This window comes from Phalangium opilio, unplaced genomic scaffold, assembly GCF_054372755.1.
Source record: "Phalangium opilio isolate 3A_F unplaced genomic scaffold, DU_Popi_V2 ptg000194l_1, whole genome shotgun sequence".
Taxonomy (NCBI): domain Eukaryota; kingdom Metazoa; phylum Arthropoda; class Arachnida; order Opiliones; family Phalangiidae; genus Phalangium; species Phalangium opilio.
The window spans coordinates 2,910,957-2,983,045 of NW_028324212.1; the positions used below are offsets into that span (position 1 = coordinate 2,910,957).

Genomic DNA, 72,089 nt, shown 5'->3' on the forward strand with positions numbered 1-72,089 from the left:
TATTTCAGATAATCTCATGAATATCACAAAAATTGCCAGATTTGTTGCTACGATACAGTTAGCTTTGCTAACAGTTGATGATGAGAAGGAAGCGATACTTGGTAGCCCACTTGGAGATGTTCTTAATCCAATTATACAGGCCTTATAAAGGAGGCCAGTATTTCCTTAATATAGGCCATGCACTTTGCACCAATCACAATGGGCCTAACATTTGAATTTAAAACAAAAGAGATGTTAGTGTAAAAGTTTGTAAAACCCGGTAGAAATAACGTCTCCTAAGACGCTTTTACATAAGTTTATTCCAGTCATTAACAAATTAAGCGGATCAAACGAAATTGTGATCATTATTAGAAAATCACTGGAATAAAATTTAATACAGAAAAAAATAATAAAGGGGAAAATATTCATCCCCGCAATCCGCAAGAATCTTAAAAATGGACTTGAAAATCGTCTGTAGTTGGTAAACCTATTGCTTAATAGTCTTTTTAAAATTTAGACCCGTAAATCAAAATCACGTCATAAAACAACGCCATATTTAATAAAGTCAATTTTTCTTGTCCTGTAGTGGTTATGAAATTCAGTTGCGTGTTTTGAATGAAGAAGGTATTTCTTTCACTTCCAAACAAGAGAATGGAAAACACCGTGAATTCGTCAAATCACTTTACGAAAATGTCTGTATTGTCAGGACCGCCTTAAAGATTGAGTCCAATGGGCACATGCCCAGGGGATTGTCCCGTAGTTTTAAATATTTTTTTTCGAATTAGAGACCCAGTCTATTGCATTGCACGGGAGAATGTAATGTTATTAAGACAGGCCCTGTGTAACGTTTGGAATAATGTAGCTGCCCAAATTTGCCAAACTAACATTTTCCTTTCGCGAAGGATACTGATATTGCTGTACCGATGTACATTTTGGAAGATCCATCAGATTTGAAGTTCTTTAATGTAGAAGGTCCAAACTTGATGGGTGAAGCGAAAATTCTGAGCGGAGGTCCAATCAATCGAAAATTTGGAATGTTCGATATCATAGACATAATCGATATTAAAGTGAGATAATTGGGTGCAAACTGCAAATACAAATAGACATAACAGAACGTAGGCGGTGTTGCCGATATGGTGCCAACTCTCGCTTCGTTTCTTGCTTCTTTGATGGTCTCATCAGCGCTCGATTTTATTCTTATCAGAGTGGAATAATAAGAGAAATACGAAACTTAAAATCTTCATAAAGCTCTAAGACTTTATCGAGACTCTTACCAGCCTCAGATTATCTTCCTTTCCCTGATTGGCTAACAAACTTCTGTCGTCGATCTAACGTTTAATAACTCGATTAGGCGCGTAAGGAACAAAACAAAAGGTCAGAGAGTAATATACATTCTTTGAATGAAAGTTACGAAAAGTAGCGTCGTGAATCGGAATCAAAACATTCATGCTGTATCAAACAAGGTAAAGAAAAAGTTGCGTAATGTAGGGACTTTTTCGTGTATGTTGGTTTTACGCCGTGTCATTGTGCTAAATATCAGGGTATTTTGAGGTTGGTCGAACTCACGCTGGCGTCCTTGACCGATATGGATTCCTTTTCTTATTATTCCCTTCTGATATTACGTCACCTTTTTCCTCTCCTTGACTGAAATAATTGGACTTCCGAGGCATTCCGGAATGCAATAGAATATTTTCAGTTCTTGGAGATTATCATATTACCTGGAAAATGTAATTCAAATTGCCTGTGTGCTCGCGCAAGAACTCATTGGCGAGTTTTCCTTACTCTGGATTGCTACGAAATTTTCAGATTCAAATTCCCTGACTTTTTCAGGTTTTCCCTAACGTTTTTAGGCCCAATTATTATTATTTTAAGTAGAGGTGATTCGTTTAAATCGCATTTTATAAATATAAAATGTAAAACATTTCGGAGCTAAACGAAGTTAAACGTCACGAATCTGAACCTTTGAACCACAGATATTTTATCAATTTTAATCAAATTCCCTGACTTTGTTGGAATTCTTAAACTTCTCTGACCTTTAAGGCACATTTTTATATTTCTTGACTGTTCCAAGTTTTCGCTGACCTTTGGCAACTACAGCAGGGAGTATTTTTTTTTCGTTGGCTAAGAAGGAACGTAAATTACATGTATGTCTCAAGCTCTTTCTTCACTCTGTCAGCTTCTGTTATCTATATTTGTATTTGATTTGGTGTATACAGAACCCATAATTTACAAAGTAAATAAGCATTATTCGAACATTTTCTTGGCAGATATGGACGGCCATTGCAGTTTTTATATTACTTTATCCGTTGCTTTGTCTGTTGATTTATGGAGCGATTAATTTGGCGTTAAGCAGATTTTTTATCATACATTGGTTGACCGCAATCTTTTTAGTAACAGGGCAAGGTGATAGATTGTTCGTATAAGGCACAAAACAGAAATAGATAACTAAGACATTTTGAAACACTTTAGGTTCTCCAAATGCTGGCCACGGTCATTTTCGTACATGGATATTTGGCTATTTCTGTCTGTTAGGGCTTTCGTTCATATCGTTGTCGTTTAGGTCTATGTTGCTAACAACAATTACAACTTTAAATCAACCAACGTTTATCAACAATATTTATGACCTTCTCGAACGGGAGAACTTGAGAATCTCCATGGTGACCTCGCAAACAGAATACACGTATTACGAAGTAATCAACTAATCATATTGAATGCATCGCAAACATACGCAACTAGTTTCTGCAAGCTTAACAAGACACCTAGTTTCCGACCCGTTTAATTTAAACGGTAGCGTTTGAAAGAACGTAAAAAATAGTGAATATTGCAAATTTGAACCATGCACCTACTTAGGTTATTAAAGAAAATACAAGTAAATTTCCTTATTGGATCTTGAGAGTTAGGCTTCTGTTTCTAGATGACACAAGAGTGCTATCAATTCCAATTGTATTACTAGTGCCACCTGATGGATTTGTCCAATTAGGTTTTGATAGTCGTTTTTCGTTTTCTTCGCAAATTTAGAGGCCTAACGCTTAGGGTCCGGTATGGAAATTTCATTACTAGTATATTCACTAATATTGAAGATATTTTATACAGGTTATTGATCAATTTATAAGCTCTCTCAATTAAACATAAAAAGCAAACTTAGAAAGCTATAGATCAACACTCTATGCTAAATGAGTTTTAAGCTAAATGAGTTTTGTGCTAAGCAACGAGAGTAGCGACAAATCCTGGTGAAATTTAAGGCATTGTTTAAAAAGTGACTTCGCACAAAAATAAATACGATGATCATTTACGTGCCACCTTAGACACATAGTAACCAGCCAGAAAATCAGTCATAAGAATTATAAGCCATAAATGCGAAGAGCTGAAAATTATAAAAGCTGTTTAATAACACATAAAAGTCCTTATCAAGATTATAAAAGCAATCCCTTTTAAGATAAAACTAATAACGACTAATTTTGACACACCTTGTAATTTATTTCTGAATTATAAGAAACACCCCTTAAAAATTAAGTAGCGTTGTAACTCCAAAGCCATTTGCTTTTAAAATTCCAAGAACTATCCTCTACTTCAAGTGAACTCATAAGGAATTCCCCTGGCCAATAAAATACCAATAGCCATAGTTTCTTTTTGCAAATGCAGTTTACAGTTCTCTCTGGGGGTTCCTGAGTGACCATTTTTGGTACAAATTTCACCTCTAGTCCCATAACCTTTAAATGAAGTTTTCTAATTTTATTTTCTAAATTTTATTATTTGTGTTAGGACTGTTCACGAGCCGAGCTGAGCGAGCTTTTTAAAAGCTCGGCTCGGCTCGAGTCAAAAAAACGGCGGCTCGGCTCGACTCGAGCCTAGCTGGGTCTTGGCTCGGCTCTAGCTCGGCTCGGCTCGAAAATGATCGAGCCGAGCCGAGCTGGCTCGATTAATATATTCATGTTTTAAAAAAAAATTGCTACTACCACCGTCAAACTTGAGAATGACTATAAATGCCATCCCATGCTCTTTAAAATATGCTCAAGGTTAGAGACGAAAGATTTTTCCCACGCTTTATTTCATGTAAAAATACAACGGAACGCTATTGGTGGAGAGAATAAAGACTAAACGAAAGCACTACATCAGTGACTAAGCTCGCGAGTCGTAGAGGCTCGATGCCTGTCGGCTCGGCTCGGCTCGACCATAAAAAAGCTCGCTCGTTAATTAATCGAGCCGCAAAAGTGGCGGCCCGGCTCGGCTCGAACTCGGCTCGCTCGTCACGAGCCCGAGCTGGCTCGAGATCGTGAACAGTCCTAATTTGTGTAGCTTAGTATGTCGTTAGGATGTATATATTGTTATTGCTACTTGGACTGTAGAAAATAATTTCTATTCCGACCATGGGCTGCAGCCGAAGCTGATATATCCCTTGCTGAAAACGTATGTGCTTTATTATAGAGTTACAACTTTTGTGTCCGCAAGATACGTATGGTACTTAATTAGTACAGGCCTTATTAGTAAGATTTTATTAAGTGTGCATTCTACAATTTATCATTTGATTAAATTAGCATGCTTATACTAATTACCTGTTTCTTTAGTGTGCCTGCAATTTATTTTATTTGTGTTTTTATTACCTCTCCGAGTGACGTATGTCACGGAGAGGTTCTAATTTCGACGTGTCTGTGTGTCTGTCTGTTGTTACACCCACGTGACCGCGTTCGCAGTTTGCAAATCGGAGCAAACGTGTTCTCAATTTCCGGAAATTTCGGAAATTGTATTACACTTACAGGCTATTACTCCATTGCCTGGCTAACATCACCAGCCTCTTGTCTTTGTCCATCCCACATGGACACCAGTCTGTACACACTGGCTTCTAATCACCACCCTCTTGTGGTCTTTGTACATCCCACATTTACACCAGTCTGTACACACTGGCTTCTAATCACCACCATCTTCTGGTCTTTGTCCATCCCACATGGACACCAGTCTGTACACCTGGCTTCTAATGAGATCCCCACCATCTTCTAGTCTTTGTCCATCCCACATGGACACCAGTCTGTACACACTGGTTTCTACACACCACCATCTACTGGTCATTGTTTTTGTCCATCCCACATGGACACCAGTCTGCACACCTGGCTTCTACTCCATCATCATCGTTAGGGTTAAGACATATGCGGCGATCGGCCAGGGTTACGAGAAACGTCCGGCCTCCCAAAGGTGGGGCTTCCACCAAAGGTTCACGCAATTGCGCTGTTCTTATCCATAGCTGCGATTCGAAACCCTTATATACTACCTATTTTAGTAAGGCGAAGCAACCGGCGTATGCTTCATTTCAAACGCCAATATTAGTCAAGTCTCTCAAGAATGTTTAATTGTTCTTTTTTATAACGATGTAACGTTCAATAAGGCGAATAACTAACGAAGAAAATATTAAATATTAAATATATTTATTTTAATATTTAAGATAATCTTGTTTTTATATTTAAGAAAATCTCTTTTTTCAATTCAAAATTAATACGGAAAGAGTTATAAAGCAGTCTATTTTTTTGTCTGTGTGTGTCTGTCCGTTGTCACACTAGTGCGCCGAGTTAGCAGTTCGCTTTGTTTTGATGTGTTAAGAAATCCTACAGAACCTTAATATTCACTTTTTCCATAATATAAAGTGAATATGTGGAAATCCTTTTCGTAATTACGATGCATTTAGTAGTTTTGTAGCTTTAAAGCTCTGTTTCATTTTGATATTCCAAGGATGTTTTTAATATTATTATTTGAAATGGCTGTTTATATATTACTTAAGCTATACTACATCTGTATATAGAATAATCCTTGTTTTAGTTATTTCAAGAAGAAAGCTAAGGCCTGGATTCTGTCGGGTAATTCAAGTTTGATCCGCAATAGGCTTAGTGAACCAAAGAGTAAATAATTGAGACCGGAGGTGGAGTAAACATTGGGTTTTGATTATCGTGTCTGTAATGAAGGGACATTAACGGTTCAGAGTGAGCCGAAAGTTAAATACACGTTTAAATAATCAGATATAGATTTTATAATAGAAGAAAGCATCATGGTAGCATTAGATGAGTGAAAGGGCTAATCGTTATCGGGTTAGTGGTATGCATCAGAGAATAAAATTTAACATAGAACTTATATATTCTTTGTAAATAATGATTTGAAACCTAGCATTAGCGGATGATTATATATTTAGACAATGTAGAGAAAACTATTCAATGACTTAAGCCTCGTTAGACAAAACAAAGGGAAAAAATGTTGCTCTAGTATTTCGATATTGAATCGTATACTAGACTTTTCCCCGACTCGGAGAGGTAATATTTTGTGTTTTCCCAACTTGTTAAGAGTTTTATTGGCAAACTCCAAATACGTTCCAGACGTTAATACCCCTTTTCAAAAACCTCTAGAAAACTCTGACCATAGTTTAAATTTTAATCTGACCAGTAACAGTTAAGTTAGTCGCCTTTATGACAACTGTTCATCAAGCAATGGGCCAAAGTAAATATACTTACGGTGGCTAGAACGCTAGAATGTTTACAATATAAACCGTTATAGCGTTACATACATTGGTCGAAATCCAGTAACTTACAAATTTAATTTGTGTTTATAACAATAGAGTACAAAAACTCCAACTCATCGATGGATTTGGGAGCGTGTACTGGTTGATACTTCGGGCAATGATTGGAACGAAATTTTACCCCGTATCTATCATGGAGAATTTGTGACAATAATGAGTCAGAATATGCTTATCTCCTGGGTTAAAATGTTATGCCCCGCATTTGATAAGGAACACTACTTTCACTTGTCGGATGAAACCATGTTTAGTTTCTTATGGGCGTTTCCAACATCAAAAGCCATTGATATGCAGCTAAGGAAAACCTACTACAAATTGTGAGTTATGCACGGAACTATTTTCCGTAGTGGTCTTACTCAAATCATCGAAAAGTACATACCACAAGGTTGATTCCCACTTGAGCAAAAATAAAGACCGAAAACCTTAGTGCTGCGTCAAAATAAATTGTAGGCAGTATTTTAGTTCGGTTTGTAAATACCATCCAAAACCATAAGTTCATAAGATATTTCCATAATTAAGTCACTGATTACTGAGACCTTGTCATGAAGTGACGTCGGTGAAACGTCATAGATTATCGTAAAGCGACGCATAGTGAGGCGCTGTTAGAGAGGGAAGCCCTCACATGAGCAGTTCCCGTGTGAGCGAATTTCATAATAGCGGTCCTCATAACAGCAGTTCCCTAAATAGCGATTTCCCGAAATGGCAGTTTACCCGTTACAGCCATTACCGATACAGCGGTTCTCGTAAACGCGGCGTACCGATAGAGCGGTTCTTGTAAACGCGGCGTGCCGTTACAGCAGTTCTCTAAAGAGCGGAAATACAGACATGCGAAAAACGATAGTTGTTTATTATGGTGTAAGCTGGACCAGCTGGGTTATATGAACTCAAAAAGAACTAGGTCAGATATGGATAATTTGGTTAGGTTAAAGTTGATTATTTAAAAAAAATAGTATTAGGTTAGGTTTTGTTTCGTTTAGTTAGACTTAGGTTTGTTGTAACTAGCTAAAATAATAACCAGGTGGCGCCACACTATGGATTGCCCAAACAAGGAGAGGGCTAGAGGGCTAAGGATTTTCCCCGGGATCCCCAGTTAACAACGCGCTCCTAAACAAGCAGGTAGCCGAACAATGTTTCTCTCTATCAATTCATTATAAAATTATTAAAGAACTAAAACAATAACAATAAAACAAATCAATCATTTTATAACAAGGTTAGTAATGTTTTGGAAATAGTGTAACAATGCTACGCCTTTTCCAAACGTTACTGTTTACAATTATCTACTTCTGAAATAAAATAACCTTTCTCGATTAATTTTTCTTTCCTTGTATGAGAATTGTAAACTGATACAGCCTGAAGAATAAAACAATATTTAAGTGTACTTTGAAAAAAATTCAAAAACACGATCCGTTAGTTGGTCACATTACTGATTAAATTATCACAGAAAAAAGGTAGTTTTTGAAACCAACGAATACAACTATATTGTTAATAAATGCGCAAAACTCAACAGAAATACTGCTATTTCCCAAAATAGCAGCCGCTTTTTCTAAAACAGCAGCCGCTATTTCCAAAACAGCAGTTTTGAAAAACACCGCTGTTTTTTGGAATCGTGGCTGCTATTTTGAGAACTGCTCTTACGAGGTACACGGTTAGAGAGATGCAAACTCAAAAGTTTACAACATCCAATATCAGCATTCGCAACTCAACTCGAGGTTAACTCGGTAAGTGAGTTCAGACTCGAACTTTACAACATGCAAATGTGGCAATGGCGACTAAAAAATAACTTGAAACGCCTGATAAAAAACTTCTCTATTCTGGCGTCAAAAAGAGCGTCATCACTCAACGAATTTTATTGGTTATCAAAATAATTTTACCTCAGCCTCTGCGTAACAAAATAGAACACAAACTCTGTCCGACCGAAACCGGTTTTAGTCCCGTTCAGCTGAAACATTTTTTACAGCAGAGATTCTTATGCAGTGTTTACTGTCCTGTGGGAAATAAGCTCTATACAGCAAAAGTAATACTATACTGAGCCTCCCTAGAGATTTTTTCTTGTAACTGCCACGCAGTTAAAGGGATGCACAATCCGTACTCTAAAAGCCTGCCAAAAACTATATTTTGAAGTAGTAACGTTATTATTTTCCGAACTAGTGATTGGACAATGTTAAAGAGTGTAAGCGTGAAACGATTCGGCAGATATTCAATGGTAATGCAGCATGCTGATGCAAATTCTCAATGCTCTGATAATGCTATGAAATTCAGGCGTGAACTTTAAAATTCTTTTGATAAGCTTGATATAGTCCCCGCCCCTACATAAGGAGTTGATAATCACTTCAAAAATCCAATGTAAACTACTTTAAGTAAACCGTTTCGTTCGTTTTTAATTAACACAAAATTAGTATGTCTCGATGACTTCAAGTATATATTACCAAAAACGGATTAATGTAATAAAAACGTCGGATCATAGTTTTAGCCCCTGGTACCATCCTCGCGAACTTTGTATATAGTGGGAAAAAATAGCATTCTTATTTCTATTGTCCTGGTTAAATAATTCGTTCGGACATTGCCCCAGTGATAATAAAGGCGGACAACAATGCGATATAACTTTTCAAATATTAAAATTAAGTTTGGAAGTAAAAAATATATTTAATTTATGTTACTTTAAATAGTAGTTTCTTAAAGCATGTGGTTTTTGTTGCTCTTCATTCTGAATGAAATATGCGAGGATGGTACGTGAGGCTGAAGCTCTGATCAGACGTTCTTATTTCATTAATCCGTTTTTGCGCGGACGAATATATATTGATTTACGTTACAATACCTGTAGTAGGTATTTTTCGATGATCTAAGCAGCTTTTAGATTCAGGGAAAACGTGCTGGCACGATGTCAGATACAACGAAAGATTCGTTTCAGTTAATAGAGGCGTTATTTTGCTTGACAGCTTGAGAAACTATTACGAAGCGGGTATTATGGATTTTCGGGAAAGAGACGATATCGTCAAAGATGGCTTCAAGTGCATTCAGAAAATGAAGATCGAATTGAAATCCCAGCCTCTTAGCAAACTTGCAATTGGCAACTTGAAACTCCCCTTTTTTGTCTTTTTGCTTGGAACAGGGTTATCTTGGTTTGTTTTTGTCATCAGTTTGATCAGAAATATGAAATAAAATTTTTGTAGGCCTATATAAAATTCACGTGCATATTCCGTAAGATTGAAAAGAGTCAAGGACAACAATATATAAATTGTGGTCCAATGTATGGAAAAATCGCACTATATGATATACAGTGAGTGGTATAATGCCTAAGTCAGTGGGTTCTATGGTCGATTTGAATAAAAATGTTCGATGAATATTTTCCTAAGTTACACTGTTTTCAAGTTATGATTGTAGTGATTAACGGAGGACCCCTTAAAAATAAGAAACTGCTTATTAAAATAAGGCATCATCAGTAAAGGATTTCAATCATAACTGGTTTAAGGTGGCCTTAGGGTTAAATGCCAGAGGACACTTTTGACTTAAAAATCGTCCATATAACCTATTTTACTTCGGTCCTACCATCCTTTTTTGGAACATCCTGTATAATTAATGAACACAGAAGCAGATGACATCTGCTCCTGGTAAACAAAACAGAATTCTAAAATTTGTAAGTTTTCCCATGTAATTTGAAATTATAAACACGTACCTAATAGTAAAGGTATAAAAAACTACTGGAAAAAAGCAATGGGTTCGAAATATTTCCCTAGTTTCCAGAGCTGTCTAAAAATCAGAGTCTCAATTTTTTTTAAGATTGTTTCGTTGACCAGTCAGCGCCCAAATTTGTGACGTCGTCTTTTTCTTATCTCCATTCAAGGTGTTAACATTTTTGGCTATTGTTGCTTATAGAGTTCGTATTGCAAACCCTGTAAATGTTTGTCAGCTTACTTGTCTACGAGTTTTTTTCTTCGTATACCACGGAGGCAGTAGCCGCATAAAAGGTGTTATCGTTATCTCGCAAACAACGTGAATCACACATCGTTTAGGCCCTCCTTACTGTCTGTTTGCATTTGATGGATCCTATGATTTGTAATTAATTATGTTACTTGGGGTTAATATGTTGGTTAAGTATTCGCTTAATGCATAATATCCACAAATATGTAGAGTAAATTAGAAATAAACAAGTTGGGAAAACCAAAATATTTCTTTTTTTATGAACAAATACTGAAGTTAAAATTTATGAAATATTAAAGCAGTATACAAAGCATAGCAAATATACTGTAAATCACACGACATTTTACATCCAATAAGGATATATTTGTACACATTAAAATCATCCGATGGGGGAAAAACGGGAAATTAAGAGATAAAACTTTGGAGGGATACTACCTTTACGTGTTTGTAAAGGCCCAATTTTCTACTCCTCAACTGTATGCCCTCTATGTCCAAAGCCAAATTCACAACAGGGTTGCCCTGTAAACACTATCCTCTCGTTTCACCTCAACGATTTTCTTAGTTTGTCAACATGACTGTTAACGTTACATAACACCAAAGCTAATTTGTGGCTACACACACTGGAAGTAAATGCGCACCATAAAAAGCACGAAAACACGAAGCTATAATCCGATTACGATCAGACCTTTCACTGGACTGGGCTGCGTTCAGCAGAGCTTACCAAGAAAGACAGCGGATTTTGGAAAACGTTTACCGGTAAGCTCTGTCGTTAAAGCTTTTCTCCGGTCATCGGTGTTTTAAAAGTGACGCTAGCGCAATAAAGCGTGCAAGGTACCAAGGCTTAACAAAAATTGTATGACAACATATTTATAGACATAGATAAGAACAACTTTTATAATTAAAATTAGAAACGAACATGTCTCTTAAAATTCTCGCGTGATCAACTGGTTTCACGCCAATCAAATAGCTATAGTACCATCAGAATCAGCAAGAGCTATTTGTATTAACTCATCCATGTTTTTTTCGCCAAGCTGAGAACTACGCGTTTTACGTCACATTATCCAAAAACACGACTATTTTCCTTGAAGACCGCGCTGGCTCAGTGCTGAGCACCGTGATGTCACAATTCAAAAACAAAATCCCGTTCTGTAGGACACTGCTAACAGCGCTGAGCTATTATGAACGCGGCCCAGATTTCCACCATGATTACAAAATCTAAATCTAACTATTTAAAAGTGTATTTAACTTTCGGCTCACTCTGAACCGTTAATGTCTCTGCATTACAGAAACGAAAACCAAACCCAAGCGTTTACTTTTTGGTTCACTAAGCCTATTGACAAATAAAAGTTCATTTGACCACTTTATATTATGGAAAAAGTGAATCTTAAGGTTCTGTAGGATTTCTTAACACATCAAAACAAAGCGAACTGGTAACTCGGCGCACTAGTGTGACAACGGACAGACACACAGACAAAAAAATAGACTGCTTTTTAACTCTTTCCGTATTAATTTTGAATTGAGAAAAGAGATTTTCTTAAATAATAAAATAAATATAATTAATATTTAGTATTTTCTTCGTTAGTTGTTCGCCTTATTGAGCGTTACATCGTTTTAAAAAAGAATAATTAAACAAAGTTGAGAGAATTGACTAATATTGACGTTTGAATTGAAGGATATGACTGTGGTTTCGCCTTACTAAAATAGGTAGTATTTAAAGCATTCGAATCGCAGCTGTAGATAAGAATCTTGGAGGAAGACCCCTCCATTGGAAGACGTTCCTCGTAACCCTAGCCGATCGCCGCGTATGTCTTAACCTTAAGGATGATGGTGGTGTTAGAAGCCAGGTGTACAGACTGGTGTCCATGTGGGATGGACAAAAACAAATACCAGAAGATGGTGGTGTTAGAAGCCAGGTGTACAGACTGGTGTCCATGTGGGATGGACAAAAACAAAGACCAGAAGTTGGTGGTGTTAGAAGACAGGTGTACAGACTGGTGTCCATGTGGGATGGACAAAAACAAAGACCAAGAAGATGGTGGTGTTAGAAGCCAGGTGTACAGACTGGTGTCCATGTGGAATGGGCGAAAGACTAGAAGATGGTGGTGTTTAGAAGCCAGTAATTTCAGACTGGTGTCCATGTGGGGTGGACAAATGAACAGAGTTGTTAGACAGGCAATGGAGCGTGTAAGTGGAATACAATTTCCGGGACTGTAAATGCGGTATGGAAATTGAATACGCGTTTGCTCCGATTTGCAAACTGCGAACGCGGTCACGTGGGTGTAACAACGGACAGACACACAGACACGTCGAAATTAGAACCTCTCCATGACATACGTCACTCGGAGAGGTAAAAACTAAAAATGTGATTTCTGTTAAATAATCTTTCCAGTTCTAGGGATTTGAGGTTTAAACGGATCCCATTATAGCTTTCTTTGATGTTTTCCTTTATTATGAAAAACCAATCGTCTCTTCTCTCATTGAGAGTCACAACCGAAACATTAAATTTATTTAATAAAAACTGTCTTTGTAGACAAAGGCGGAAAAAGTAAATGATAAGTGTAGAAAATTAATTGCTTGAAGTGCAGATATTCAAAGTTTCATATCTGAAGACACGATCATATAACATCAATTATTTGAAAACTTTTCTTTTTCACCAATACGAAAGTTTCTATTGCCTTCGTCGAGCGGAGTCGCTATGTTTTATTGCTCCACTAAGCCTTAACCCGCGGTTTTACTGCTGCAGATCGTATGACAAAGGCCTAAGCCTCGGCCTAGTTGACGTTATTAATTTTATATTTTTAAATTACCTTTAAACTTAACGAAAGTTCTTATTTGATCTTAATTTTTATTTGAAGAATTTTATGCGTAAATTTACGGTTACAAAGTGTGCGTTTCGATAAGGAGGATTACAGTTTATTAAACAGACAATGGGGGCAATTCTCTAACTTTTAAAGGAGTTATCGCAAGTGATAACTATTGTCTAAAGGGTTGTTGTCAACCTCGTGCTGTCTATGAGAGCGTGATTTCTAAATAGGCTATTATTTATATGTGTCATCAAATCTTGAACGAAAAGCAGCGGATGTCTCGTGAATTCCGATCGTGCTAATATAAAACGAGGTGCGCAAGTTAAAATTTTACCGTCTTTAGTTATAAACCAAGCGATAACTTATCGACCTTCTTAACTCTTTCGATAAGTTATCACTCTCGTGATAATTAATGTGAGTATTACAGTTAGAAGGAGTTAAGGTAAATTGTATTTTCGAGGAATTCGTTTTCGTGTCGTCACATATTAAATTATCAGTGATTAAGCAAATCGGTTAAAGATTATTTCGGTGATGGCCACGGCTACTGTCCCTGACATCAGGATGAGAAGGAAGTAGAAAGGAACGCTAACGCTACTCAGGTCCAAATCAGTCACGCTTTTCATCGGTCTCTTCCACTGGACTTGTTCAGTCAATTAATATTTTTCACAATAGAGATTGCGTTTCAGAAAATGGTAACCGGCTCTAATAAAAGCATTCGTCAAGCACTTTCATCAATTTGCTGTAAGAAATTTGTACCGATCTCAGTTGGAGGTTTCAGTGGCGTAGGAACGGGGGTACAAGGGCGCATTGTATCCCCCTAAAATTTTACAAGGGCGCCTAAATAGGTCAGAAAGGGCGCCAAATTTATAATCAAAGGGCGCCAAAATTACACTGAAGTAAAAAAAGAGGTTAATGGACCATTTCGGTAGTCCACGCGGTGTCGTTTCCCGTCCTAGTGGCGGAGCTAAGAGCCCATCTTTTATAAGGAATAAAAAGGCTTATTCAGCTTATCAATGACAGCTTCACAAATTTGGGGCTTTGATGACCGTTCGCGTCTTCGCAGAGATGAATACCGAGATGGTCTACTGTGAAAATCAAGCGGACTTGGAGAAAACTTGTTTTTAAAGGCAACGGCAGCAGGAAAGTTGGACGACGAAACCCAGTCTTTTTCTGTTTGCAACTCAATTCCTCTCCTTCTTGTTGTGCCTGCCATTACACTTCAGCAAAAAGAAGTTTCTCTATATTGAAGCTTTTAAAACGTACAAACAGCAAGGCCCCAGAAGTCCTATAATTCCCATAAATCCTAAATTTTAGAAAGTATCCTATAATTTCTATAAGGTCCTATTTTTTGGTATTTTCCTGTAATTATTTATAATCCCATTTGTATGACGTTTAAAACTAAGAATTATCAAGATCTCATTTGGTCAGAACAAAAAATCGCTGTTTTTTCAATTATTGGTCAGTTTCCAAGTAAATCTGAAAGTGTGTTTTCTGTGTAAACCCTTCACTATTTGATTAGGTCTAGGTGCTATAACGCTCTTTATGGCATCTTACATTCTCTCTAAAATAAAATTATCCACACTGTAGGTCTTCTCATTCATGAGTCCAATATAATCCAATAATTTTATGAATCCGGTCTTACAAAATCCTTTAATTTTGCAAAAAGAATCCAATTTTTACTATTAAAAAATCTCAAAAAGAGTTGGTGCCATGACTTACGGGCAACAATGACTCAAAAAAGACTAAAACGTGTCCAGAGAGGATTGATAAATATTCCATGTGCAAAAGGTTTTCAACAAGCAACACCTATCGGACACCAGTTTTTAAATTCACGGTTTCACTTGCCACTGCAATTAAAATACTATGTTTCAATCTTGTTCAATATATTTTTGGACATTTATCTTATCTTTGGGAAGGAGGCGTCCAAATCCATATTTAGACTGTACCCCTCTAAATTCGAAACGTTCCTATCTCCATCCACCCTCCTTCTTAGGTACATGGCATATTCCTGAGGACCATGGGCTTCGGGAAGGACGTATTTGTCCCGCCTTTAACATTTTGTCTATATGTTCCTTTGTGATTGCTCTTTTTGCTTCAGTACAACGATAACAACGATAGGCAAATGTTCTAATAGGCTCACTATCTCTTGTATCTATTTTGTGTGTAGTCATATGTGTACGACCTGGCTTAGAGGCTGTTATCGCAGGAAATTTTGTTAATAAGGCCTCAAGTTCCTGGATTTGTAATGGTGTCATAGTACATTCCTTAAATGCAGAACTTAAATCTTGCTGATCACGGGCCGAATTAAGGGTACCTATTGATATCGGGGGTGCTGGTAACAATGCATAAGATTTAGTGTTTAAAGTTACTATCTATCTACGTTAGCTAGATGTTTCATATGGAACGCTACGGTTCAGAAAACCGGCACGCTACGACTGCGCCACCGAATTCTTATATAGCCCATTGCTTTTATAAGATAAGAGCTAGGAGAGACAAATCCATCTCGAGTCTAGACGCGTTTCGCGCTAAGAGAGAGAAATTAAATAATCGCCCACTGCTACGTTAATATGACGTTAAGTCGGCCTCAAAGTCACGTCTGAAGCTTAGAGTTCTTTTCCTAAAACCTTATCAGTCTTGAATGTAGAGAGAAACGAATTAGCGGGCAAAGTTCACCATGAATTAACCAATGATATCGTCTCTTGAAAACTCGTCTGCTTAAGCGAGCAGTCCACGTTCAGAAGTGAGATTAATCAGGGATAGATAGACTTTTTTAAGACGGAATGGGTAACAGGGCTATTCGGGTGCGCGTCCAAGTCCACGACCCCCTTACCCGTGACGGAGGGGTATGAAAGAAGAGGCGGGTCTTATTTTTGTTATGGCATTGTATGTATATCCGGGTCAAATAAACGTCGTCTGCCCCTTCGTCTGCCAAGTTGGAATGGGCTCGGATTGTAATTTTTGAAATAACATTGTTTAAAAATGGAAGTTACGCAAGACATAGGGCTTGCAAGTGAAAAAAAACGGGGAAGACCCAAGAAAATTGAGTAAAAGTCTTCATAGATATTACAGCACGAACAGGTTTTAACCAAACACTAAGCTCACAAAACTCCTGCCCATTCACTAAGGCTTGGTTAACTTCATCAAATTCGTTTACAAAATCATGAGGATAATAGACATGATTGGCTTAAGAAAGAATTAGCGAACACTTTTCACCCTTACAGATGTACTCCAAATCCAAAACACCGGCACCAAATTTACTAACTACCTTCTTAATTGCAATTAAAAACAATTCCCGAATAATTACCGGACCCTCGCATTTAGACGGCTCCATTTTGAACCCCTGTGAAGACGCTTATCTGTACTAGCTCTAGCGCGAGCAGCTTGCGTCGTGACGCGCGTGATCGAGTGGGCTATGGTACAACGCAAGAGGGGTCGTAGTCATGGCGACAGAGGTAAACAGGAATTACGTATTTTTGGCCCTCCTTGTCAGCAACGTCACCAATACGTAGTTTTTGTGAGCCAATAAGAAAATTTAATTTTTTGGTTACGTGTTGAAGGAAGCGACTATATACTCGTCTATGAGTCGGACTGAAGTAAAGGCCAAACATTGTTTATTCCGTCTTAAAAAAGTCTATCTATCCCTGGATTAATGATATCTATATAAATAATGATGTAGTTTAATTAAGTTTAAAATTAACCGATTGAGAAAGTTACAATATATATTATTCTGTAATTAAAATAAGATTAATATAAATATATATTCACGAGTGAGATCAATGATAATTATAAATAATGACGATTCAAGTAAGTTAATTGAGGAATTTACTGTAGATTAATTAATATTATACTTTAATTTATTTAATGTTATACTTTAATTTTATTAATATTATACTTTACTTTAATTTAATTAATATTATACTATAGTTTATGACAACTTTACAAATAATGATGTAGTTTAGTTAAGTTTAAAACTAACCGATTGAGGAAGTTACTATAGGGTTGGTACTGGTAATTGTGAACACTTTTTGCAAATCTTTGAATAACTTCCGTGGAGCTAACGTTAGACACCAGAAACTTTCAGGATATGAAATATGATTCTTTAGACAATATTCGCTGTTTTCAGCTTTTTAACTCTCTTAAATTTTGCACAATATCCTATTTCTCAATCCCCTTAGAGGCCCCAAATGTGAACAATCGCTGGTAAATGTAAACACCCTGACCCTAAATACTGAAGGAGATAGTGACTGAACACTGGACCCAAATGTGAACAACAATGATAATCAAGTGGGAGGAATAAAAAAGGCCATAGGAAAGGACAGGATTGCCACAGTACCTGGAAATCCTGGAAAATCTGGAAAAGTCAGGGAATTTAAAAATGGGCCTAAAAGGCTTGGGAAAAGTCAGGGAATTTTAAAAATTTCAGCAAAGTCAGGGAAAAGTCAGCGAATTTTATTTTAGTGGGCTTAAACTTCTGAGAATAAGTCTTTATTGAATGAGTAATGAAAGTTTCTCCTCATGCTCTCTCAACACAGAAAACTCTAGATTAATCCTTAAAAATGTCTAGAATTGTTTTGTAAAGTAAATACTCTCTAAAAATCTCTTAGACTGTTATTTATAGTTAAAATGTTTCTTATTTGTTTTGGTGCAACAAATACATGGGAAAACTTAATGTAGAGAGTTTATTTAAAACGTGCTGTAAACATTCACACTTTCGGCCTAAAAGGTCAGGGAAAATCTAAGAAAAAGGTCAGGGAAAATCTGAGAAAAAGGTCAGAGAAAATCCGAGAAAAAGGTCAGGGAAAACCTGGAAAAGTCAGGGAATTTGGTTCTGAAAATTCCGTGGCAAACCTGAAGGAGGTACCATTACTTAGGGCCTAAATTCTTGCACCTAGATTAAAGTTTACGCAGATGTGATAAGTGATAATAGGATGATAGGATAATATAGTTAAAACAATACCCGAGTCCAAATGTTCAACAATTTGTTGAGAAGTCCTATTTATTTCGATACCTCGCATAACAGCTGTCTCGTTTTCTCGCTTTCCCTCCCAATAATTAGTGGTAGCTACCGCCCTCTTACCGCTAAATTGATAAATTTACTAATGGCGCGAAATTTGAGTCTTTTTTGGGTCAATCATGTATTTTAAAGTTAATATTATCCGAACGTAGCTTGTTTACACCACTGTTACGTTTAATCTTTTAGTAAAATAGCTTAAAAAGGATTCGAATTAACCTTGAAACGTCGTGTTCACATTTGCAATTTTTACTTGGTTTTTACCAACTCTATTTTTGAATCGAATACCGAACCGAAACCAGAGATTTTATTATGAAATTTATAGCAAAAAACGTGATCTATCTAATGGTTAAAAGTTTGTTATTGTGGGATTAAAGCTTATTCCCCGATGGTACAGTATTAAGAAACACCTAAAATTGGGCCCAACTTAAGTTGATCAGACCGAGTTGGTGCGTATTTTGGCCCGTATCTTTCATCCACGTATTCCTACAATATTCGGACCATTTTTATCGTAATCCTCGCTATTCAATCTACAAATTGAGGCCTTTTAAAAGGAAATTGAGCCGCCCTAAATTAATTACAAAATTTTAAAGAAAAGATGTTCACATTTAGAATCGTTCACAATTACCGGTACCAACCCTATATGTTAAAAATACGAAAAAAATATCTAAATAACTTAAAAGTATGAATAGGAATTACTGTCGTAATGGCGCAAAAACTTCGAAATTAACCGTCGGAAATATGTTATCGGAATAAATGTTTATTCTATGCGTTTTTGCTACGATTCCTACCAGCATGTAAAATTTCATCCAAATCCGTTTCACCGTTTAAGCGGTATTAAGTAACAAACATCCAAACTCCTAGACAATCGCAATTACAATAGGATGGATTAATTCTTGTGAAAGAAGACCTCATGTGACGAGTTTATAAAAGTAGGCAGCAAATCCTATAATATGGAGGGAGTTAATGATATTCTTACCGTGACTGTGAAGTCATAGAAAATAAATTATTTTCTATGGTGAAATAATTCGACCATGTATTTTTCTAATACAAAGCACTACAATTTCGTCTGTTGAGAACTATGAAAATTCAGAGAGTTTTATGACTGCAGCGAAATGCGGGCGTTGGATAATATTACATTTTCAGTGGCCATTTTTAACGTTCGTATATTGTATTAACTTTGATATTTTTCATTATCTTGATATTGGTTAAAACTATAGAAATAAAACTAACACATTTTTGCTTGCAGAGTTCTTATTTCAAGGTGGATATACTGAAGGATGAAACTTTATATGAGCGGTCAGGCTATCAAGCCGTCATCCTTAAAATACTATCATCCGATCCTGGATTTAAGTAAATTGCTTTAATTAAGCTAGAAGTGTCTCAAGATTGAATGCAAAATTTAACTAAGGAAGATATACACATTTTACTCACCAACGTACCATCTTTTTAGCCACATCATAGTATACGATAGGCCCTTAGTTTGATCCGAGCCGTAGTAGCTCTAGTAGTAGTAGTAGTAGTAGTAGTAGTAGTAAGGGTTGTCGCTTTCGTTATCGTTAGATTTTAGCTTAAATGGAATTCGATAGCACCTCAACCCACCCATAGGGGTAACTGAGCTCGGTTAGAGATTTTATTTTAATTAAAATTTTTCTTGGTCGCAGGCGGGATTCGAACCCGGGTCGCTCTTATCCTTTAATATATATCTAAAGGGTCGGGAATGAGGTAGGGCCCTATTAATTTGTGGGGTCGGATACTTCTGAATTGGTGTCTTTTGTTCTTTATATTTCTTTTCTTTTTATTTATGATCAAATTAAATAGATAAATATGTGGCTACTATTATATACTATTTTTAAGCCTTTATGTTGGCACTGTTAATCGTTCGTCTTTCTAAAGGGAGTGAAAAAGGGGTTTTTGATTTCCAAAGGGTGGGGACTACGATTTGTCTATAACAGTGCAATGTAAATTTACAACGCACGTGTTAAATAGCGCACTTAGAGTGAAAAGGGATAAATTGTGTTAAGGTGATATTTTTCATTAGTTGGTCATTTTAAACTCATCGAGGGGATAATCACTAAAACCATCTGTTCTTCGATTCGCCGGAATATTAAAATTATATCATAAGTAAATTTATACGGGTAATAATTTTATCACTGTTTGGGGTAGGGCGTTGAGGGGCTATTCACTCTGATTTTATGTACGGTAAATCATTTTAGCATTGTAAAAGATAGCGCTATTCACTCATTAGGTAAGGAAGAGAGGAGTTATCCACTCATTAGGGTAGGATATAGAGGGGCTATTCACTCGTACAATGTGGCTACTAGTACGAGCCCTTGGGCCGTCTTGTTTTACCTTGTAAACTATTAAACACAAGAAATACGGTACGCGACAATTTGGTCTCACCGATTTGGTCTTGGGACAAATTAGTCTCAGGACAACTGGGTCTCGAGACAATAAGGTCTTGGAGCAAATGGGTCTCGCGACAATAGGGTCTTGGGGCAAATGGATCTCGGGACGCTTTGGTCTCGAGACAAATTGGTCTCGGGACACTTTGGTCTCGAGACAAATTGGTCCCGGTACAATTTGGTCTCGAGACAATAGGGTCTTGGGGCAATTGGGTCTCGAGACAATAGGGTCTTGGGGCAACTGGGTCTCGAGACAATAGGGTCTTGGGGCAAATGGGTCTCGGGACACTTTGGTCTCGAGACAAATTGGTCCCGGTACAATTTGGTTTCGAGACTAATTTGTCTCTGAACACGAAAGTCTCGTTTTTAAAAAAGTATCACCCTTCAGCATTTTTTTAACCAGCCAAATCTAACCGAACCAAACCAAACCTTACCTAACCAAACCAAACCTTACCTAACCAAACCAAACCTTACCTAACCTAACCAAACCTTACCTTACCTTACCTAACCAAACCTAACCTAACTTAAACACACCCAACCCATTCAAACCAAAGCAAACTTAAGCTAACCTAACCTAACCAAACCCAATCCATTCAAACCAAAGCAAACTTAAAATAACCAAACCTAGCCTAACCCAACCCAACCTTGTTTGGAGGTATTAAAAGCCCGCCTCTTAGCACGAACAATTTATAAGCAATAATAGAAATATTTTGGAAAATGTGGCAGCAAATTAAAAGGAGAATATTTTGGAAAAAGTGGCAGCTTATTAATAGGAGAATATTTTGGAAAAGGTGGGAATTTATAAGTAGGAGAATGTTTTGGGAAAGGTGGTAGCTAATTAAAAGGAGAATATTTAGGAAAAGGTGGGAACTTAAAAGTAGGAGAATGTTTTTGGGAAAGGTGGTAGCTAATTAAAAGGAGAATATTTTGGAAAAGGTGGCAGTTAATTAATAGGAGAATATTTAGGAAAAGGTGGCAACTAATTAATAGGAGAATATTTTGGAAAAGGTGGTAACGAATTATAGGAACCATTGTTTTGGAAAAGGTGGCACCTAATTAGATAACCAAATAATCACGAGACCAAACCGTCCCGAGACCAAATAATCACGATACCAAATAGTCCCGAGACCAAATAATCACGATACGAAATAGTCCCGAGACAAAATAATCACGATACCAAATAGTCCCGAGACCAAATAATCACGATACCAAATAGTCCCGAGACCAAATAATCACGATACCAAATAGTCCCGAGACCAAATAATCACTATACCAAATAGTCCAGAGACCAAATAATCACGATACGAAATAGTCATGAGACCAAATAATCACGATACGAAATAGTCCAGAGACCAAATAATCACGATACCAAACCGTCCAGAGACCAAATAATCACGATACCACATAGTCCCGAGACCAAATAATCACGATACCAAATAGTCCCGAGACCAAATAATCACAATACCAATTAGTCCCGAGACCAAATAATCACTATACCAAATAGTCCCGAGACCAAATAATCACAATACCAATTAGTCCCGAGACCAAATAATCACTATACCAAATAGTCACGAGACCAAATAATCACGATACCAAATAATCACGATACCAAATAGTTCCGAGACCAAAAAATCACGAGACAAAATAGTCCCGCGACCAAATCGGCGAGACCATATTTTCCTGTTCCGCAAGAAATAGCACAGCCGTTAACGGTGATATTCCAATCAAAGTAATGACAGCACACATTACTTTCTTTACTAATAGTCCACATTCATTATAATTTTAACTCAAAGGCCTATAATTGACACACTTTTAACAAGTTATATGAGCAAGTTGTGATTATATGAATGTAACGCTTGATGGATGTGGTAACCTTGTTGAAGATTTGTTTTGCCGAATTGGAATATTTCGCGTTTGTGGGAGAGACAGTTTTAATTGAGGTGACCGACTGAAAAATCACCCCAAACTTTAAGAGAATTAATTACGACGTTTGGATAAAACATTAATCAAACACTTTATTTAAAGAACAAGTTAAAGTTAAATTGGCTCATTTGGAGCTGGCTGAGTTAAAGGAATTTGCCGATTTGAGGCCTGACTAAAAGTTTAAAGAATTTGCCCATTTGGGGCCTAACCAAAGAGGTTGTGAATTTTGTTCTCGACTACAGGAGCTCTCGGTCAATACTGGTTTTTTGTAAGGTAAATTTTCGGTGTAAGCTGGGAGCGAGAACAGATAAAGAATGGGGTGTAACCCCTTAGGGGTTAACCCTAGCACGGTACGGGATGAAAAGTTTCAAGAAAACCGCTGACTCATTCCCTCTTCGTATTTTTGACCCCAGCTTACGCGGGCGTTATTCGCTACTTTACCTTTATCATAAGTAACCAGATATTACAAAGTATAGAGGTTTGTATAGGATTTCAAATATTAGTTACAGATAGCTTTCATTGATTTTTTAAGGATACAAATACAGATTTAAATACATTTATACAAAAAGAGACAACAATCAGAAATTACAAAATTAACGAAATTAAATAAAGATAAATTCAAACAAGTTGGTAAAGTTCAAAGTCCGACGCGTTAAATTCAACACTCCCCACCGAATAATATTTCCAAATATTATTGAAAATAGATTTACGCGACAAAGTATAGCTAGCTAATTAATTTCCAGATTATAAAGAAATGAGATGGGACGTCTTATTTCGTTTCCATTTGGCGTACGCACCATACATAACCTTATTAATTCATCACGGCCTTTCATTGTTTCAGTAATTAAGCCTAAGCGCCACATATTTTTTTGCATTCGGTCTTCGTGAATAACGACCACGTCTCCTACTTCTAGCGCATTCTCATTTTTGTTTAACAGTACTTGATGAGCACTGCGCAATTCCATCAAGTATTCTTGCTTCCATCGTTTCCATAAGCGATATTGTACGGTTTCTCGGTACCGTTGTCTTCGGGCCATCGTGCGTTGAGAGTTTGGTAACTCGGCTTCTTTGACTCTTTGAGGTGGGAGGCACTTGATTCTTTTTCCCGTAAGAAAGTGTGCAGGTGTTAGTGGTGTCGGTACCTGCACCTTGTTAAACACGTAAGTCATTGGACGTGAGTTGATAATTGCCTCTGTCTCGAGGAGTACAGTCTCCATTTCTTGATAAGTTAGTGTGGCTTGACCAAGTACCTTGCGTAGGGCCGTTTTAACAGTTGTCACTAACCGCTATATCCTCTCCACCATGCAGCTCTATCAGCTACGAAGCGCCAGCTGATTCCCTTTTCTCCGTAGAAGGATTTGGCTTCCTCGTTGTTGATTTTCTACCAAATTTCTTTCAAATCTTCGTTAGCGCGGATGAAAGTCTTGGCATTATCAGAATGGATAATACCCCTGCGAGCGATCATTCTACGCAGGGCTAGAAGGAATTCGTACGTGTTGAGGAGTGGTACAAGCTCTAAATGAATTGCTCGTGTGACCGCGCATGTAAAGAGGCATATGTATGATTTCTCCACGTTTTCTCCAACCTTTACATACAGTGGTCCGGCGAAGTCAACTTCGACGACTTCAAATGGCGGTGCTTCATCTATTCTTTCTTGGGGAAGGGGGGCCATGGGTGCCTCCCCTGGTTTGGCTTGAAATCTTCTGCACACCATGCAGTTGCGTATGATATTCATTGTCATCTGTCTTCCGGTGATTACCCAAAATCTGCCTCTGGTCTGAGTTAGGGTAATTTGAACCCCAGAGTGGTAAACTTGCCAGTGACTACGTTTGATGAACAAAAACGATAGTCTGTGGCCTTTGTTCAGTATTATTGGATGTTTCTCTTCTTCTGACAATCTTGATTGGTGTAAACGTCCACCGACGCATAGAAGTCCGTCTTGGTTCAAAATAGGCTTAAGCTTTGCAATATCTGACTTCACTATTTTCTTCCCGTTATAAGATCGGTAATTTCGGCCTTGAAAGCTTGCTTCTGCACGCTCTTTATCCATTCTATTTCTACTTGACCCATTTCTTCTGCTGTAATCGGTCCGGTTTCGGTTTTAACTTTCCTCATCTTATTAATGGACCTCTTGACGATAGCCCTAATTCTAAATACCTTATTTAGGGATTAGTATTTGCTTAAATCGATTAGGTTGGAAATTCCTTTATCGAAATCTTCCTGGATACATTGGACTACTTGTTTTCATTTTCCATTACTTTCTATTGTTCATCCGTCATCTTATCAGAGTGACCAACTTGTCTTCTCTTTTCTAAGCCATTCGGGTCTTCCCCACCAGTGCTTACTTCGTACAATTTCTTCTGTTTTGCTCCCCTGGTGGGAATGTCTGCCGGATTGTTAGTGCCAGGGCAGTGCTGTCATTCACACTATATATTATGCTACAACTCATCACTTTTACGTAGGGGTTTTAATTCAAAAGTATTAATGGCTATTGTTGACGCCAAATATCGATTCTTGACTGTGGATGTTGGAGCCTACGGATCCAGTTCCGATGGAGGAATATTCAAGTCAGCCGCCTTCGGCAAAGCTGTGGAGAATGGGACTGTTGAATTTCAAAAGGATTGCTTTTTGCCAGGCACGGAAACAAAAGTTGGCCATGTGCTGGTCGGAGACGAAGCATTTCAGTTGCTTCCCAATTTTATGAGACCCTATTCCGCAAAGCAATTGAATCCCAAGCGACGAGTATTCAATTACAGACTTAGTCGAGCAAGGTTTGTAACGTTTCCGAATGGTATATTTTTCACTACAGGAAAATTCGTTTTACAGACGGTGTAGCGAAAATGCTTTTGGCATTTTAGCCTCAAGGTGGAGGGTGTTTCGGTTACCGTTACAACTTAAACCTGAAAATGTAGACCGAGTAGTAAAGGCTGCATGTGTTCTTCACAACTATCTCCTGAAGTAAGAAGAAAATAGGCCAGTCAAAACCTATTGCCCGAATACTTTTGCTGACCACAAAGACTCTCTTGGTAACCTTATTATCGGAGAGTGGGAGGAAAGATTATTAGACGATCCATCAAGGGCTTTGTTAAAACAACGTGCTACAGCTGCTCGAAACTCGTGTCAGTTAGCAAGAGATACGAGAGATGCATTTTGCAACTATTTTTATTCGCCGAAGGGTGAAGTCGAATGGCAATGGGAGTTACTAAGAATATCACAGCCCATTACATTACAAAAACAGAAATTAGACAATTGATGTTTTAGTGTAAATAATGTGCATAGGTGTATATTTTCTAAATGTTTATCTTCACAAATATACAGTGATTAAATTTTAATCAGAATTTAATTCAGAATCTATTTGTTCGTTAATGTATTGAATAATATGTAGTTCACATTTTGTTCGTTTTTCTGAGGAGAGTCCTGCATTAAGACTGAAGCGTATTCAGCAAATTTTTCTGATGGGGTTTTAGTTAATTCCCTAAAAAAAGTAACTTGTCACAACGAAATATATATTTAAAATAACAATTAGGTACCTGTTAATCATGCACATCTCTTTTAGTAAATCATCTTTATTTAATGAAACATTTGAAGGTTTACGTTTTTTTTTGTTTCTTGTATGAAGTTGAAGGGGGTTGAGTGGGTATTCTGAGAGAGCGGTAGCTCTCTTAGATAAGACTTCATACTGCTTTTAATGTATAAGGAGGGTTTTTTGTTTGGATGTAGTTTTTTTTGTATTGTATTAATTCATTCGAAAAAATTCCACAGAACTACAATTCGGGCCCTTAATATGTGGTTAAAATTTCAAAGAGATCCATAAATTAGTTTATTTTATAAAAAATAAAGTTGCTAAGGGTGGTTTTCATTTCCATAAAATTAATCACACCTTTTGATGCAAAACAGAAATTTTTCCCATAGAAATAACATGGGAAATTTTTCGAAAAAAACAAATCGGTTATTCGTGATTTAGGAAAACTATACGTTGGTTAGTTTTGGGAACGGTCTTAAATTAAACTTTAAACTATAATCTAGGATCATTTTTCTTGTTATTAAGAAAAATTTATTTTAAGTATGTTTAACTTAAATTTTAAAAACTACCCCAATCTGCGATATTTTAGCATTTATCCACTGTTTTATTAGGAAATATCAGCGAGACCAATGTTGGCCTTTTTTAACGTATAGTTGCCTCATAATAATCCGATTGTTTCTTCTTAATGCCTTTTGGTTGGAATGGCCTATCGATAGTGAGATAAGACGGCTTTAATATTGCTGCAAGTGACGTTGACGCGGCCGCTACAGCGACGCCTTCAAAACACACGGGTCTAAATTGTCGCGGATATAGTCAAATTCAGACTAGCTTAATAAACATTTTAACTTTTCCCTGCTAATTATTCTGGATTATCAATAAGAGATAATTAAACTAGACTCCCAATTAAAGATAAATAAACTAGATTACGAATTTAAGTAATTTAAGTAGTTTACCAATTAAACGTTCTTAAAATAAATTATCAATTAGAGGTAATTAAACTAGATAACGAATTAAGGGTTACTAATTAAATAACCAATTAAGGATAATTAATCTAGATTACCAATTAAGAGTAATTAATCTAGATTATCAATTAAGGGTAATTAATATTATCAATTAAGGGTAATTAATCTAGATTACCAATTAAGGGTAATTAATTTAGATTACCAATTAAGGGTAATTAATCTAGATTATCAATTAAGGGTAATTAATCTAGATTATCAATTAAGGGTAATTAATCTAGATTATCAATTAAGGGTAATTAATCTAGATTACCAATTAAGGGGTAATTAATCTAGATTACCAATTAAGGGTAATTAATCTAGATTACCAATTAAGGGTAATTAATCTAGATTATAAATTAAGGGTAATTAATTTAGATTACCAATTAAGGGTAATTAATTTAGATTACCAATTAAGGGTAATTAATTTAGATTACCAATTAAGGGTAATTAATCTAGATTATTCTTTAAGGGTAATTAATCTAGATTATCAATTAAGGGTAATTAATCTAGATTATCAATTAAGGGTAATTAATCTAGATTACCAATTAAGGGTTACCGACGACTGGTAAATAAGCTAGATTACCGACGACCGGTAATTAAGCTAGATTACCGACGACCGGTAATTAAGCTAGATTACCGACGACCGGTAATTAAGCTAGATTACCGACGACCCGTAATTAAGCTAGATTACCGACGACCGGTAATTAAGCTAGATTACCGACGACCGGTAATTAAGCTAGATTACCGACGACCGGTAATTAAGCTAGATTACCGACGACCGGTAATTAAGCTAGATTACCGACGACCGGTAATTAAGCTAGATTACCGACGACCGGTAATTAAGCTAGATTACCGACGACCGGTAATTAAGCTAGATTACCGACGACCGGTAATTAAGCTAGATTACCGACGACCGGTAATTAAGCTAGATTACCGACGACCGGTAATTAAGCTAGATTACCGACGACCGGTAATTAAGCTAGATTACCGACGACCGGTAATTTAGTCGCATTACCGACGACTGGTAATTTAGTCGCATTACCGACGACTGGTAATTTAGTCGCATTACCGACGACTGGTAATTTAGTCGCATTACCGACGACTGGTAATTAAGCTAGATTACCGATGAACGCGCAACGCCCTAAGACTTTTTCTCCCATATTTTCTAAACAATTTTAATTAATATGAAGACTGAAGTGACAGATATTAATAAAAACTGTCATTGTAGACAAAGACTGGAAAGTGTAAAAGATAAGGTTTGAAAATGAACTGCCTGAAGTAACAGATATTAAAATTTTCACTTTTGAAGACATCATTATAAAACATCAATTATTTTAAAAAATTCTTATCTTACTTTTTTTCACCAAAATTTCATTTTCGCAAAATATTTTTCAGCAATATTTACCAACTATTTTGTCCTCAACAGTAGTTCTCACCTAGAAGGGTTTAAGGGATACTAGCTTGGTACTGGTTTTACTTACAACTAACATTTGATTCTAGGAGATTCAAATGCTTGGATATCTGAAAAGATTTCTCTTGAGAAAAGATCTGTAGATTGATCGTGATCTTTGAGAGCAACACAGCACGTTAATATTTAATACTTTGAAAGCTTTACAATTTAAGAATACGTTTTGTAAAGTTTTAATACGGTTTATATTTTGTAAGCTCTCAACGATTTTCTCTCGTTATAGGGTCGAATTTTCTACCTAATTTTAAATTTTTGATAATTTCTTTTGAATTAGTACTTTTTCCGCTTATGTTTTTCTCGTAGTCTGTGAGTTTAGAACTGGTGCTAGGCATATTTTCATTTACATCACTAGGTTCAAGATTTGAGGTATCATCTATTTGTTATATTTCCTCCTGATTATCAGGTATTTCAACGACAAAGTCTCGACCCTCGCTCTCAAGAATAAGCTATACATTAATTTCCAGCATTATTTTAGCATTTTAGATTGTATAATCAAATAATGTCAGCTAGCACTCACAGTTTCATTTCACGTGACCGCTACATCTCGCTTCTCGCTAAGCGGGACGCTAGAAAATATCTGTCTCTGACAGATCGGAGCTAGCGTCATTTTCTCGCTCTAGTTTTGCGTTTTCTCGCGTCTAGCGAGGGGTTTCCGCGGCAATGAAAACACCTTTGCTAGAAGCCAGACAAAGTTCTAGCTAACTCTTCTCGCTCTAGCGCGAATTTTTCTCGCTTCTAGCTTTGATGAAAACGGGGCTTAAGCCTATGGTTAAAGCGGAAATCTGCTCACGATTCGCCCCTAGAGTTTTACTTGCCCGCACAGCTTCAAAAAAATCAGAGAATGTGCTGCCACCTTTAATTTTTAAGGTTGGTTTATGATCAGACCATTTTTTGGTACCAGTGCTGGACATAAGTTGCCATTTAACAGCTTAGACTTAGAGCAGACGACGGTTTGAAGGCGCGGGTTGTTTATAATTCTAAGACTTCACACTGTGAAAGGGTGGTTTGATTTTGATTATTTAGATGGTCTAAACTCAAATGAAGGTGTAAGCTATACTTATTTTATTTGAGAATGTTCGGTCCCTCGGGAAAAAAATAAAATAGTTTTATATTGAACGCTTGTTTTGTACTCTTTTTATTCCAAAATTTTGGTTTGCGGATGTGATCCTACATAGCCACTATATTGAAATGCATTCGTCCTATTTTAGTAAGTATTTAATTTAGTTCAGTGACTTACACTTGGTCTTACTGTGTGCTTATTATAATGATAAACCACAAATACAATACATTGATCCTTTATTGACGTTGAAAAGAAATAGATTCACCTTTGCGTTTGACTAATTTAGTTTCATAATTGTAATAGCAAATAAACATGTTTGAGCCCAATTCTGCCACACGTAATCAAAGGGACAACTTAGTGTTTCCAATATATAAACAAAGTGAACAAATAAACCAATTACTTTCAAAAATATACATACATTTATATCCAATACTCGAAAATACTCCTCCGCGACGGAAGTCACAAATATAAATACCGCGGACTACAACTACTACTTTGACCAATGAGGCTGCAATTATCTGTAAACAGGCTCTATACTTTTAATCTAAGTTATTATCTATTACTTTTATTTATTAAATTAACTCTGGACATAATTGTAAATAAGGACTCCACCTTAATGATTGTTCCAATAAAAAGCCTTTATTATTATTATTATTATTGTTATTATTATTATTATTATTATTATTATTATTATTATTATCCGCGTAAGGGTCGTCGTGGTTCTCCCGGATTTCCCTTGTGGTATTCTCAGGCCCTTCGCGCTGCTATTAAACAAAAAAAGTATTTCTTTCGGAAAAAGAAGCGTACCGGAGCTTTAGCCGATCTCATTGAATTTAAACGCCTTCGAGCGGTTGTTAAACGGTTAATTGTACGCGATAAGACTACTCATGTTGCCAGTGTTTGCCAAGATGCTTCTACGCACCCCAAAAAGTTTTGGAACTTGGTCAAGGGTAACCTTCGAACTGATTCCAGAGCTATAACTTTAAAACTTGATAACGTTATGGTTTCTGATCCTGAGCGTCTGGCTGGCAGCTTTGCTGATCATTTTTCTCGTGTTTCTGTTGACAATACCAACCCTGCTGAAGGCTTTCTTTTTGACTCTCCTATGAGTGTCACTACACCCTATCTCTCTCAGGTTATTTCGCCCTCAGACATCCATAAGGCTATTGTTCGGCTTCCTAACAAGTTCTCGACAGGAGTTGATAGCATCCCAGCCTTTATTTTAAAGGGCTGCGAGGCCATTCTTTTACCATTGTTAGAACATATTTATAACTTATCCATTACTACTTGCACCTTCCCTACCCTATGGAAAAAAGCCGTTGTCTCTCCGGTATTTAAATCGGGAGTCTCATGTGATCCAAGGAATTATAGACCCATTTCGTTACTTTGTGTATTCGCTAAAGTTTTTGATATGGTCATGCACAAGCATTTACAAACTTGGTTCAACTTATTCCCTAATGATTGTCAACACGGTTTCTCCCCTGGTAAATCAGTTGACACCAACCATGCTGTTTTTATGAACTATGTAGCGCCAGTTGTGGAGAGTCGTGGGCAAGTAGACGTCATCTACTTGGACTTAGCAAAAGCGTTTGACCGTGTCTCTCATAATCTTTTGAGAGACAAGCTTTGCGCTATGGGAGTTGATGGCGTATTGCTTAAATGGATTTCTGATTATTTGAAGGAGCGTATTTATGTCCTCAAATGCAATGGTTCGCTCACCACGGTGGAGTACAATCTTTGTTGTGGAGTTCCGCAAGGTTCTTCTTTAGGGCCATTGCTTTTCAATATCTATATTTATGACCTTCAGTTTAAAATAAAACATTCTCAATTACTGCAATTTGCAGACGATAACAAATTATTCAGGAGTATTAATTCTGACCTTGATCACTTGCTTTTGCAAGAGGACATAAACACAGTCTCCACTTGGTGTCTTAATAATAATATTCCGATTAACCCCACAAAATCGATACATGTAAGCTATACTAGGCGTGTAAGTCGAAAGTTGATGACCTCATACATTATTGATTCAAAACCCATACACACAAAAAATGAGACCAAAGATTTGGGTACAATATTTGACACTCAATTGCATTTTTCCAGTCATGTCACTAGGACAGTTAGCCTTTGCCGTCGTTCCTTGGCGATTTCCCTTAAAATTAGTAGACAGTTAAAGTCGCTTCGTCATTTTCGCATATTGTATCTAAGTTTGGTTCGATTGCATGGGGTGGCTGCAGCCAATACCTCTTGAACAAAATAGAAGGAGTACAGCGAAAATTTATAGAATTTAGCCATACACACTTTTTACCCAAGGCTCAATATAATTATGAACTGTTGTTAACTATCCTTGATCTCCTTAAAATTAACGACTGTATAAGACTAAATCATATAACTTTTATTCACAAATTAGTTCACAATATCATCCCACTTTCTACTCTAGTAAATGGTCTTAATTTTTCGGTCCCCATACATTTTCGTAAACAGTGCACTTTTTACAATCATAAACTGTCAATTGATCCTGTAATTAGAATGCAATCAACTTGCAATTCGTTTGCTAATATTTTTGATCTTTTTTCAGATAGTTTAATTAATGTACAAAAACTTACCCGACAGTATATTCTAGATGATTACTAGTTTTTTAAGCTAGGAACAAAAAAAAAAAATTCCTAAATTTTGTACTTAACAGTGCTACTTTAATCAGTTTTTCCTTACATTTATGTCATTACGTGACTCTTCTATATTTTGTATTAATTATTAATTCGTATAATTCTATTTAATTTTGTATAATTTTTATTCATTTGTACATTTTGTTATTAACTATGTATGTGTATATTCTCGTTAACTCACATGAGTTATTTTTATGCACATTAAACTTCCATTCCATTCCATTCCATTCCATTATTATTATTATTATTATTATTATTATTATTATTATTATTATTATTATTATTATTATTATCTATAATCTATAATGCCACTAATGATCTATATTAGATTTTAAATAACTGAATACCTATTGGAAGGCTAGACACGGACATGATTGTTAAAAACTTAAATTTTAACATTCTTAACATTTTTATTTTTTTCACATTTTATTGACGATTCTTCTGAAAGTCAAAGATATAGGATTTTAAAACTTTATAGAATTCTTTTATTTATCTAATGAATAACTTTTGTCTTAAAAGGAAAGAGATATAATTGTTAGCTAGTAAATTAATATAATTTAACGCGTGTATAACTATGAAAAGTACATTTATGTATGTTGTTATGCACGCAATAAACAAATTCAAATTCAAAATTATTATAAAACATAGCAAGAAGTTCACCGCGGTATCTGATTCTAAAATAGAAACTCAAAATATGCAGTGGAAATGTATTTTGATATGTGCCGAAGACTATCACTTTGCACAAGTCGGTCGGCAATTCCTTTTATATACTTTCCACTGGAAAAATCTTGCTCCGCGACAATGGCGCTACTTTCACCTAGTGCAGTGCTAGGTAGTGTCAATTCATCCCTACCAAGCGACTTGTGGATGTGGAACCCTTTAATTATAGTCATTATTTTTGTGGGAGGAGTCACGTCCCACCACGATGCCAAATGCATATTGTGCACCCTCACTGTAGCTGCAGCAAAGAGGAGATAAAGAATGAGCATCAACGTCTATCAAATGCAGGTGTCTATTAAGCCTAATATCCCATCAGCTGAGCCCAGTAAGGCTGTAACAGACCAAATCCTACAATCCGTACATTAAAGCTAGTTAGCGGGCCAGAGAAAACATCTTACTACTATAGAGTCCATTAATTAATAATTAAATAATACGTTACGTCCTTTAGTTCTTTTATTCCAACAGTTTTCCATCGAAGTGAGAGACACCCGTATACCGCCAACTAAGCCCAAACCATGCCGCACCTAAATGAAAAGTGACTAGGCCGACTAAGCGCGTATATTCGGGATCAAAGGTCAAAAGGGAAAACGACGCCTCGTGGCGGCATTCGTTACTTGTTCCCCAAAAAACACATTCACATATGATAATTATACAGAAATAGAAAATGTTACAATCGATAATCCTATTAGGCATAACAAATATATAATTATTAAACAAAATAGTAGTAGGTTAAAATTAGGAAGTAAAATTTTGTATTTAATTTAGATTTAAAAATTGGTTGATATATATGTTCTGATGGACTAATAATAATAACTAGGCTTTGTCTATGAAGGGATTTCTAAAACAAGCCTGTGGCTTGTTTTAGGGTGGGTCCCTTTACATTGCATAGAGGGGTGGTGGCTAGCCCCTATGCCACAGCATACTAACTAGTACAATTAACCACTACAAGTTTTTATGGAAAGGAGAAACCGGGTTAGACCGCGGAGGAAAACTCCTTTACAGCATCTCTTCTCGAGCCTGTATCGCTTAAGATACAATACGACTCGGGTTCTTTCTTGGTTGCTTGTGGCACAGGAACTTAGGCTTCTCGTTCGATACTGGCGCATCATGTTGACTCCGCTTCCAGGGCGTTCGGTACATTCCTCATCCAGATATGGTAACGGTACATTGGTATGCAGGTTCTTCCACGCTGATACCTCCGATGTGGATAACTCCTCAGGCGCTTCCAATTGCGGGAAGGTATCCGGCCCCTTCATGGTGGTGATACTGAGGAACCTCTCCTCCGATGTCATAAAGTATGAGGGTTATAAAACAAGAAATATGAACTGATGTATTAAGGCCAAGTTTGGAGTAACGTTAAAAGTAATAATACATTACGTGCTTTGGTTCTCTTTTATTTCAACAGTTCAAGTCCTTTATCGTATGGGGATGTGTTGTCCATCTAAGTGACCAAGGAGACACCGGTATACCGCCAAGTCAGCCCAAACCATGCCGCCCCTAACTGATACCGACTAAGCGGGTATATGCGGGATGAAAGGTCACTAATGGCAAATGACGCCATCTCGCTGCATCCATTACAAGGTCCCTAGCTCTGCAAGGACCATCAACAAACTGTTTCGTCAGTTTCAGGCCATCAATATCAAGCCAGAGCTGATACTAAATAGCAGTGATTGTGTCATGCAGGCACCATCTTACCTACCCGTTGGTGTTGAGGACGACTAACGTTGGTCCAAAGAAGAGGGTGGTGATGGATTTTTCAGGTGTCTTATGTGTAGGATCCCAAGCCTTTCTTGGGTATCTTATGTCTAGGATCCCAAGCCTTTCTTGGGTCTCTTATGTCTAGGATCCCAAGCCTTTGTTGGGTCTCTTATGTCTAGGATCCCAAGCCTTTGTTGGGTCTCTTATGTCTAGGATCCCAAGCCTTTGTTGGGTCTCTTATGTCTAGGATCCCAAGCCTTTGTTGGGTCTCTTATGTCTAGGATCCCAAGCCTTTGTTGGGTCTCTTATGTCTAGGATCCCAAGCCTTTGTTGGGTCTCTTATGTCTAGGATCCCAAGCCTAATAAGCGTTGATTCCTCAGCATTCCAACTGTCGAAACCTCTTATTTCGTGGAATGCTGAAGTTTATTTTTGACAATAGAAAAGTGATTTCATTTCCCTTCAAGGACTGACAGTGCACGATGACCGCAAATTACCCTTCCTATGACTTACGAGTTATTAGGGTGGTGGGGGTCGGTTTGCGGTCATTTCCCAAGAAATTTAGTTATTACTTATTATTTAAAATCGAGATATCTGTTTCTCTCGTAATTCCTCCTTTGAAGGGGCTTCTACCATTCCTCTGGTTTTGGCAATCCTTAACTGGTGATCAGCATCCAGTGGTACTTTTTGTTTCAATGACCCCTAGAAATCATAATAAATTTATAGCTGAAAAGAATTTTTACCTTGAAGTTTTCCCTCTGTTCGAAAATGATCCGCATTAATTCCGGAATATAAGAATATTTTTTCTTCTCATATATTGGCACAATGTACCACGCCTTCGTTCGTTTACTGTAGGCACGTGTATCTCTGGAATCCACACATTTATGACCGTTATGCTTATTTCACAAACACATAGGCTATAATAAGTATATTAATGAAATTTTACTTTGGCTGTCCATCTTGTCTATAAGCCCGAGGCCTTCCACAGTGCTTGTTGTGGTCTATGGCGGCTAATTTAATCCTTATTTGGTAGCCCCAATAGCTACATCACAGACAAAAATTACTATGTCAACATGGTAAACGATGGAAACAAAGTTAGACATACCCAAAAGCGATTCTTTTTCGGGCATACATTAGAAATAGACTGTAGTAACTTTCGAGAAAGCCTGTGTGCCTGTAACAAACAAGATTTGCGCGTGATGAATGGTGGTACAGTTCATCTCTAGGTACTCACGCATACCTAAAGTTTGTGAAGTATCCCATATTTTTCAAGAGGTACTTCCTCATAACTTCGCTTCTTAATTTTAAGAAAGTGGGAGAGTTGGCTTGTAACCAGGGGTGTTTTTCCAGCTGCTCTTCAGTTAAAGGTTCATGGTCGCAATGATTGAACATGCCTATCTCTAAGTGCCACTCATGCTCGTTGATAACATGGTGGAGACAAGTCAACCACAAACTCTATAAATATTTGGATTTCAATTGACCACCTGTTCTTCAAGATTCATTCAAGGTAATCATAGCGAAATACCTTCATAGTGTAGACCTGTCCTAGACAATCTTTGGAGCACCACCAGAAATGATTACGTAGTAGAGGAGCCCAGGGACATAAATCTCTATGTTCTTTAGATTTCAGTCCAATCTTCATGAAACACGTTCTGTTTAATTCACTTGATAAAGGGTGTAACAAGAGATTTAAAACGGAAACATTATTTACTTCGCTCAATCTTTTCAAAATTATTTTGCCACCATGTGTCCCACGAGTGTTTTACACCTGGAAAACAAGATTCCTCCTTCCCTTTGTATATTCGGAAATTAAGATTTTTCATAAATATACCATGCATTCTAAAATCGCCAAAACGTTAATGTCGTGCTTCAAACTAACTTAGCTCGGCTGAAATTTCAGAATGAGCATCTGTGACGACTTCCAGCACTTTGACATAGCCAAGCTCCAGAACGTCTTTGGAAGCACCTTTGAAAGCCAGGAGCTCCATGTTCGGGCTTTTCCCTTCAGCGTGTCGAACGTCTTTGTTGGATATAGCTATGATTTTCTTTGATTCAGTATCTGCCAAAGTGTACGTGCAAAACATGGCGGAATGCCCTGGACTGTCCATCCTTCCATCTCCAGCTACTACAAGTTTTTTTACCGACAATTCTTCGAAAGTTTCTTTTTGCGACCTCTCCCAGAAAACATTAACAGCGGGCTTCAAAAAATGAAGCTGATAGCTGACAGTGAAAAACAATTTCATGCTCAATTTAGTAATAATGATATATGCTCGCTAGCGAGAACTCCCCGGTCTCCATGTCTATACATCATTTTCTCTAAAGGTGAGAGGGGATGAATTTTATCTAGCCCCTTTATTTTCTCATTCTCAAACAAGGCAAAAATCATTTTGCATTAGTCCAATGTGCTAAGGTTTTACATCACCCAAAAACGATATAAGGTTATAGCCTAGTAGCGGTAGAGAAGGGGTGTAGACGGTGTATTCATCCCTCTGGTCGCGCTCTTGTATGAGGGACTATTTTGCGCGCCCAGTAGGAGGATTATACTGAGCTAAGAGATAAAATGGTGTGACGTTTGCATACTTAGTGCCATTACTCATAGAGTAATGTCAGATCTACGTATGCAAACTATAACCATCTTGTCTCGAAAATCAAATTAAATTTTCAATTAATCATTAAATTAATAACGAAATACCTTACTTACTATTCGCCAAACCAATGTCAATCAAAAAACGTCATTGTCCTAGAGATTCTTGCGAGAAACTAGAAGTTATATATACGAAGTCGATACCTGAACTTATTAACGAAACCCTGTCGGCTCAACCTTAAGAAATCCTAAGACGTACGGAGTAAATTTCAAATCGAAACTTTTATTTTATTCATTTTGATACCTTTATTTATCATCATCAATTTCAATCCTTATTTTTCGGAGAAACCTTGGAGATTATTTTTTAATCCCTAATTTGTTGAAGAAGAGAAGGAGCGCGAGTGCGCGAAATATTAAAAGAAAATAATTAACTCTTAAATCGCGAAAGAAAACAAAATTATAATTAACCCTTAAATCGAGAAAGAAGAAGAAAAAACCCTTAACCCTTAAGAAGAATATGGAAGAGGAGCAACTTGTCGTAAAAAATTAAAAACTTGCAACTATTTTGATAAACTGACTTGAAACTATGGTTAAAGAACTTTGATTATGGTTGACGAATTGATTCAATTTTAAAAAATCTTAACTCTCTATTTTTGAACATTATTATTCTAGTGCATAACTGTACGATTTTAACCGAAACACCCCTAAAATTTAAATTTGAAACTTAAAGGAGACATTTCATAGAGGTTATAAATTGCAAACCTCTCTTAGATATAAGTTGGATTTTTTTTTGTTTAATTTCTTATTTTTGCCCCAATGAAAGTGTGTAAAAATTTATGAACAAGATTGAATATTATGTTGAATATTAAAAATTGCATTAGAATCTATTTTGACTCTCAATTGACACATACCATCAAACGCGGTCACTTTTGATTCAGAAATTTTATGAGCCCCTCGTTCCCGTTAAAAGGCCTTAACTCTTCACAACTGACAGCATTCTAACATCTTGTCTAGCGTTAGCGAGGTTGAATCATTAGTGTAAATAGGAAGGTGTTTGTCTTGCATCTTAACCCCTTTCGTAAGACGTCGAACACTTAACCCCACCCCCATAAACAAAAGTGACAACAATATTAAGTACTCAAAGCCACCACAAGTGTGTTCCAATCTCGAAAACCGAACTCTTTACGCACCGAATATCTGCAGACATTTTAAGTCAAGAAGTCAAAGTTGTGGTAGAAGAGTGCCACGAACATGACGAAGAGCTTTCCTTTCGTGACGTGACAGCTGATAAATATGTTGCAGCCATTTATGAGTAAAACTGGTACATTGGCTTGGTATAGACCCAACCAACAAATAAACAAGTTGGCTTGGTTTCGTCTCCACCTAAGGGATAGGATCACGTGACTAACAATGTTGACTGTAGTACCATCTGCCGTTGAGCGACGAAAATAAATCTCCTATTTTTCTGATTGGATTAGAGTCTGACTATTGGCGTAAAAAAGGTTTTGCGCATGGCAAAATCAAGCCAATCACGTTATCCCTTTCTTGCCTCAAAACCCGAGAACGAGATCTGAGCCGTTATAAAAATTCAAACGATTTATTGGTTGGGTCTATTGGAAACCTTTCCAGTAGAGAACGATTTCCTTATTAAATTTATGAAAAGAGACAAGGACACTAATCGCCTTTCATGGCCCAAAAGAGACGACAAATGCCATGTGCCTCTTAACTCCATTTTGCGTCTGATATCAGAGCACTGCCTTCTCTTCTAGTATTAGAGAAGGCATAGATCAGAGCCAACGGCCATTGCATCCAGAGCGAGATCATTTAATATGAAGATTATGATTTGGAAAACATTCGCACCCTATTTTCCAAAAGAAGTTAAAACACTTGCCAATGTTCATAAAATAAAATTTGAAAAACCAGTCATTTTCGAGAAATTACTTTTTTTTCTGGCATGCATTATTTTCCTTTGAAAAATAACTCTGAATTTTTCCAAGTTATCCTCATCAAGCCATGATCAATAATGGTAGAAATGTTTTTCACGGCTTGATGAAATTACATTTTCAAACCCTGATCATTCCGCACTAAATTTGTTGTTTCTTCTATATAAAGGCAATGCATTTAAGATAAAAGGTAAAATAATTGTTTAAAAGTTAACCTACTTATTGCTTTGCCCGGAACAGTGGAAAATCTAAATTTTCGGTACGTTTCGATAAATTTTACATGTTTTGTTGACATACGGGATTAGTAAAACATCAGCAACGAATAAACCGCCTTTATTGATAGCCTCGAATGCTGGTGGTATGTCCTTTTTTAAAGATCTTTGTTGCGGAGAGAAAGGCTAATTTAGTAAAATGTAAGTGCTTGATCCCTCTGTTGACTAGTTAAAGGTCTGTCTCTGCTCTTAAGCGTTTTTCCCTCTTTTTTCACTGCCCACATTTCTCGTAAAGCACCACCAACTAGTCTATTCATGGTGTATAGTCTATCAGACTGTAAATGTCTCGTTTAACATTTAACTGCTTCCTCATAAGGGATATTTAGATCGTAAGGCGTTTCGTGTTTTCTTGGGTTGTTACATACTGCTTTTATTTAAAAATTCTTCTCCATGTTAATTTTTTCCTTGGCGTTTAAAACCTTCCATACACACCAGTACACCAATTTTCCAACTTGAGGCAAATGCACTTCATCAAGAACGATTACCGGGTCTGGTTTCGCATCCTTAAATATTAAGGAGTGGAGTCAGTTGTTCCAGTTGAACAAGAATGAAGAATACCAACATACTTCTTCACTAAATTTATTCCATAATAAGTCGTGCTGAGCGCACATGTCTTCAAGCAACTCTTTCAAACTTCCATTATTGATCATGAAGTCTATGGCCTCTAACGAGGAGGGGTGTCGGAACAACGCGATAGAGAGGGGTCTCCTACTTTTACACGTTCAGCCCAGGTGGTAATGAACTACACTTTATGGTTTCTATACGCTTTTGCCCTCAGGTAGGTTTTTACCTCTCCGAGTGACGTATGTCACGGAGAGGATCTAATTTCGACGTGTCTGTCTGTTAATACACCCAACAGGAGCACGTTCGCAGTTGGAAAATCGGGGCAAATGTGTTCTCAATTTCCGGACCGGAAATTTGGAAAATTGTATTCCACTTACAATAGCTATTACTTCACTGTCTCTCTAACACCACCATCCTCGGGTCATTTGTCTATCCCACATGAACACCAGACTGTAGTTATTGGCTTCTATACACCACCATCATCCGCTCTCTAGTCCATCCCACATGGAAACCAGTCTGTACATACTGGTTTCTATTTCCATCATCATCGTTAAGGTTAAGACATACGCGGCGATCGGCTAGGGTTACGATAAACGTCTAGACTCCCAATGGCGGGGCTTCTACCAAAGGTTCACGCAGTTACGCTGTTCTTACCTATTAGCTGCGATTCGAAACGTTTTTCTAAACGGTAAAATGGAACGCTTTTCTAATCACGACTCCAGCCTATACGCGTTTTGTTCTGAATTTTTTAATTTTCCAACGCGTTAAGATTGAAAATGGATATGTTTTATACGCATGTAGTTTTCCAACGTTTCGGTTTTAAATGCATTTAATTTCAAGTGTTTACGTTTTAAACATCCTGCACTTTTATAAATTCAACTTTTAAACGTATCCTTTTGTCAAACGTTTAGGTTTTAAACGCAAGTAGCATAATTTAGGTTTTAAACACGTTCAGTTTCAAAATGTCTTAATTTTGAACAGGTTATTTTTCCAACTGTTGAGTATCATTTCCTCGTGTTTGGGTTTTGAGCACATCGAGATTCCAAGGTTTTAGGTTTAAAATACGTCGCGTTTCCAAATGTTGAGGATTTAAACGTGTGGTTTGGCCAACGCGTTTAGGATGTGAATGGATTGAACACTCATTACATTTGCGTTTCAACGCGTCGAGGTTGATATATTTTACATTATTTAAAAACAAAGGTGAATTCAAAAGACTGTTTCAATTTCTTTATTTTTTGAGGCGACATTTTTTTCGTTATTATGAAATTCTTACACTAATTTTAAATATTTGGTGTTTTTTTCAATTGATGGTTTTTGCGATACGTCTTGCAAAAGGTATTCTTCAAAGAACCAAATCTTGCGCCAATACAACTGGATAGGACTAATCTAATTCATAGTAAAACTTTAAAAGCTGACATATACAGTTAGCAAAAGGGCAATTTCAATTTTATCTCCATGATTCCAAAGACAAGGATACTTTGGTGTTTCCATCATCATTCAATGTTACAAATTGGGGTGCACTTTTCGGCACTGCAGCTGATGGTTTACCGTAAAAATATAAATAGAAGTTAAACGTAGACTACCCTTAGGAAAAGATCTTAGAAAATAACAAATTTTTCTATCAGGAACCATGCTAACATCTACAGTATTAGAAAAGTTATGAGAGATCAAGTTTTTCTAATAGACACCACGCGTTACACTGCTCTCCGAAGAAGATGCTAGACCTAGGCCCAGTTCTATTGGACGAATAGAATTTAATTTTGTTATTATTAACTTTTGCTAAAGAATAGGGAAAGGATAGTAAGCCGCGATACCCGCGGGCAGCAAAGGAGGGATGAATTTTTTTGCCCCCCTTGCCGATACCCGCAAAGGGTGGTGAATGTTTTGCCCCCTCGCAAAGGGGGTATGATTTTTTTTGCCTTCCCAATTCCGCCCCCGGAGGGAGTGGTACTTTTTCCTCCCCTCACCTCCCCCGAAGAGGGGTGGGGAAACTCTCTCCTGGTGAAAGTCAGGACCCCCTCCGGGGTTCCTAACTTTCACCATCTCTTTATTTCCCTAGACTTTCACCATCTCTTTATTTTTCTTCCATCTCCATTCCCGCCAATGAATGTACAAGCCTAAGGCTCTTTTTTCCTGACTTTTACCGTCTCTTTCCCTTTGACCATCTCTTTATTTTTACGCCCGAGCTTCAGACCCGCGAATGTATGTACAAGTCTAGAAGGCGCACAATCTCTCGCTTGTATATAGGTCAACTCCGCATAGTACTGAAATGTTATAGAATTCTGTTTTTTCCTATCTCTCTAGATTTAAACGTTCCCGCTGTAACCCTCAATAGCAATTAACTAAAATAAAAGGGGGATTTTCCCGAGGGCCATAAAAAGAATCAAAGACAATTCACGTTTTTCAATCCAAAGTAGAAGAAGAGTCTTCTAAAACTTTATTAATATAAAGAAAAAGGGATAAACCCAACTAGACCGTACACTTGACAGTTTATATAACAAAAAAAACCGCTCTGTCCGAGAGCGGACTAGTGACTGAATATAATTTCAGAATCACAAAAGATTTGACAAGGAGGAGGAGCATGTAGCATGGAGGCATATATACCCTGCCAGATCCAAGGAGTAGAAACTCCCAGGAATCTGGCAGCCATGCTACATCCCCCCTCTCTAGGAACTATTTTATCTTAACAAAAAGGAAAAAGAAAGGGTTACCCCGAGGAACCCTGAACATTATAGCAGGGGTGAGGCATATATTTATTATCACAAGTTTTTTTTTCATTCAAGCAAATGTTTTTTCGCTAAACGAGCAAGTCTTCGGGCTTCTCGACGGGCAATAGATTCTTTACTGCGCCCTCCTGGGCAGTCCGAAACGACATGATGTCCAGTTTTTCTACATCGCCAGCAGACCACTGAATGTGGTTAACGTTCCTATTAATGTGGAGTCCACTGTGTCGGTTTTACCTAGGTTACCTCGAGACACGGATACTATAGAAATTGAGTTCATGAGAAGAATGCAGTATAACACACCGTTTTTGTATGAAACTGTTAGACCGAAAGTAATTCTAGAAGCCCTTAATGTTCTTGTGAATACCCCTTTGTATGTTAAACATGGAATTACATATAAGAGTGATATATTAGATCCAATTCCTGAAGAACTTGATTTTATTGTTGATGTAAATGACCGTCAGGTTAATGAAGATAATATTTAAAGAGATTATCCACTAGTGCCACTAGGTAATGACAGCGATGATATGTGGAATGAACCCAACGAAAGTAGTTCGTTACCAGGTGGGAATCAAGACACATTATTACTTTCCTTAAAAGATTTCTTACCAAATAATACAATGCATTTTAAATTTGCTACTGGTGAAGGTCAAACCCCAATGTCTTTACTACTTGACGAGGATGCGGAAGAATTGTCATTCCCTAGCATTTACGTAGGTCAAAAAAGAAACCTTAAAGGGTATTCGCAGCTATATTTGAAAAACCTTTGATTAATTTAACAAAAGATAGAATTTCTTTCAAAGAATCCAAAAATATCAAACTTTTAACTCTCCGATCTGTAGTTATTTTGTAAGATAAGTTTCAATACATAAAGTTTCTACCCCCATTTTTCAAATTAGACCGCCATTTTACCAAAGTAAAGACAAGTATATGACGTCAGATACTTGTCTTTCACTAGAGGGTTTTTGGGTCGGGACTCGGGGAAACAAAATCTTCAGTTGGGCGTCCCGGACCAGCCAGACTATGTTAAAGGCTTAACTCGGTAAAATAAGTAGCAGACGTCGCGTAACCTCAACCACGAGTCGACTCGAAAGAGTCCAAACGCTTCGCGAGTAGAGAGTCCGGACTACCGTTTTTGCATAGAGCCTAGATTAAGGCTCCATGGTTTTACCCGCGCTTATTCAGTTCACGTCAAAAAACAATCTGGGTAGGCAAGGGTATAGGTATGTTTTGACGATTTTTAAATTTATTTTAAGTATAGAAATAATTGTTTAATTATTTTAAAAAGTTAATATTTATAAATTAGAGACTCAAAAGTGTAACTTTAGACCTTTTAAGATATAAAATATGATATGAAATTAAAGCTGCCTATACCCTTTAAGGTAAGGGCAGTTTTGTGGTTATTTTTAAATGGGAGCTTCGTAATACCGATAGGCGCTGTGCCAAGAATACCTCAAAATTGTTTTATTCTTTTGTCAAATTAGAAACCTTGAAAGTTAGTCAAGCTATACAAGTTTGCATGAGAAAAACTAAAAGAAAAGATGGCTCGAATTATACCTCTGCAGGTTCTCTTGAAGCATTAATTAAGCAGGATGATGGTTTTAGAGTTTTAGAAAGAATACAGAGTTCTCCTTCCTATTGGCAACACAGGCAAAAAGAGTTGATGGGGATGATCAGACAGCTGGGTTCTGCAACCTTTTTCAAAAATTTTCTGCTGCGGAAAGTAAATGGCCGGAGCTTTTGAATGTATTAAGTGTAACCTCTGGACAGGAGCGTTTATCTAACGATGATATTAATAATTTAAGTTTTTCTGAGAGGGCGAAACTGATTCAGGATGATCCTGTTATTTGCGCAAGGTATTTTGACCACCGTTTTCGGGCTCTTCTAAAGGCTCTGCATAAATTAGGTCCTCTTGGTGTTATAGAGGATTATTATTTTCGAGTTAAAATACAGCAGAGGGGCTCGCCCCACCAACACGGCTTAATTTGAATAAAAGATGCTCCAAAACTTAAGGATAATTTTTCAAATGTCAAGAAAGTTGAGAAGTTTGTTGATAAAGTTATTTCTTGTGCTGATGAGCACAATGACGAACATTTAGATTTATTAACACGTTTAATAGCTAATCAGTTCTTGAATGCCCTCTAGGTAAGTGCGCAGGAAGCGGCTTACAGTGGTTTACAATTTCCTGTCTCGAGGTGCATTCGCGCCTGCAATTTTATAAACACTAATGCCCCTGAAAATCGTGTACACATTATTAAGAGTAGAGTTGAGCTTGAGGAATTACCAGAAGACAGTACGGATAGTTTTGCCTCTGGGATCCTAGAACATTATGTTCAAAGGCCAGAGGAACTAGAGGCAATAACCTTGGCTCAATTTGGTGCCTGGTACGAATTTCCCAAATCCCGTAGAGTGTCTAAAGCCGCCCTCAATCACGTTGATGAGGAAGAGAGTAATGAAATTGAATCTTGTGGTACAGGAGATTCAATTTGGAAAAAGATCCCGACAACTTTTATCGTGAACAAATAATGCTGTTGAAGCCCTGGCCTCGATGAAATTAATGTTATTTTGACGAAGAATTTTAAATCGGAATATGAGCTTTGTCTCGAAACTATTAATCAAGTTAGGAAAGAATTACATAACGAAATTGACGAAGAGGCCGTTGATCAGGCCGTAGCAGATTTTGAAAATGGGGAAATTGAAGGGGATATTACTAATATGCAGCCTGAATTAGAACATAGAAATGAAATTGATAGGTCTCTAGCTATGGATGATTCCGTTTTTTTTAATTAATACGGTTCAAGATTCTGTAGGAAATATCAATAGAGATATTGTGTATGGTAATGCCGGAAATACTCTTGCCCCTTTAATTACGTAAATTAATGATTCAGAGTACAATGCTCTTCTTAGAAAACTGAATTGAAAACAAAGTGAGATATACTACCATGTTTTGTATCATGTAAAATGTAAAGAAACCCCGTTGCGCCTCTTTGTTACAGGGGGCGCTGGTGTTGGAAAAAGCCTTTTGATTAGTGCTATTTTTGAATCTGTGTCAAGGTTTTACAACAAACAGCCTGGGAGTAATCCATCGGAAGCGAAAGTAATCCGTTGCGCACCTACTGGCAAGGCTGCCTTTAACATAGGTGGGGCAACTTTGCACAGTACTTTTAGTTTACCCGTTAGCCAATTTGGTGGAAATATATCGAGATTGGAAAGTGAAACACTTCATAAATGCAGGTTACTCTATGGTCAAGTAAAACTAGTAATAATTGACGAAATTTCAATGGTTGGAGCGAAAGTGTTTAATAGGGTAAACGCTAGGTTACAAGAGATTATGGGTTGTCCTGATTATTTTGGTGGTGTGTCTGTCGTTCTAGTTGGAGACTTTAACCAATTGAGACCAGTTTGCGATAATTTTGCATTTCAAGGTCAAAGTGAGAAAGATAATCCTTACGCGTCGTTAATTGGTAACCCAATATGGGAGCAATTTGAATTTGCCGAACTTGAGGAAATTATGAGACAGAGAGATGATAAAATATTTGCTGAAGCTTTAAATAGAATGGCTGTGGGAAGTATGACTCAAAATGATATTGATTTCTTTAGTAGTCTGGAGGTAACGCCTGAGCGTGTACCCCCAAAAGAAGCGATACATATTTTCGCCACTAACGCGGAAGTAAACCAATTCAATCAAAATAAGCTTTTAAACATGAATACGGAAAAGGCTGTTTCGGCTTCAGTAGATGTTGTCAATGGTGATCTTAGTAGTGAAGTTAAAAATAACATACTTTCCCAAGTTGAAAAGTTAGCAACGTCTGATACGTATGGTCTGCCCAAACAATTGACTCTTGCGTGTGGCGCGAGATATATGATGACCAACAATGTTGACACCTCTGACGGACTAACTAATGGCGCGACCGGTTGGTTAAGAAAGATAGAGTACGGCACAAATAGGCTCGGGGATAAAATCCCGTTCAGGGTATGGATTCAGTTTGACGATCCCAAAGTTTGGAAAATGTTGAGGCAAAAATGTCATGGTTTATATTTGAATAGTAATATTAACGCTTCGTGGACGCCTGTTGAAAAGGTAATCAAGTCGTTTAATAGAAAATGGAGACAAAATAATGCCTCAGTTTCTAGGAAACAATTGCCTTTGGTTGTTTCTGAGGCCATTACGATACACAAAAGTCAGGGTGATACTTATTCGTCGGTAGTGGTTCATTGTAAGGTTACAAAAAAATTTGAAAGAGCACATTTATATGTGGCTTGTAGTAGAGCAAAAACCGCTTCCGGTTTATATATTGATGGAAAATTTAAAGTTCCTAATTCACCCAAAAACAACCTAGTAGAATTGGAACTTAAGAGGTTGCGAGACACAAAAAGCATCGAACTACCTTTCTTGCATGATCCCGTTTTTATTTATGTACATAACGTGCAGTCTTTAAATGCTCATTTAGAAGATGTTTTAGCAGACAATGTAATAATGAAAAGTCAAATGTTATGTTTTGTTGAAACGTGGAAAATAGAGACGGACGATTTTAGAGTGCCATCTTTTAAGGAAGTAGGTGGTATTTACTTGCCAAGTACGGCACGCAGAGTTGCTTTTGGTTCGTCCATATATTTAAGAAAGACGCCTGAAAACGAAGTTAAAGAGATAGATACTAGAGTTTTACGAAGCGACAGTCCTGTTAGAAATTCTCACGTGGAACGTTGCTGGTTAGATGTTTACATAGAAGGAGAACTTATATCTGTGGTGTTGTTGTACAAATCTCCCTTAGGAAGTTTGAGAACTGTGTTTGAGGACTTCAACCCTTTGTTTGACATGAAATATGATTCGTCTATTCCAACAGTTGTGGTTGGAGATTTCAATATTAACTTTTTAAAGAGCCAAACGGCACTGAGAATGTTCTTTGATTCATCTGAAATATCTCTTTTGCCGGGTCTAGAACAAAAATATTCGACTGACTATCATTGTCAATTGGATTTGGCGTTTGGTAACCAACTTTTTCGAGACCGATACGATGCATGTTATAGAGAGTCTTATTATTCTTACCACAAGGGTATTTGCATTTTTAAAAGAACATAGTTTGAAATGGAAAAATTTATTTAAAGCAAGGTGGAGCTCCAGTGCGCACCTTATTGACGACCTTTCTATAGAGCTATATCAGTTGAAGGGGGGAAACGTCACAGTTAGGCCTGCCAATAAACGGAGCCGGTTTTCACCCTCCGTCCGTGCGGGCCGCTGAAGAACTCTGTGCTAAATTTCCCGTACAATATGGCGCCTAGGCGGGGACCGGCGAAACCCCGCCACAAAAACTCTCCTTACCCCCCCCCCCGAATTGAAATAACTCTAGTGAACATTGGGTTTAGCTTGTTAGGGTTTCAGATCCTCCCTAATGCATTAAGTCTCATTGTTACCTACCTACGGCAAGGTAAAATGCTTATGTATATACAAGGTTAGGCATCATGGTAGGGGCGCCAATGGAGCCACCTGTAGCTTTAAGGGTCTAAACTACGAGAAATAGGCTTGGGACCCTTGGCTAAGAAACCCACATATGGCTTGGGATCCTGTACTAAGAAACCTACTTTAGGCTTGGGATCCTGTACTAAGAAACCTACTTTAGGCTTGGGATCCTGTACTAAGAAACCTACTTTAGGCTTGGGATCCTGTACTAAGAAACCTACTTTAGGCTTGGGATCCTGTACTAAGAAACCTACTTTAGGCTTGGGATCCTGTACTAAGAAACCTACTCTAGGCTTGGGATCCTGTACTAAGAAACCTACTCTAGGCTTGGGATCCTGTACTAAGAAACCTACTCTAGGCTTGGGATCCTGTACTAAGAAACCTACTCTAGGCTTGGGATCTGTACTAAGAAACCCACGTAAGGCTTGGGATCTGTACTAAGAAACCCACGTAAGGCTTGGGATCCTTGACTAAGAGACCCACTTAAGGCTTGGGATCCTTGACTAAGAGACCCACACAAGGCTTGGGATCCTTGACTAAAGAACCCACATCTGACTTCAAGATTTGAAAAAAAAGGTAAGTATCATTATTGGAATTGACGGCCATATAAGTTTGGTATTAATCCATTTAAAATTATGGCATATTTTATGAGTAACCTGGAGGATTGGCGTAGTTCATGAGTAGCCTAGAGGATTTGTTTAGTAAATGAATACCCTAGAGGTTATGCGTAGTTCATGAATACCCTAGACTGGATATGCGTAGTTCATGAATACCCTAGAGGATTGGAGAGATTCATGAGTAACCCTACTGCATTGGTTTAGTTCATGGGTAACCATGGAGGACAAGGTCAACGAAATTGTAAACAAGGTATGTAATAGTGATAAATAGTTAATGCGGAGAATCGTTGAATTGTGGTTTTTCAGAAAATGCGTCGGCAAATATATCTCAAGGCTTATCCTTGGGCTTAATAAAGGTGAAATACAACTCTGAAAACGTTAAAATGGTTGCGTCAGATGACTGAGATTTGGAGTGGCAACTGTGGGTTCATGTAAAGGCGAACCACTGAACAAAGTGTAAGTGTTGCACCAAGTTTCATAGGTTTGGTGAAAAAGGAGCAATTTTGTATAGCGTACTTTAAAAATGTTTTAGGTATGGCGAAGCGGAACTGGCTGAATAATCGGCGACAATTCAATAGTCCTAGTCGAAAATCCCCTTTTTTCGGCAAAACGCCGCCGAGGTGATTTTGAAAATGTTCCTGGCGGCGTTATCTGCCGTTGGTAACAGTGCAGCGTCCTCAAAAGTTGGCCAACGCTCAAAGCGGAAGTTGGACTTCGCCGCAATTTATCGACTAAACCTGTAGTTCGAGCACGTTCTATGTTATGGGAGCGGCAAGTAGAGCAATACAAGGGCGGGCTGCATAGCGGTCTAGCAGTGGAAATACAGAAAGGAGAAAAACTTATCGCCAAAAGGCAGAGTTTTCCTATTTTGTGGAACTGGAGTCGTCTTGGTCCTTGTTATCTGAAACGTACAGCGCCAATACACTTATGTAATAGTTTCAAAAAAACGAAACTTTATGAACTACGCCTCATCTACTAGGTTATTGCTTTCTTTCGGACGCTATCCACCAAACATTCATCCTTAAACAGTCTGAAGAAGTTTTTAATATTAATAGTCCTAATTTGATTGTGGTTTTTTCCCAAATGGGTTGTCCCAGAACCTTTTTTCCCATATGCGCTATGGGTTTTTATGGTTCGAATTAGCTTGTATTATGACATGAATATTTGACATCCATTGCATCGTTCGATAATGTTATTAATAAATTTATTCGTGGATAGCTCAGACATGAGAGTGGAAAATCAATAATTTAAAAATAAGTGTTTTAATATTAATAATTCAACTGTGATTATGGATTTTTCCCAAATGGGTTTTCCCAGAACCTTTTTTCCCATATGCGCTGTGGGTTTTTATGATTCGAATTTGCTTAATGTTAAATTATACTGAAGGTTCCAATATATAATGTTAAATAACTATTCAATGTTGTATATAGATAGAAACGTTGAAGTATTATAAATACTGTTCTGTTAATGGTTTTTCAAGAACCTTTTGATCCCATATGTATTGTGGGTTTTATGGTTTTAATTAGGTTATATTTAACTTTTACTGTACAGTTTAATGTATTATGTTATTAATTGCTTTGTATATATTGAAGTATCATTGAAGTGTTATAAATACTGTCTTCTGAGACTAATGTACTTTCAGAATGTTATGGTCTTGAATTAAATGAAAAGTAAATAAAGTGAACGTTAAAATATATGACAACGTCCCTATATTAGGTAAGATGAACCTCGTTCAGCCGTCGAAGGTAATTTAAGACAAGTAATGATGATGATATACATGTATGAAGTCGATAAGTTTTATAATATAGGGAGGGGGTAGAGTTTCCACAGCAAGTGAGAGAAAAGGCTTGAACAATTGACTATTTTAAAATTCAATTCCTGCAGTTGCAAAGAATTAAAAAAAGCGATAGATGCATATATTTAGGTTGTTTAAGGAGTAGTGATAGTCATCTCCACTCGGAGAGGTAATATTTTGGTTTTCCCAACTCGTTATTTCTCCGGGTAACGAATGCCACTGAGAGGCTCTGTGCCACTGCCTAATGTGTCTGTCTTTGTGTTAACTTCTGCTATTGCTTTTTAATAAAGAGCAATAATTGCATATCTAGGTAAATAATTATGTAGACAGTCCTCCTCTTGACTCTGAGAGGTAATATTTTTGTTTTTCCTAATTGTTCTTAAATAATTTAATAAATACAATTAATATTGATTATTGTGTTTACTGTTCAGTGAAAAAACAAAAAGCACGGTCTTAAACCAGGTGCGGCCAAAGTAGGGAGTCAAAAGAGTCCTCAAATGGTATTTCACGCCCCCTATTTCACCTTTACACTTTTCATATTACACTAACCCTTCTTTGTTAGGGTCTAGATCGTCTATGTTGAGCTAGCAAGGACAGTTTTAGCCCCAAAAATCGAAAGAATCAATTTTCGGATTAGACCTACGATTTTTAGACCCTTGCATCACTCTCCATCCAAATTTGGACTACTTTGTGCAAATTTGGATAGTTTTAGCACCAAGAATCGAAGGAATCCAATTTTGGTCTAAAGGTAGCATTTTTAGACCCTTCCATCACTTACCACCCAAATTTAGACTACTTTGTGCTAATTTGGATTGTCATCATGCCAAACTCCAAAAATTAGCGGTTGCAACTAGGAATGGTCGATACTTGACCCGGAACGATTGCGATGGAAACACCAAGCAATACCGATATTTTCTGCCTATAGGAAAACCTCAAATATCGGTGCATCCATAGCTTAAACTCTTGCCATGTATATCATTTGAAATAAAAATACTCCCTTCTTGATATGACATCACGAATAAACAACATTTTCTGAAAAAAGCCACATTTCACAGACGAAAACGTCTTTTCTTCGTCACGTGTTTGTTTACCTCTCAATCCTCGGCGCGTCTACACCAACTGAAACAAAACAGTTAGCTTTTAAATTGCAATGGCTGTTGGTCTTGTAATGCTTTTCCAATGTCACAAACTCACAATATCGCTCAATTGAACACTTTCTTGTATTTTGGAAAATTTTCTGAAGGTTTAGCGACAAGTGGTAAAGAGTTGGAAAAGTAACGGTGTAAAGAATTTTTTAACATTATAACAGTTCGCAGCTCGTATTAAAAACACCATTGTGCTCAATGTTTGGAAATTATTCATTCAACCAACTTAGCAACTTGGGTTGGAGAATTCTCGAAATAGGCATGTCACAGCCGATGCGTCAGTAAGTTAACTGTTCGGCATTTAACTGGCTTTTTACCGGGAGACTCGTGCTACTAGGGTACTGTTTGAAGGTATTTTCAAATTTGGTAAAACTGTAACGGTCAGTAAGATACATTCTTTTTACATCTCTACATGAACCTAACAATCGTACTCCCAATTGAGGGTGTAATGAGCTGGTAAAGTCAATTTCTCGGGAATGGCTCAAATTTACAAAGGCTAATTTCAGTTCTACTTGTCGGTTAGTTTTGCCGATGTGGCATATTTTAATCTAGTAAACAATTTTCTTGTTGTTCTTTGTATATGTATAAATAACGACACATTTTGACAAACATGGACATTTAAGTTTTATTCAATTGCAAAATACAAGTTGCATGAAATAAGTGTTTGTTTTTACTCTTACAAAAAGACCCAGAATAAACAATGCACAAAGCCAAGAAAACATATCCGATGTTAAACGAATCATCGTCATTTCCAGAGGCGTTCGTCATGAAATTAACCTCAATACGAGGAGAAATTTTCCTATTGGCAAGCAGTGTGGGCAAGTTACTCCTTTTGTCCCGTGCCCGCTTTCTACGTACCGTTCTGTCGAGTCTAAGTTAACAAGAGCATTCATTTTCCTTGGTGTGTTCCCACCACAACTTTAAGGGAGGGGATGTTCGACTCCATCTATTTCCGTCTAGGGTGACGATCTCCGCGGAAATTGTTGCCTTAAGTTGAACAAGCAAAAACAAAACCATACTTTCGACATTTTTGATGGCATTAATTTTTAGATTAAAAGTTAAACAATTCCAATGGCTCAGATTTAAAATTCTAAACAATTCTAAAAATCGCCCAGATTAAAAATTTTAACAATCCCAATAAACTCTCAAGCTACCTTCGCAAAGGAGCGCAAATAAGAGACCTTAAGCTGAAAGTAAAAGCTGGATAGCAACATCAGTTTGATGTTATAAAGGTGATTTAAAAAGCAGACGACTAAAGCAGGTCTTTTTAAACCAAGCTCAAAGATTAATTTAATTTTGATTTGGCAGCTTCAGCCGCTAGCCACGTGAATTTCACTAACCAATAAGGATAACGGTGAAAAGGAAGAAAAAGAGAAATCTAGTTTTGGTGCGAATTGACCATTTCGTGTTGAGGTATTGCATTTAATACCATAGTGAAGTTCATCATAGATAGAACCAAGTGTGAAAATCTAATTCCTTTTTTCGGTTTGACCATATCTAATCTACCCACTAACGCACCTTTTTGCGTCTAAAACAGTGTTGCCAATGTTTGAAAGTGGATTTTCCCACTTCCATTTGAAAAATTTCCCACATTTCCCACACCCCCTTTTTAGCCCCGCCCCCAGCTAAAATATGGTAGAAAAGTTACAGTTACAGTCTTATTTATCTGTACTATTTTTTCCTATTATGTTTAATATGGAATATCACTGCGCATGGCTTTGACAATATGTACAAATGCGCCAAAACGCTATAAGGCTTTAAAATTCTCAAAATATGCTACTTTTTTCCAGCGCCAAATTTAAAATCACCGAATTTATTTCAAAATTTTCGAAAATGCAATAATTTTAACTGCACAGTCTGCACTATTAACACTTAAAGAGAACAATTCCCACATTTGACCGATTTTGGGAAAAAATTACCTTTGTCCCACAGAGCCTAAAACCTTACCAAAATTTCCCGCGATGTGGGAAATTTCCCACACATTGGCAACACTGGTCTAAAAAGTTAGTGGTTTCTTTTTTTCTATACGCGCCGAGCGAGGCGCCGCGTTCACCACCTAGCGGATTTTAGAAGAACAAATTGGCGGGAAAATGACAGCGTCTTTAAATGAAGCCATGGGCTTCTTGTGTAGTTAGTTGTAGGAATTATTACTGAAATTTCCCAGAAATGGTGAAATTTTAACAGTTTTCGAAATTCTAGAATTCATTGCGTTAAAATAAATGAATGGATTAACGCGTTTAAAGAGAAAAAGTAACTTTTTAGACTATCTTATCTAATCCCAGCACCCAAATTCCCAAATTAAATGTACAGGTATAGTACAGTTAACCTCCAAGATGTGTTTGTCTAGAAGCACTTGCTAGTTAATTTAATTAACTCACAACATAAACATTTACATAGATGGTAATATCATAAACTTGCTTGGTTACAGAAGTTTCCCTTGTACACTCTCCAGTGACTTCGGTATTTCGTTTGGTTTACTAGTATCTCTTTACGTTAAAAATATGTTCATTTTTTTATTAGATTTTAGACTATTCGAAGAGTAGAATCCCTAAAATAATTTTGTAAACCTTCTAATGCTAAAAATCCGACGTATTTTACAATTGTAGCGCTCCCCATCTTTAAATTGCCAATCTACCATTCACGAATTTCTCGCCAATAGTTTTCAATTCAATCCGCTAGAGGCGCTGCTTGCTACTTTACCTTTCAATCCTTCGGCGCGTATAGCAGCAATAATTTCTATTAAAATAACAACAGTAATAAAACTTCCATATTAAACGTCGGAATTTTACATCGACCGATTTCTTGTTTTTAATTAAACATTAAACCAGATTCTTCAAACATCTCATTTACGAAAGGTCTGGTGGGAAGATGAGAGTGGGTTCGTAATCTGAAAACTGGTTTCCTTCAAAATAAGCATCCTTTTAAGACCTCTTTCAGTTTTTTGGCTTCCCTCGCCTTATCCGCTTCTTTGCAAATGTAGCTTTAGATTCAAAATCCTAAACAGTTCCCATAATCGCTCAAGTTTAAAAAAAATAAACAGTTTGAAAATAAAATTTGTTACGAATTGTTGGTTATCTGCAATTGGTGTTCAAGTCTTAATAATTAACCAGGTGCATCCGTATTGGAAATATGTAACGATATCCCCTCTACCGCTTAATTTACCGGTATATGATGTATGCTTCTTATCAATGCACGGTTACTGTTGATACACTCTAAAAATACTGGTGCATTCAAACACCGTATATGCTTTTCTTTTCGGTGCCAAAAACTACGCCATTTATGGTGTACTATAACACCATTTTTATGATTAAATCACGCCATTCACAAATATTATTTGCAACTATAAAATAAATATTTTGCATTTATAGTGCTTTTATCATCTTTTACAGGCAATCTGTTAAACTTCTTATATTATTACTTGGTTTAATGTTATTAAAAGTAGGCAAAATTACGCGACGTATGTCACGTTACTAAACCAAATAAAGTGAAATAGGTGTTATATATTTGTTTCGATATTTAACCTCACGTTCGTTGTGTAAAACAAAGAAAGGGTTTAAAGTGGTATTTTAAGAAGCAAAAACATGCTCTTTATTAACGGCAATATGACTCCATTAAATGTTACTAAGACTCTAAGAGAGATTTATTTCAACACCATTAACTTACATAGTCGTATTTATTCGGAAAGCCTTCAACTTGTACATACACAAAAGGACAGGTATTGAAGTCCCACTCAACATGACTATAAATATTCCTGTTAATCAGGCATATTATCCTTTCAAATAAGTTTAAAACCTTTTATTGTGGTGCTCAAAGGTGTTTTTTTTTATTAAATTTAGGTATCATTTGCGTACCTTTTAACGAACGGAGTTTTTTGAGCCTTTATTACATCTTTTATGTAAGCAAATGGTTTTTAAAAAATTTGCTCCATTTTCATTTTATTTAACACCATTTAATGATATAATCGACGGTGTTATTTTAATGCATTGAGCACCTTTTATCGAATGATATTTATTGAATCCTTTTTACGCCATTCATTATAGCAGAAGGGAATAAGAGAGAAGGGAGACATTAGAGCCTGCTTTGGTAACTGTTGGCTCGTTTAATAAACAATTTAACTTTATTGTATGATTAACTAGTATGTTTGTTCTAACCCGTTCATGCCTGATACAATCATTGATATATTGCTTATCTATATTTTTTATAGTTAACGTGTTATATATTTTTTAGTATTAAGCTTATCTATATTTTTTATAGTTAACGTGTTATATATTTTTTAGTATTAAGTATACCACTAGGTCTACTATAACAACTTTTTTTTTTTTTTTTAATAAACACTTTATGGAATGCAAACAAATGGTTGTGGTTTTTTCGATACTCTGCCGCTTCTTGTCACTTGTCGGTCGTGGACCATTCCTGTCTCCTTGAATGCTGTTGGAATCTCGTCTGAGGTTCTATCTGTGTGACTACTCGTTGCTTGTTGCTGTCTTTGTTGTGGTCGGTTGCGAGTGACTACTGGTAGTCGGACGATTATTCTGTCTTCTGGTGTACGTTGTTCAGTCTTAGTCAACGTTGGCTTTGCATCAGTCACTTGGTCTACTTTAGGCGGGTTGCTTACGGATTTTCCGAGTGTGCTTCGTATGTGTGTTCTGGTTCTCCTATATAAGCATCCGTTTTCGGAGCGAATGATGTATGAATCGTTTTCTTCTTTTTTGTGTATCACCGCTTTGATCCAAAATCTTGGTCCGGCCAGGTATCGAACGTGGTCTCCCGGCTTAAGGTCTGGCAATGGTTTGTTGGGTCGTCGATTGGCTTGAATTGTCATGTTGCTTTGCCTTCGTTCGAGTGCCTCCTTTATTGTATGATTAACTAGTATGTTTGTTCTAACCCGTTCATGCCTGATACAATCATTTATATAGTTGCTCATCTATATTTTTTATAGTTAACGTGTTATATATTTTTAGTATTAAGCTTATCTATATTTTTTATAGTTAACGTGTTATATATTTTTTAGTATTAAGTATACCACTAGGTCTACTATAACAGTAACGAGAGTCCGACCAACCTCAAGAAAAGCGCGCAAGTACACAGCTTTTAACCAATTTACTGCAAAAATAGTTCTTTAAGTTCTCCGCGGTATCGGCCCATTTGTCTGCTAGATTTTCATTCTCCAAAGGCTTAGGGCTGTCGATTTTTCGTTCTTGTGTAATTATAACCTCAAGTATGAACTAATTTGTATTTTTAAATATTAATTCGGAATAATTAGTTTTCATCTATTTATTACCTTCAAATTATCTGATTTTGGTATGTTCTCAATTCCCGTGTATCTAAATTAATTGCACAGCTTGATTTCGTTTATCAACATGAAATTCGGCCATTTTTATCTCCTTCAATGTAAAGTTGTAAACAAAACTACTTTTTATTTGTCAAGCGAGACGTCACCTTCTTATGTGACGTCACAGATAAAGCAGAAGTTAGATAGCCCATCAGTGAAGGGTAGTTGATTTGAGGTTAGTAAGACTTTTGTTACGAGTGTAAAGCATTATGGAGATATAAAGTGTGTCCCTTCTCTCTTATTCCCTTCTGACGTAACTTGTTAGTACGCACAAACTTAAGCCCTTCTAGTTGTCAACGAGAACGAAATGAAGAAATAAGTTTAAGCGCGCTTTAAGGTTAGGCTGACTTCTGACCCAAAAGTAATTTTTTGACGTACTTTGTTAATTAGTTAAAGTACAATACTTAGACTTCATTAATTAAAAATCGAAACAGGCAAGTTTCCCTTTTAATAAGTGCTTGTTAATTTATAAGTATTCCGAAAACTAACTTCGCTATACTTTTTCCGTATGGCCCATGACAATTGCGTTAAAAAAACTAAAAATTTTTAATGCTTTTTCTATGTGACGCTAACCCTAAAAGGTGTGACTTTTTCATTAACATTCCGTAAGGGTATCAAGTCATATCTACAAGGGCCTACCGGCCCTGTAGAATATGGCAAACCACCACCAATTGACAACCAGTCACAGCCTTTAAATTCACCTCCGGAATGATGTTAAATATTAAGAAAAATATAAATATAAAGAAATAACGCATAACTGCTACCATGTACTGTAAACAGGGCTCCGAGGCTTAATATCCAGCTTATTATAAACAGTTCTTAGTTTTTACCAACTTTGTTATGTTTCGATGAGAAGCAACACCCATTTAAATAATGCTTAATTTCTAATATATGATTTATATAAAAATATATTAGTTGATTATTTTCTCTCCGAGTTAGACGGTTTCTTTCTTAAGTAATAAACAAACACTTTGGACAGACGGCTCCAAGTCCGATCGCATCACATTTGCGCTTTTATTGCTTGGCGCGGTATCTGAAAAGTCAACTTCGGTATAGAGATATAGATAACGTATTCGTAGTGTGTTAGGCTTATCAGTATCAGCATGAGTAAATATTATGTTAGCTCCTTATTAGTTACTCAGGCAATTCGTTTTTATAATCCCGCGTTTTCTCCCGCGCCGCTGGCTTGCCAATTATATGCGACGCTCTGCCGCCGCAACGTGAACGAAAATCTTATTTACTCTTCTTTCCGGTTTTTCCACGGAAGCGCGTGTATTGGAAGCTAGCCAATGATATCGGAGCTATTTAAGCATCCGAATATTTCGCTCAGTAGCCTTGGTTAAGAAAACGAAAACAGTCTGGCATAGATCAGTGGATTGCCGATTGGATTTAGCAATTCGTGATGGGATCGTTCTCAAATGTTTTTGACAAATGTATCGTAAACGAAATACATTTAAACTCAGAAAAAAGTATTTATAGTAACAGAACGGCGTTATTCAAAGAAATTAGATCAAAACAGATAGAACATATTCAAGTAGAAAAACTTCTAGAAATCTTCAATAATGAAACAAGAGCTATTGAAAGTTCTTAAAGATCGGCCTATTCCTTTAGAAAAAAAGCCTGAACTAAAAGCAAGATTTTGTAAGAAAAACTGTGCTGAATCTCAAGAAATTAAGAAAAAGAAACAACCTAAACCGTTAATTCCATTTGGGACTATTGTATCCTTCCGATTAAAATATTTACAAGAGGCCAGAGCTGTGCTAATTAGCTGACAACTAATTGAATTAGAATTAGCAATTAGGGAAATATTTATGAACTAATTAATTAGTAAATTAGCAATTAGGGAAATATTTATGAACTAATTAATTAGCAAATTAGCAATTAGACATAGAAACTAATTCAGTTCAATTAGAAATTAGACATTTATTTATCAAACTAATTAATTAGAATTACTATTTTCTAATTAAAGTAAAAAGAAACCATAAGTAAACATAAAAGTTTAAAAGTGCTCATGGGTTTAGTACTTTGGTGTTGTTTTAATGCCATTGAATGTTAAAATTTTTCTCATTTCTTCATTTTCTTGCCACAGTTCCTATAATGGACTCCTGAGTAGTAAATACATGCGCACTGCTATTAATTCGAGTAGGTAAAACAGTCGAAATTTCGAAATGGGGCAGTTGCGAACTACGAAATTTTCTACTAGTACTAGTATTCTCTCATATTTGAGGAGCTGAAAAATTTAGAGTAGCACTAAGGTTTTCTCATCGATATAATAAGGCTTTTTCATATTCAAATAGAAGAATCAAGAGTTAATTCCTCGATTTTTTACAACAAATTGGCGTAAAAGATAAATTGAAAATCCAATTGGCTAATTAGTTAATCCTAAATGTAATTAAATTTTAATTAGATAATTACCTTTCCGATTCATACTAATTAATTAGAATTACTTCTCAATTAGCACAAGGTAATTAAAATTCAATTACCATTTTCAATTAGTAAATGTTGCTAATTAATTAGAAATTCAATTAGCTAACTAATTAATTAGCACAGCTCTGCAAGAGGCTAATAAATTGAAAGAAACCTTCTACGAAACGCTAACCCAGTTTGGTATAAATTTTTTGGCCGATGACGCTGAAAAAATATTTAACTTCCTCACTCGTAACGTCTATGATTTTTGCTTGTCAAAGCTTAGAAAAGATTATAGTTCCTATGATTGTGGGCTTCAGAGTCAATCAAACGAGAACACCAGCCACGAAGAAACAGATTTAATTACCAAAGAATTTGAGAACTCTGAGTTTAATTTGGATAATGATTTACTACAACAGTTAGAAAATAATGCTTTAAAAGAGTGCTCGACTGAAGAAATAAATAAAAGATTATTCCAATTTGACAAGTGTTTTGGATTGGATGATAAACTAATGGCACCTGAACCAGATCATGTTTTAAATGAAATAGCTGGTGGGTCCATTGGACAAATTAAAAATGTTTCAAAAGTTTTAAAGGAAAAGTATGGTTATTCATTGAGTCAAAAGATTAGGCAACGTAAAATTTATAAGATGGTGCCAAAGATTTGTCAGTCCAAAGAAGAAAAGGACAAACATTTACCAATTTGCCTTAAAATTCGAGATTACGGAAAGAAAGGTGGTTTGATGGTTCCCAAAAAGGAATTTTTACCCTTTATCAGGCTAGTATTAAATGTAACGAGAAAATTTGCATCAAAAGAATGCATGAAAAGAGCCGAGAAAATATGATTAAGGTATTTATTTTTAAATTATTTTACCTAAACTATACTTTTGATGATACTAATGGTCCTATCAATTTATCTTAGGTGTGCAAAGAAGCCATTTACAAACACCTCACCACATTTTGGCTATTGTTTTGTCAGGGTCTTCCCAATGACTGTACTTCGGGGGATTCGGGTGTAAAAGACTTTTTTGATGTTTGGCTAGGAAAAATGGTAAACGCGAGAATTCAAGAGTTTTTTGATAGTCACAAGGATAAGGTGGCGAGGAAAAGCTTAAATATTGGAAAAGGAGGTAAAACTTTGAGTAATAAGTTTTATGCTGCAGTTACAAGAAACAAAAATTTATGGCAAAAGATCTAAAAAGACCATCAATGAAGATGATGTGGACGAGATTCTCCAAAAATTTGAAATCCAAGATGCCTTACCTCCTGCTCCAACTCAAAAAACATCAAGAAAAAGAAAATCCTCAAGTACCGCCAGTGATAATTCAACACCACGAAACGTGAAATCAAGAATTCGTAAAAGTACCATCTGTGATGAACAATTGCCAGACAAATCAAATAGAAAACCAACTCAAGGAGCAAAGAAATCAGATGTTCAACAACAGCCAAAGGCCTTAAGAAAAAGAAATACCATGAGCAAGAACTGTGATAAACAATCCCAAGAAAAGTTAGATAATGAACCGCTTACAAAGAGGTCAAGGACAAGAAATGCTAATAAAACTGTGATAGTCAACCACCTCCAGGTACAAAAAAAAAACAGAAAATAAACAGCAACCAAAAAAGTCAAGAACAAGAATTGCGAAAAATGACAATTGTGATAATCAACCACCTTCTGGGACAAAAAAACAGCAACCAAACAAGGCAAGAACTAATCAGCGACCAAATTGGCGTAAAAGATAAATTGAAAATCCAATTGGCTAATTAGTTAATCCTAAATCTAATTAAATTTTAATTAGATAATTACCTTTCCGATTCATACTAATTAATTAGAATTACTTCTCAATTAGCACAAGGTAATTAAAATTCAATTACCATTTTCAATTAGTAAATGTTGCTAATTAATTAGAAATTCAATTAGCTAACTAATTAATTAGCATAGCTCTGTTTAAAACCCACTTTAAGGAACGCACTTAACACATCAAAGAGGCATGCTGATATAAAATGGCTGTTAGTAGAGCCTTCTGACGCAAAATATGGGCCAATGATGTCATAGTCCGATGTTAAACCGTGCCAAAAAAATTGCAACATATATCCAGCTTTTGGAAGAGTTTCCTCATCATTCATTTTCTCATATATGTCACCTAAAGTTTCCAGTTGACACAGTGACATTGCCAAGCCTATTAATTTGTGATTTTTACTGTTCCAGGCTACTTTAGGTGACAAATTGACCTCATCAAAGATTAAAATGCCATCATCCATTACTTTTTAAAACCCTTTGCCACCTGCTCAGTTACATAATCATCATAAAGTTCTTTCAGCCTTTTTATTCTTTCCAAATTTACTCCTGGTTCCTCGCAGTTATGTTTCATTTTCGACTGCACACTTCTCCAGCTGGGATGATTCAAAATGTTGAAGTTTTGTAGGGTTAAATAAGCTGCTTTGCTTCGGCATGCTATTGCTTGTGCAATTCGGTATGGTATAACACTCCAACGATTTCCTTTACTGCCAGGTGCTAGGAAGAATTAAAACATTATTAAAAGACTGTCTTACAGTTATGATCTTGGTCTTTCGGAAATTTAACTTGTCAGTTTCTTGTTGTTGTTTGCTATCATTAACCCACGCTTCTTTTTGTGTCTTGAATTTCAAGATCATTATCTGTTGTCGAAGGTAGATCCGATACAATCTTATCAACTTGTTCCTTAAATTCTTTGTTAATAATATACGTTATCGTAATCATTTGTTTATTCCGTTTACCACTTAGATAAATTTCCAGTTTTTTCAATGAATTTGTCTAGTTTTCATTTACCTTGAACAAACGAGTTCTTCTAGTTCTTAGTTTCGTTTGCCGCAACCTGAGAGAACGTGGGGAAAGAAATTTCAACAGTGAAATGAAGATACTGAAGTCTTCTTTTTTGAGCGCAACATTTCATCCTTGTTATTTATAGGAGTTTCAACTTGTTTTGCACGTCTATTAATTAATGTTTTACAATAACGAGAAACATAGCTACACTTTGAGTAAGAATTGTTTCAATTTTGTATCTCAGCAATGGAAGCATTATTTGGAGGTTTAAACCAAATTAAACACTCTTAGTACAGGAAAAATAGGTTTTAACCCGCAACAAATTGAAACAAAGCTGAAAATTTCAGATCTTATAGATTTTTGGGCGCTCTTTAACGTGGTGTGGTCTCCCACACTCTCCCATTTTAGGAATGTCCGCCATATTGGAAAATGGCGGACAAAATCGAGAAAACGTTTAATAACTCCGGTTCTACTTAACCGATTAACACGTAATTAGGCTTCAATTGTAGATCACCTTCAAACACATAATTCACCTCTTAAGATAGTTTGTCCTACAACTAACCGGAAGTTCACAATCTGACCCTGAAGATTAGCCTCATATAAAAAATGGGGATTTAAAGCATTTATGGTTTCTATTTTCAGAATACGTTTCCAAAATTAAACATATAGTTCCTATTACTGACAAATTTTGTTTCTTTTCTGACAAGAGCTATAATGTATAGTACGGGAAAGGGTTAAACAGCCTTTGTACCATCATAAAACTTAATGTTTTAATATATACCATTGTTCGCCCACACTTGTCAATACGGCTAAAGTTGAGTTAAAGCGTGTGAAACAAAGTTGACATAACCAAGTGTATACTTTAATTGAAGATTATGGAATTGAGCTTTTGAATTAGCCTCTCTTCCACCAACAAGTGCGGCAGCAAAGCAGCATTCAAGTAGTTTATCCCAAAGTTCAAACGTGGCTTGGAAGCAGCCTAAATGCTAGAGAATGGAGTTGGAGACAAGTAGGATCTGAACTGAAACCAATCGTTACCACTGCACAACCTGCTCCAGCTGAGCTTCTGCAGATGATCCCTTGTAAATGCTTTGGTCCCATTGAACCGAATTCCCATTCGACAGAAGGGGGTTTTTAAGGGGTCCCATTCGACCGAACGTAGCCAAAGGTGCGATTTTATTATAGTCCCATTGGACCGAAATTCTATTGAACTGGAAGAAGACATACTGTGTGGTTTTGCATTAAATATATTTTTAATTTCACAACTTATTATTGTTAAAATAAATGTGAGTTGAAAATGTATTACTGCACTTATTTTAACTACGTTTTATTTACGGCGAACCTCACCTACCCTAGCCTAACCTAACCTAACCTAACCTAACCAAACGTAACCTAACCTAACCTAACCAAACGTAACCTAACCTAACCCAACCCAACCTTGTTTGGAGGTAAAAAGATTATTTATATGAGTATTAAAAGCCCGCCTCTTACCACGAACAATTTATTAGCAATAATAGAAATATTTTGGAAAAGATGTCAGATAATTAATTGTATAATATTTTGGAAAAGGTGGCAGCTAATTAATAGGAGAATATTTTGGAAAAGGTGGCAGCTAATTAATAGGAGAATGTTTTGGAAAAGGTTGCAGCTTATTAATAGAGAATATTTTGGAAAAGGTGGCAGCTAATTAATAGTAGAATGTTTTGGAAAAGGTGGTAGCTAATTAAAAGGAGAATATTTTGGAAAAGGTGGTAGCTAGTTAAAAGGAGAATATTTTGGAAAAGGTGGTAGCTAGTTAAAAGGAGAATATTTTGGAAAAGGTGGTAGCTAGATAAAAGGAGAATATTTTGGAAAATGTGGTAGCTAATTAGTAGGAGAATGTTTTGGAAAAGGTTGCAGCTAATTAATAGGAGAATATTTTGAAAAAGGTGGCAGCTAATTAATAGGAAAATCTTTTGGAAAAGGTGGCAGCTAATTAATAGGAGAATGTTTTGGAAAAGGTGGTAGCTATTTAAAGGGAGAATATTTTGGAAAAGGTGGTAGCTAATTAAAAGGAGCATATTTTGGAAAAGGTGTCAACGAATTATTGAAACCAAACCAAACCAAACCAAACCTAACCTAACCTAACCTAACCTAACCTGACCTGACCTAACCTAACCTAACCTAACCTAACCCACCCGAAACCAAAATATTAAAATTTTAATTTAAAATTTAAAGACATTGATGGAACTACCATTAAGACTGTACTTCATTTTAAGCACAATTTGTTTATTAATTCTATATATCTCTTGCCTTGAAAGGAATGAAAGTGAGCGTTTTAATAAGTATCACGAAACATTTTCTTTTAATATTATTAACATACCTTTCGGAGATTCGAACCAACAACCTTTCGGAGATTCGAACCAACAACCTACCGCTTCGCAGTCCAACATCGTATCCACTACACCACCGAATCGCTGACGGCTACCGTGTTTCAAGTTATATTCATGTATTTTTTAGGGGCATATTCGGACGATTGGGATTTCGGTCCATCGGGAATATAGCCATTGGGCTGGAAATCTAAAATCATTGCGGGATATTCGGTCGAATGGGATTTCGGTCCATTGGGAATTCGGTTGAAAGGAACGATACCTTGTAAATGCAAGGAAGTCTGTGACTTAAAATGTGAAAACTGGTCCAGTCTGTTCTTCAATTTGTAGACAATGCTAGGGAGTATCTTGTTCAAATGAACATAGAGATTTTGTGGCTCAACCTCAAGTAGAGGACTATGATTAATCTTAAGCTTAACCAATATTGATAAATATACTAATATACAAGTTGGTAAACCAAAATAAACCTCTCCGATACGAGACGCAATTAAGATGTTATTCTTAAATAATTAAGAAAATGTAACTGATATTAATTACTTTAGTCGTTAGTAGTTTAACGTAATTCTACTGAAGTCGTTTTAAGAAACTTAATTCCTAAAATAATTTTAAACATATAGCTATTATTGACGTTTGAATTCTAGCGTATGCCTCTTTAACAATTTTTCGAAATTTAGGGTATATAAGGCGATTGATTCACAATAAATGATAAGAAATCCGCAATTGCATGAACCTTTGGTTGAAGCCCTACAATTGGGAGGCTAGACGTTTCACGTAACCCTAGCCGATCGCCACGCACTTCTTGATCCTAACGTTGGGAGTAGAAGCCAAAAATTACTGCGAACACGTTTGCTCCGATTTGCCAACTGCGGACGCGGTGACCGACACACAGACAGACAGACACCCCCCCCGCACACAAGTCCAGTATAATACCTCTCCGTGACGTCATCGTCACTTAAAGAGGTAAAAATATAATGGGAATAATATATTTTAGGTTTAAAACACTCTTTGCATTTATTTTGCTATTAACCGTTTCGAAATACTCAAAAATTAGATTTGCCTTACCTTCCGGGCTGGATTGTGAACTTCCGGTTAGTTGTAAACCAACATATCTTTAGGATGAATTATGTGTTGGAAAGTAATCTACAATTGAAGCCTAATAACTTGTTAATCGGGTTAGTAGAACCAGAGTTATTAAACTTTTTCTCGATTTTGGAAATGTATTCTGAATATAGAAACCATAAAATGCTTTAAATTCCCATTTTTATATGAGGCTAATCTTCAGAGTCAGATTGTGAACTTCCGGTTAGTTGTAGGACAAAATATCTTAAGAAGTGAATTATGTGTATTAAGATGATCTACAATTAAAGCCTAATTACGTGTTAATCGGTTAAGTAGAACCGGAGTTATTAAACGTTTTCTGGATTTTGTCCGCCATTTTCCAATATGGCGGAAATTCCTCCAATGGGAGAGTGTGGGAGACCACACCACGTTAAAGAGCGCCCAAAAATCTATAAGATCTGAAATTTTCAGCTTTGTTTCAATTTGTTGCGGGTTCCCTCTATTTTTGGGCTAAAATTACTGTACTATCTAAAGATGAGAATCGTTCTATCGGGTTTCTATAAATGGATACATTCTATGGTGTGAATGGAAGCATCTTCAAATTTAAAATGGCCTCTACCGAAAGTCCAGGGCAAAGAACGTAATAATTTCGTATAACGCCGCCAAAAACTTCAGATGCCGTGTTTTCAACTTAGAGCCATCTTTAAATAACTGTTTTTTCGATACCAGGCCGTTAAAGATTAAAAAAACCGACGCAAAACCATCTTCGTCAATAACCAATTTAATTGGCTCCATTCCAAATTCAAGCATGAAATGATCCTTCCTCGTAATTTCCAAATTAATCTTGAAATATACAGTGTCATATACTATAATAACGACACTGTGAGCTCCTCAACGTTGGTTTTACCTTTGAGGCTTGATATTCTGACTTTTCCGTATAAGAAATCTTATTTCCGTTTAGCTCATTGTGAGAAACGATCCATGTTTTGACTGCATCAAATATCTCCTTTGCAGTTAGACGTCTTTGGCTTTGTTGGCAACGTCCAACTTCAGCCTAATTAAGATAAATATCTACCTGCCTTGAGTCCCTTGACTATGTTTGTGTCACTTGTATTTTGATAACAGCAAAGGCTTAACTTACGTCTACGATTTCTTCCACTTAACGCATTTTTTTCTGGTAACTCCAAATCTTTCAAGTCATTGGCGATGCATCCGTGACTTCATTTCTCTTTTTTTCTAATTTCAACACCGTTTGAACTAATTTATTAGCGGTATCTTTTACCGTAAAATCACACTGAGTCGTCACAATATATCCTCCCGAATTGCACCAAAAAAAAAATACCACCCTTCCGGTTCATAAAAAGACAGACTAACGATTAAGGTACAAGTTTTCAAGTCCCACTATATTATATAGTCATCAGAAAAACCTTGTTGGCCGTGGTATTTAACATTTATAGTATAGCCGCTTTCATACTTTCCCCCAAGGGTTTTTTCATAGACTTTTGGTGGCTCCCAGCTATTTTGCACTGGTGTATGTACCTTGTAAATCTACAGCTGCGTTTGAAGCAGTTACGCAAGTGCTTACGCTGCCAACGACGAGAACTCTTTACAATTATTTAAAACACCTAAGGGCTGAAAGTGGGTTTCATAGGTAAACCATTGAGGAAATGAAAGCAGATTGCGAATTTGATTAACTCGAGGACCATCTGAAATATTTTTCAATCATGATTGATGAAATGACCGTGAAACAAGACATAATTGACAGAGTTAGTACCGGAGAGATTATTGGTCTTACAAACTCTATTGAAAGTCAAAATAAAATTAAAGAGCTTATGAAACATGCTGACGAATCACCTGATAGCCCCTGAAATTGCAACACATGGTGAGACGTATAACTGTAAATTTTAAGTTTCCTTATGCTTATTTCCCATGCGACAAAATGAAAGCTGAAGAACTGTACAGTATATAATGGGAAGCAGTAGAAAACTTACAGTTGGGAGGTTTCAAGGTTTTAACAGTTGTATAGCAAGCCTGGTACTAATCAGAAAATGATAAAAATGTGCTGTGATATGGAGAGTAACCACGATACTCTGTCTTCAAAGTCCAAAACACTTGGGTACAAAACCAAAAATCTCTTTTCAAAAAAGGACTTCATATATTTTGTTTCGGATGCCCCGCACCTAATTAAAACCTTGCGTAAAAGCTTGGAAACTTGTGGGGGCCTCAAAAAATACGCGCTTTTTGAAGAAAAATGGAAAATATTTGTTATGGAGCCACGTGGAAGAAATTACCCCAAAAATAAAGTATGATCACATCCATTTGACATCATTTTCGAGAATGAATGTAAGGTACGCTGCAAAAGTTCTGAGTAAAACCATGGCAAATACAATGAAGGAGCTTGTTGGACCTTAAGCTTCCGAAACTGTCAAATTTATAGAACTTGCTAAGCACTTTTTTGATGCCGTTAATGTGAGAAACTGTACTGCCGGTAAATATGAGAAAAATAGTTTTAAAGATCCGTACCAGAGTGTGACTGACTCTCGTTTCAAAGTAAGTTTTTTTTGGTTTTGACAGAAAATATTCTGCTATATTTTCCATTGTTATTAGTGGCTCAAGGAAAAATTCCTTCGTTATTTTGAGTGGGAAGACGAGGTTGATAAGATGGAAGTACCAAAGAGCTTTGACAAAAGCAAAATGCTCTTTAGCAGAGATACGCGGGAAAGACTCCAAATTACAGGTTTGCTTATAATAACTATTCATTTTATCTTTGATACCTAAAAATACTTCAAATCTATTCATAGTCAATTCAATCATCGAAGCTTCACCGTATCTTCTGAAACGTGGGGCGAAGTTTGTCCTAACCGAACACTTTAACCAGAAACCTCTGGAAAGATTCTTTGGGAAGCATAGGGCAGCTACAGTATCCAGTGACAATCCAAACATTATGAATTTCAGACAGAACATTCCTAATTATAAAAAAACGGCTTGGTTTGGACCAAGGCCGAAAAAACAAACGATATGTGTGAGGTTTATCATTTGACTGAAGTTTCAGATATTGCAATTGTTTTAGTTATTTTTAACCATTTAATCCTTTATCAATATTAAATTCAATCAAATGATTTTACTGTTAATCGATCCATTCCCTCTAAATTAATTGAAAAAATTACATATCTACGCTTTTTCAAGAACAATTACATTTTCCGAAAACATTTTATCATGAAATTAATTATTTTGAAGGGAGTACGTGTTGAGATATCAACATAGAATATTTGAAATATTCTATTGACTTTCTAAAAAGAGCAAGCGAACTTTGACATAATTCGAAAGGAAAATGTAAAAATTTAGACGAAATGCTACACTTCTATTGTCGCCTCTATGAAGAAAGGATTGCACTGCAATTTCCCTCTCCGTGCTTTAGAATTTCTTGGTCATAACTCAGTCTTCATTTGAAACGTCACCACCCCTTTCTACATTGTTGGCGCTACTTGTACACCGGTTAAGTATTACGCGTAATCATGTTAGCACGCTAAAAGACCATTTCGGAAAACACACAGGGGCGAGGCCAACATTGGGGTATTCTCCCTCGCACCAAGGGTCACCGCCAGACGGTGCCAAAGTTCACAAGAGGCAGGAGGCTAGTCAACTCGCTCTGCCTATAGCGGTGCTTCTAGGCGAGAGAGAGAGAAGACCCCAATGGCGGCATCACCCTTGTGTTTTAGTTTCTCTGTATGTAATTTCTAAAATGGTCTACTCACTTGCAAATGTTCACAAATTACACTGAGCGAGTGACAAGCCACAACCATAATCATTCATGTACACGAATGTTTTGTAGTTTTAGGTTATTAAGGTTGGCGGGCAAGTCCGGAGAGTCACTAATGTGAAAAGGTTTCGAACTGAGTGTGTTGCGACGGCTCAGATGACCCATACACTTGAACCACTGGTGCTTTTAAAATTTTTTATATTGGGAAAATAGAGGAAGGGGGGTCGGAGTAAAGTGTGACCTTCGCATAACTGGTAATGAATAATGTGTATACCCATATTATTTCCGCATGAAATGAATATAACAAGTCATTGGTACTGAGAAGTATTTCTTTTCATGTAATCATTACCCTTTGGTTATATCAGAAGTAAGATAAGGGACTAGAATTAACGAGGTAACCAAACTCTTCACTTGGCGATGGAAGCGGCATAAAATCGTCGCTATATTACTAATGCTAGGGCACTTTAATTCTAGTCCCTTATCTTACTGCTGGTTATATTTATACCGATATCATATTTTTCCTGTGCTACAGAGAGCCACCTACTAAACGAAACCACACAGGATAAACATTGTTGCTTTGTCTCAAGAAGACGACATTAGGTTATAAATTAGTTTGAGAAAAAAAGTTCTTTATCATATTTTCTCTAACATCAGTCTTCTCAGAAACTTACTACAGATTTAAACTTTTTTGGTGCAAACTTGAAAATTTGTTAAGCCAGAAACAATTAAAACTGTGTCCGTCAAGGTGCTTACAAGTTAGTGAGCAACGACACGAAATCCCTTCAAAATAATTAATTTCATGATAAAATGTTTTCGGAAAATGTAATTGTTCTTGAAAAAGCGTAGATATGTAATTTTTTTCAATTAATTTAGAGGGAATGGATCGATTAACAGTAAAATCATTTGATTGAATTTAATATTGATTAAGGATTAAATGGTTAAAAATAACTAAAACAATTGCAATATCTGAAACTTCAGTCAAATGATAAACCTCACACATATCGTTTGTTTTTTCGGCCTTGGTCCAAACCAAGCCGTTTTTTATAATATCTGTCACTTCAGTCTTATTGTAATTAAAATTTGAATAATTTTATTTTTGCTTTACCGTCATACATTTGGGGTTGATCTATTTCTAATTGCTTAAAGAAGTACTATCGAGACTGAATGACGAGCCGCGGCCCGAAACGTCTCTTAGAAATTTTAAATGTTTTAATAAAATCACGTTGGATATCTCCGTAAACAAAAGTTTTTAATTCTTTTAAATCTTAAATAACCGTGATAATAATAACTATGTGTAACCTTTTTAAATCGTTAATTACATTTAACTTATATTCAAAAACATTGATTTCGATAAGCAAATAATGTTGTACTTTGTTTATGAAAGAAGTTTAAAAACGACGGTATTTGAAATATTGAAAAAAAAAAAATATTTGTTTGTACACTGTATACATATACAATGTGTCGAGATCAGACCAACAGCTTCCTTTATGTAAAACCCCCAATACTGCCAACGGGAGATGTCATACTAAATTATACAGGGTGTAAATTAATGTTTAGAATTCATGTTTTACTGTATGCCTGAATGCAACAAAATATATTAAAGCACAGTCCTACGATTAGTCTTAGTCTCTTAGAACCTGGGTCTCAAATTTCAACCTCTAAACTGTTTGGTAAACAACTCAACCTTCATAACGTGCATTTTCGGGAGGGCATTCTTGGAAACCAAATTATCGGACCCTTTTTCTTGATAAGAAAATCTCTGAAGGCATTTAATTGGACTTCCTGCGTCATGAGTTCGTTGCTTGAAAAGTTATTGCAAGACATGGGCAGATGAAGAGTGCCTGCACCACAATGGTAATCACATTGAACATTTACGTTGAAGTTGATGTGTACCAAACAGATTAGAGGTTGTAATTTGAGGCCCAAATTCCAAGACTAATCGCAAGACTGTGCTTTAAAATTTTCTGTTGCTCCCCCCCCCCCCACTTGACTGGTATGCTAGGTGATATTTCAGAAGAAGAAAATTTATTGAATTAGGGATAGCGAGAGATGGCTAGCGATGTGGCTTAGTTATGGGCTAGACGCCCTTGTTTTATTGGCAACATTATTACATTGAATGTTGCCAGATTAAATTGTTGCTGGTGATTTTGCGAACTATGTTAATGATTTATTAAAATTTAAATGGAAAAGTTTCATTTTGACACATTCTTTACCCTAAAATTTGGTATTTGGAGCCTATTAATGTATTATAATGATAATGTAATTAATTTTAGTGTTAAATAGGAAAACATTAAGACTGAAAGAACAACTCGCGTAGTTTAAATCTTATTTTCTTATTTCAGTTAAGGGTTATCTATAGTTACCCGAAAAACCTATTGTTTTCGATTAATTTCACGTTAAATATGGTTGTTAAGTTGAAATTAACGGCTTATCTTCTTTTATTAGTGTTATTGCAGTTTATTATACGAGTTTGAATAAGAAATTCTCCAAAACTGCAAACTTTAGAGGAGTGACTGTTTTACTCTTATGGAACAATCACTA

The 72,089-nt window shown here is 36.5% G+C and overlaps 2 protein-coding genes across 2 annotated transcripts; both read right to left on the reverse strand.

Annotated features, from left to right (window-relative positions):
• Positions 1-23,971: 23,971 nt before the first annotated feature.
• On the reverse strand, positions 23,972-24,640 carry LOC149622692 (uncharacterized). The gene has a single exon (XM_089853587.1). The coding sequence runs from the start codon at positions 24,638-24,640 to the stop codon at positions 23,972-23,974; it is 669 nt and encodes a 222-aa protein (XP_089709713.1).
• Positions 24,641-34,753: 10,113 nt separating this feature from the next.
• Positions 34,754-35,855, reverse strand: LOC149622693 (uncharacterized). The gene is made up of 5 exons (XM_089853588.1): positions 35,827-35,855; positions 35,668-35,763; positions 35,465-35,588; positions 35,235-35,423; positions 34,754-35,140 (listed from the first exon to the last, which is right to left on the reverse strand). The coding sequence occupies exons 1-4, from the start codon at positions 35,853-35,855 to the stop codon at positions 35,301-35,303; spliced, it is 372 nt and encodes a 123-aa protein (XP_089709714.1). The 3' UTR covers positions 34,754-35,140; positions 35,235-35,300.
• Positions 35,856-72,089: the final 36,234 nt, after the last annotated feature.

Coding starts and splice junctions, on each gene's coding strand:
- LOC149622692 (XM_089853587.1), bottom strand. CDS start 24,640: ATGGATAAAGAGCGTGCAGAAGCAAGCTTTCAAGGCCGAAATTACCGA.
- LOC149622693 (XM_089853588.1), bottom strand. CDS start 35,855: ATGTATGCCCGAAAAAGAATCGCTTTTGG. Junction 35,589..35,667: donor AGACAAGATGGACAGCCAAA/GTAAAATTTCAT, acceptor TGTGGATTCCAG/AGATACACGTGCCTACAGTA. Junction 35,424..35,464: donor AACAGAGGGAAAACTTCAAG/GTAAAAATTCTT, acceptor TATGATTTCTAG/GGGTCATTGAAACAAAAAGT.